Source organism: Rosa rugosa, chromosome 2 (assembly GCF_958449725.1).
Source record: "Rosa rugosa chromosome 2, drRosRugo1.1, whole genome shotgun sequence".
Classification (NCBI taxonomy): domain Eukaryota; kingdom Viridiplantae; phylum Streptophyta; class Magnoliopsida; order Rosales; family Rosaceae; genus Rosa; species Rosa rugosa.
In genome coordinates, this window is record NC_084821.1 from 33,492,366 (window position 1) to 33,564,174 (window position 71,809).

General features: G+C 38.2%; 4 protein-coding genes and 2 long non-coding RNA genes across 47 annotated transcripts; 3 read left to right on the forward strand and 3 right to left on the reverse strand.

The window, feature by feature from the left end:
• Positions 1–9,583: 9,583 nt before the first annotated feature.
• Positions 9,584–11,610, reverse strand: LOC133730657 (uncharacterized). Its single transcript, XM_062158209.1, has 2 exons — positions 11,269–11,610; positions 9,584–10,606 (listed from the first exon to the last, which is right to left on the reverse strand). The coding sequence occupies exons 1-2, from the start codon at positions 11,608–11,610 to the stop codon at positions 9,584–9,586; spliced, it is 1,365 nt and encodes a 454-aa protein (XP_062014193.1).
• Positions 11,611–14,210: 2,600 nt separating this feature from the next.
• Positions 14,211–15,944, forward strand: LOC133733929 ((S)-scoulerine 9-O-methyltransferase-like). Of its 2 annotated transcripts, XM_062161586.1 has the most exons (4): positions 14,211–14,712; positions 14,851–15,010; positions 15,243–15,307; positions 15,431–15,944. In XM_062161586.1, the coding sequence occupies exons 1-4, from the start codon at positions 14,299–14,301 to the stop codon at positions 15,755–15,757; spliced, it is 966 nt and encodes a 321-aa protein (XP_062017570.1). In that variant the 5' UTR covers positions 14,211–14,298; the 3' UTR covers positions 15,758–15,944. The 2 variants fall into 2 exon arrangements, with proteins under 2 accessions (XP_062017570.1, XP_062017569.1); XM_062161585.1 differs by having other exon boundaries at positions 14,212–15,010.
• Positions 15,945–23,075: 7,131 nt separating this feature from the next.
• Positions 23,076–24,909, forward strand: LOC133728237 (uncharacterized). Its single transcript, XR_009855695.1, has 4 exons — positions 23,076–23,297; positions 23,418–23,449; positions 23,520–23,570; positions 24,386–24,909. It is a non-coding gene; the product is annotated as an uncharacterized LOC133728237 (long non-coding RNA).
• Positions 24,910–31,363: 6,454 nt separating this feature from the next.
• Positions 31,364–36,100, forward strand: LOC133728031 (uncharacterized). Of its 32 annotated transcripts, none has more exons than XR_009855539.1 (9): positions 31,364–31,684; positions 31,805–31,890; positions 31,989–32,099; positions 32,308–33,822; positions 33,934–33,994; positions 34,320–34,345; positions 34,508–34,568; positions 35,110–35,237; positions 35,819–36,100. XR_009855539.1 is itself a non-coding variant. In XM_062155456.1 (2 exons), the coding sequence occupies exons 1-2, from the start codon at positions 34,866–34,868 to the stop codon at positions 35,927–35,929; spliced, it is 483 nt and encodes a 160-aa protein (XP_062011440.1). In that variant the 5' UTR covers positions 34,320–34,865; the 3' UTR covers positions 35,930–36,100. The 32 variants fall into 32 exon arrangements, 1 of the variants encoding a protein (XP_062011440.1); XR_009855546.1 differs by having other exon boundaries at positions 32,308–33,497; XR_009855551.1 differs by lacking the exon at positions 33,934–33,994 and having other exon boundaries at positions 32,308–33,005; positions 33,445–33,497.
• A 3,806-nt stretch (positions 36,101–39,906) lies between these two features.
• On the reverse strand, positions 39,907–44,445 carry LOC133727837 (uncharacterized). 10 transcript variants are annotated; one of them, XR_009855388.1, is made up of 7 exons: positions 44,107–44,445; positions 43,748–44,023; positions 42,635–42,849; positions 41,696–41,957; positions 41,213–41,588; positions 40,963–41,008; positions 39,907–40,861 (listed from the first exon to the last, which is right to left on the reverse strand). It is a non-coding gene; the product is annotated as an uncharacterized LOC133727837 (long non-coding RNA). The 10 variants fall into 10 exon arrangements; XR_009855386.1 differs by having other exon boundaries at positions 39,907–40,241; positions 40,774–40,861; positions 40,963–41,588; XR_009855387.1 differs by having other exon boundaries at positions 39,907–41,265; positions 41,443–41,588.
• Positions 44,446–54,028: 9,583 nt separating this feature from the next.
• On the reverse strand, positions 54,029–55,918 carry LOC133732558 (licodione synthase-like). Its single transcript, XM_062160136.1, has 2 exons — positions 54,916–55,918; positions 54,029–54,823 (listed from the first exon to the last, which is right to left on the reverse strand). The coding sequence occupies exons 1-2, from the start codon at positions 55,846–55,848 to the stop codon at positions 54,164–54,166; spliced, it is 1,593 nt and encodes a 530-aa protein (XP_062016120.1). The 5' UTR covers positions 55,849–55,918; the 3' UTR covers positions 54,029–54,163.
• Between the last annotated feature and the right edge of the window lie 15,891 nt (positions 55,919–71,809).

The following is a 71,809-nucleotide window of genomic DNA, read 5'->3' on the forward strand; positions in this document are numbered from 1 at the left end:
GCTGTTGAAGCATAGTCACATCCCATCCAACATCTTGAGAGGTCGACCGATTAAGCACGACTCTCCAAACTTTAAGAGCCTTAAGATGCACTTTGCGCAGTTAGACATGACCTTGAATCAACACATGCACCTTCACTTTCTAACAACTTCTATCTCGAGAGGTCGGCTCTAACTCGAGAATCCATCTCACCAATCTACTGTCCACTAATAGTGTCCAACAAAACCTGTATTAGACTCAATCCATGAGAAATGGTGGCTGCTCTTGCACTCCACCTCTATTTATAGCGCACCTCGCTCCCTTGCTCTTGGAAGCAATTCGTCGACGTCGATTAGAGAGCGATACACGAGTCTCAAAGTAGAAGGTCAGCATTTAATGTCGTCGAAGTGGCGCACCTTTTTCCCCCTTATGGGCAAAGAAACTGTGCTGATTGGAGTTGTGATTGACGATACCCTTGCGATCGGTGGCTAGGGTTGAGAGAGAGCCTTTTCTTAATTTTTAAAAAAAAAAAATTTTCACCTAGCATACTATATGTCATCTAATAAATTGAAAAAAAAATTATATGTAGTGATGTTAATGGCTATAAGGTAGATTGTTTTATTCTATCAGTTCCTTGTCAAGATCAGAGGCACATAGTTTTAGATACCTCATGCATTGCTATGTTATTTATTGGTTACCTGTTTTAGAGGTATGTTATTAAATATCATAGCTATAAGGTATATTTAATGTCATTGCTATAAGGTAGTAGGTGTGACTTTCAAGTTCTAAAAGTTATTAGTCTACTGCCTTTTTATTTTATTTTGTTATTTTATTTATGAGTTTCATTGGTTACCTATTCCAAAGGTATGATATTTAGTGATGTTCATGGCTATAAGGTACGTCTTTTATGCTGCTAAGATTTTTTTTTTTGATATTACTATCAAGAAGTACATAGTTTTAGATACCGCATTTCTATGTAATTTATTAGTTACCTATTCTAGAGGTATGCAATTTAATATCATGGCTATTAGGTATATTATGCCATGGCTATAAGGCAGTAGGCATGACTCTCAAGTTCTAAAAATTATGTCTACTAACTTTTTTATTTTATTTTAGGGGTAAATTATGTTTAGTCCATGTACTTTTCCTCTCTCATCGTTTCAGTCCCTGACATTCTAATTTAATCTAAAAACTCTCTGACCTCACAATTTCCCTCCAATAGGTCCACTCCGTTAAGATTCCGTCAAATTAGGCCGTTAACTTGTTGACATGGCCGGCAATCCTATAATGGTGAAATGTCCAATATAACCCTCTGTTATTTCTCCCTTCCTTTTTTCATTTTTAATATCCAGGCCAACTGAATCCCTGTGTTTTTTTTTTTTGCCTTCCTTTTTTTTTTCTCTCTCTCCTTTCTTCTTACCTTCTTCTTCTTGACACCCAAACTGACTGGGCGTAACTCACAAACAGCCTCTAGATCCCCCAGAAGATCTGCAACTCACCAATATGACAACAAGGCTTCAGCTTCGGCGAAGGTTACTTGTTACTCTGACCTGTACAATATCCCCTACACCATGGAATAGTGCACCGGGTTAAAACAACAAACCCGGAAAGCTTTTGCAAGCTCGTGTGAGTAAACCCTAATAACCATAAAACACCTTTCCGACTCAAGGACAACAAATCACACAATGATTATTTTCCAAAAGCAAAATCCTTTTCTTTTTAAGGAAAACACAAGTCATCACCGTGACAAATCACTCATTTCCTCTCGACAGGAAGCATTTATCACCACAACGACGTGATAAAACATTTCTCGACTCACTACGAGTCTCATCCACGACTGCACTCACAATTAAACTAAATAAAACCAGTAATCCCTGCTTAGAAAATTAGTTCAGGAGATCACCAAAAGCACACAATCCAAAATCATAGTAATCCCTGCATATAATTTAGTTCAGGAGATTACATTAAAATCAAACAATAGAAATCATAGTAATCCCTGCATATAGTTTAGTTTAGGAGATTACATTAAAATCAAACAACAGAATCATAGTAATCCCTGCATATAGCTTAGTTCAGGAGATTACATTAAAACCAATCAATTCAGAAAATAGTAATCCCTGTATATAATTTAGTTCAGGAGATTACGAAAGAAACCAAACAATTCAATAATAGAAATAAACTATAAACAATACAAAATCAACCATTGATATCACCAATCACTACAACATCAATCACTCAACAACAACCCACATCATTTACACAAAATCATCACGCAGATCATCTCACAGATCATGACACAAATTACTACACAAGTTGTCAATAAAATTGTTTCCTCATCTCCAACAATCTCAAAACAATAACGAAATCATTTTTCAATTACTGTTTTCTCAACTCAAAACCATCCCCAAAATCATACCTACTTTCAAACCTCAAAGCCGACAAAACCATCTTTTCTTTCCAAATTCATTTATTTTTCTTAACATCACATTGCACAACAATAGTGAACTAAACACACAATTTCACCAAGATATATATTTCATGTAAATATATACATATACATTACCAACTATAGTTCACAATTACAAAACCCGTGAAAAATCATTTTTATAATAAAACTTCATTTTACTTACCTATGAACCGTAGACGATCAAGTTCAAATGATTTAAAACAAATATTTATTCCCGAAAACGATTTAACCATTAAACAAATAATCTGAATAATAAAGAAGTTCCGTTCATAAATGAACCTCGTGAGATTTACTTACTTCTTGATCCCGCTACGTCTTCTCTTACAGCCGAGATAAAGTACAGAATATGCTCTGTCAATCACCTAAGTAAAATAGTCTTAACTTAGTACACGAATCACAAAACACAATTATACGACGATCCAACGGTCAGATCCTCACGGATCACCTTTAGGATCATCCTCACAAAATTATATGACGATCTAACAGTCGGATCCTCATCTAAGACCACCCAAAGTCCTGGGAACACTCATACGGTCACTACAACAAAACTAAAAGTCGATCGGACGGCGCCGGATCCTCACGGATCGAAAACCGAGAAGAACGAAACCGTAAAAATCCCTAACATATTCATAGGATCTCGAAAATTTACGTAGTATATATTGAAATGCTCGTATCAACGAGTAGATCGTATACAAAACCAGAAACTGTCCCTGACATGGCTAGAATCACCGCCAAGCGCCGCCGCCGGCAACTTCCAAAATTGGGTCGCAATACTTATGCCAAAATCTTCCTCACAACATGTACAACAACTTTCAGAACTACACTGAAATCAAATTGTAAGCCAATTGGCCAGAATTGACCTTGGAAGGAAGAGGGCCGATTGAAACCCTAGAATTTCAATTCCAAAATTCGATCTCCACGCTTTGAATCGTTGCAAGCCACTTTGGGAGAAAGCATCTACGTCCTCTGGGCTCCAAAAGCCCTCAAGAATTGTCGCTTGAAGTGGCCGAAATGTCGAGCGCCGCCGTGGATCTTCTTCTCCTTGTTGTGCCTTCCATAGCTCGAATCTTGCGACGATCCTACCATACACTTATTGAGGGAGGAGAGACGAAGAGTATGCGATCGGTGGCTTGGCCAACGGTGGCCGGACGTAGGGCTGTAAATAGGCTCGATACAGCTCGTTGTTCAACTCGTATTCGGCTCGATTTTAGCTCGTTCAGCTCGTGTTCGAAAGGTAAATGAGCCGAGTTTGAGCTCAATATTAGGCTCGACAAAAAAATGAAGTGAGCTTGAACAAGGATATATTCAGCTCGTCTAGCTTATGAGTAGCTCGAGCTTGTTAAAGCTCTGACGTAATTTGTTAAAACTCGACTCATGAAAATTTATAGTATAAATAAAAGTATAATTTTTCTAATCTCAAATCTTTTTTTTTATTACCTTCATTTTCAATTGGAAGAGAATCTGAGACTTTAAGTAAAATATATTACAATAAAGTCAAATGGAATTTGTGTGATGGTTAGACATCAAATTTTAGATTATTATTTTAAATTTTCTTTCTTCCTTTTTTATTTTTTTAATTTAAAGTCAAATGAATCCAACCTAGTCTATTCAAGCTCGAGCTCGTCCAATAAATCGAGCGGAGCCGAGCCTAGCTCAGGCTTAAGAAAAATATTCAAGTCGAGCTGAGTTTGAGCATGGAAAAAAAAATTCAAGCTTTAGCCCGGCTCGAGCTCGATAAAAAACAAATGAGCCGAACATGATCACCCTAGTATTCGCTCCAACTCGGCTCATTTACACCCCTAGCCGAAAGCCATAAAATCTTTATACGAACTTCGATTTTCGCGTTCCACGTATCCACAAACTCGTATTAACGCGCTCTACGACTTTCGTGAAGGAAATTTTTCGGAGAAACTCAACGAATAAAAAGGCAACTGTACTTACATGGTATCTGCCGGCCATTATCAGCACTCATACTAGATCATCTCACTTTGTCGGAGGGACCTTGATGGTGTGACCTCCGGGAACCCAGCGAGCTAACCTTCACTGGCATACCAATTCTAGGCCGAAACATGCCTTGACGAGCCAACACGCGCCATCCAAAGTCGTCCCTGTGGAAAAGACAAAAAGTCATTAGACTGAGGCATATCAGTCTCACATCAAAAACAAGACTGAGGTAACTCACTATTCCACCTATAAAAGATCCACTTCTTTCTCTTCATTCATTACGCATTTAATAGCTATCTACCGCTACTTTGTCAATATAAATACATCGTCTAACTTTAGCATCGGAGGAGAGAAGACCACCAACCGCGGTCTCCCCTCTTGACGTTGTTGTATTTCTCTTGACAGATAGCGGGACTTTGTGAACTCACAACATATCAGAAGATTGGACCCTCCTCCACGTTATCAGAAGCCGACACCTTGTGGCGGTATTCTGAGCATTAACAGCAACCCTTTGACTCTTCGAAAATAAAACATTTCGAGTAATTATTCGTCCAAAATACTTTTGCTGCACCCTCGAACCACGAAATCGTACAAACGAACACTTTATTAATTCCAGGAAATTCCAAGAAATTAATAACGAATTTTTGGGGTATTACAAACCTCACTGTGGTCTAAGCGAGTGTTGTGTGATTAAGACATCACACAACGGTGATTTCACCATTGTGCAATAATCATTAGCTTAACAGAATAGCTATTTCTATTGTGCAAATTCTGCGCAGGCATGCCCGTGAATGTCGCGGCATTGACATGGCCATATCGACAACAAAGAAGAATTATAACTCTTGTATGAGATTCATAACACACAACATGTATAATTATTGGTTTGTTGTCCGAGATAAGTAACACACAACCAAAATGAAATTATCTCTCTTGTCTGTTGATTCATTCAGACAACAGAGATAATTTTATTTCTGTTATGTGTTATGAATTTCAGACAACATAATTTTGTTTTATTTTGTTGATGGTTTTTAGTTCACACAACAACTATATTTGGTTAACTGTGGTGTGATTATTGTAATTAAATTGGCCAACAGCCAATGACTATTGTAGGAAAAACCTTAATATTGAAATCTTTTAGTCGTACAACACATTATTTTGTATCGTGTTGTATGACTGAAACTTGGACAACAAGAAGAATATTAACAGAAATAATGCTCGATATATTACCATATAAACAGTACTATAATCCATATAATTCAAGTACTATTATTCAAACATCTATACATCAATACATCCAAACAAGAGCATTCCTAGCTAGTCATACATGAATGAAAAACATTCATATTCTCGATGGCTCTTAGCCTTCAACTGCCTTTGGCTTCAATAAAACCTGGAAAGACCTGCTCCAATATTGCTTTATACTTTCTGCAGATTTAGGATCATCAGGAAGGAGATCAACTTCCTTCATTGCACACAAGGCCCTAGTTTCTTTGCAATATATTTAGAGGAAGTAATCAGCAAAAGAACAGCAGTCCTCAATCTACAAACAGAAATAAGCTCAGCAAATAGCTCAATGATCTCCTGAGCTACCATCATATTCTTTTCTCTAATAATATGCTCTACCTGAAATGCATATACCAAATAATTACTAACCAAAAACTTAGAACTTGTTCTTGATACTGTGCAAGTGAATTAACCCTAATGAAAAAGAAAAAGAAATTACTCAAATTCGAGCTGTAGCTTCCTAGCCAGTCTCAAGAAGCTTGGCAATGTCTACATATTAGGAAGAGACTTTCTTTGTGGCAATGTCAAATAACTCCAAAACTCATGTCATCAAACACCTAACCTAACCAATTAGTTAACACTTCAAAAGCTTTAATAGATTCTAAATAAGCCAAAGTAAAACCAACAAAGAAAAATTAAAACAAAGGAGTATAAATTCCAGGTACAAAGTCACTCACAGTATTAAGACAATAAAAGATGCTAAGCAACTTGAAAAGTAACCCTTCTGTTCTGAAAGCAGAACATCCCAAATGGTCAATTGCTAACACAATCCTCCTTGAACAACAAATTGAACTTCGCTGAACACTTTCTCCTTGTCTTCCCCCAATAACTCATGTGTCGCAGCCCTTGAGAGACCCAATCTCTACACCGGCCTCTCCCTTCTCCTTCCCTTTCTTGCCCCTTCTTTTTATCTATCCTCATTCCTTCCTCTTTCTCTCTCCCTTTACTTTTTTATTTTTTGATCTGATCCCTCCGCCTCTTCTCTCTCCACTCCCCTTCTTTTTCTTTTTCTTAACCTTTCATCCCTCCTCTTTTTATTGTCGGCAACCATCAACCCCCCTTATCTCTTACGGTAACAAAACAATAAAAGTAACAATAAAGTTTTAACAAATATATATAGCAAAACCTAAATTCCCCAAAGGCTTTTGTGATTGCTAGAGTTTCAACCCACCTACAATTTATTAATACAAAATCAAATGAAAACAAACTATTGAGCATGATAAACATTAGATTGGATAACTAATAGCATAAGATTACCGTCTAATAGTTCATCAAGTGCTTGGCTCCCAGTTGTAATGCGAATCACATATTTCTTCTAAATGCCAAAACAAGAGTCAACTTCTGAGGTTCGCATTCATCCCCACAGTAACTAACTTTCAAGACTGCATTTACTTAAGCCAGCTTAAAACAACAAACAGCTTTAATCTTACTCTGGTTAGGGCATCACTCCCAGTAATATATCCAAAGTTCTGAAAAACAAAAAACAATAACGAAAACCAAGAAGAAACTTATCACTCGAAGAACTTTAGAAAATCTAGATAAACATTTCAGATTATGACAAGGTTAAATTCACTATACCTTCTAGATAAACATTTCAGATTATGACAAGGATAAACATTTCAGATTATTTACAGTTTCAAAACATTAAAGGTGCATTTCACTATACCTTCTTGGTGTGCATCATCAACCAATTGCAGTGTAAATCCTAGCATTCTAAAGCTTCTTAACATCTCCGACATTGATTCCCTGAGCAATCACTTCACACAAAAACTCATCGGTCCATTAAAACTCCGATTTAGTCACTTCCGAAGCAAATTTTGCTGAACATTTCAAGTCTAATCTTAAAATCGTGACCAAAACACACTCAATTTCCACAAAAGCAGAAAAACTAAGCAAATCCATCGAAAATTTGAAAATTGACTGAAAATCCAGTTCAGCTCGGAAACTAATGAAAGACTGAGGCAGTTTTGTGATCATCAAGAAATTCAATTAACAGTGTGAAATGATCGAAATCGAAAATTGAAGTATATAAAGGGAAACGGAATGGTTGTGAAGCATACGCTTATCGATGGCTTCGAAGAGGTTGTCTTCATCATCGATGTCTTTGCGTTCAATGAGCTGCATCTGGCTTTGATCTTCGGCTCTGAGGCTCATGGCAGAGAAATCTACCTCGACTCAGAAGCAAACTCTCATAAAGTCGATACCATCTCCATGGCCATCCTTCCTCCGTCAAACAAATCAGAGAATTAGGAAGGATGGCCATGGCGACGGTTTAGACTTTAGGAGAGTTTAGAGATTTCTTGATTGACGGCTGAAACGACGAAGGCCATCGTTTTATGCGATGGATTAAGACGAATGCCATGGTTGCAGATCGAGAGACTGAGAGAGTTTTCATGAGAGAGAGGGGTTTCGCGGAGAGAGATAAGATGGTGAGAGAGATCCAAATAGGCTTTGTGAGAGAGGATTGAGATTTAGGGTTTGTGAGAGAGGACTGATTAGGGGTTTCATTTCGTTTTGTCGAGAGAGTGTCGAGAGGTACTCGAAAGGTATATTAAACCTAGCAAAAAATTCTCAAAGTTACTCACACAACAGGAACCTCACCAACTGTCATATGAGTGCGCACTACGTAAAAATCAAAATGTAGAAACATGGAGGGAAACATGCCGCCTACAACATTTTGGCTCAAATTCTTGCCGCTTATGTTCCTAGTTCACACAACAGAATAGCTTACATCTGTTTTTCAATTTCTATAGCTTGCACTAGGTGCACCTAGTGGAAGACATTCAAGCAGACTTCCTCAAAATTTGGCGCCCAGTTTTCAATCATACAACATAAATAGTTATACCGTTGTACCTAATAGCCCAAATTTCAGTGTTTCAAGAGGTAACCAGGACTTCAGAGTGAAGGGAAATCTACCGCTAAATTTTTTAAGACTCAGACAATGGACAATACTCAATTGTGTTGTGCAATGTAGTTCTGAGAAAAAAGCTATCACTTTGTTGACATTCACACAATAGAACATCACTAATACCGTTGTACAATAAAGTTCAATTAAACACACAATAGACAATTTCTCTTCCGTTGTGTGATTAACTTTTTGTAGTAGTGGTATACACCTCTAAAATCGATGAACGAGCCAATTGAGCCCTCAACGTTGTCATCTTTGACTAAAGACCCAACCTTTCTTATTCACCCGAGGCATGATGTGGGTTTTGGTTCAAGTTAAGAGCTTTGATTTAAAGACTGAAACATGGATTAAAAAAACAAAGCGAACAAAACTGAGTGGAATTGGGAACTAATAGCTAATTTCAATTTCAAAGTTTGAGAAATTTGATTGAATGATTGAAAAGACCAAACAGAGATAAGAAAAATGACTATAATATTAATAGCTGGTCAAGAAGACCCACGTAGGTTGGAAACTTGGAGTCTTATCTTAATCGAATTTAGAGACTTTGAGTATATTAAGCAAAGAGCTAAGAGCAAGTCCACCCGTAGTCAAGAAAAGGCAAAGTCGAGAAGTCAAGAATTCGACCAGTCAAGCTACTATTCACTGCCACTGGACATGGGTTTGCACCCGTTGTTTTTCTTGCCCGGCCAACACTGTTCACCCTTTTCACTGTTCACAGCACTGTTCACGTAATTCACTGTTCATCGTGGGTTTCACTATTTAAATTCACTGTTCATTTTACTGAAATTTTTAGGGTTTAGTTTGCCCAATGTCTATGTTTTTTATGTCAATGTGATATGAATTCGTCATCGTATTATGTTTATTATGTGTTATTTATTTGAATATAAGGTGTGTGCTTTAATACATGGAATTTCCAAATACAACTTTTATTTCATTAAATTGTCGCTTACATAAATGAAAAACTAGGAAAAAGTACAATACAATAACAAACATGCATAATAACCTAATTATTCAAATCATAATCCTCATCCTCTCTAGAAAGGTAATTTGTGTTTAAAGGCTCATCATTAAGGTTAGGGTACGGGTTGGTGGACTCACCCGTAGAGAAAGGTGAAAATTGTGGTTGTGTAGGATATCCCCCGGGGTAAGGTGGTTGCGGAGAGTATCCACCGGGGTAAGGGGGTTGCGGGAATCCACCGGTGAAGGGAGGTGGTGGGAATCCACCGGTTAAGGGAGGTTGTGGGGATGCATCGGGGTAAGGTGGTTGTGGGTATGCACCGGGGTAAGGAGGTTGTGGGTATGCACCACCAACATTTGGTTGTGGGAATGCACCACCAAAATTGGGTTGCGGATAGTATCCACCCATAGAAGGTGGCGGCTGCTCGTCAAGATCTTCTTTCTCCGCTATCTTCTTTTGTTTTCTTGACCAATAACGCTTTTTATTTGGCGTCATTTTACTTGTATCGATCTCCATAATACGCTCTTCCCTCTCTTTAATACGCTCTTCCATCTCTTTAATTCGATCTTGCCTTTCTTGAAATAGGAGTTGCTCTTTTCGCATTTCGATTTGCAAGAGGATACATGCTCTTTTCTCTTCCTCTTGGAGACTTCGAGCGAATTCGTCATCGAGTTTTTTCTTGCCCTTGGTTGCCTCTATTTGGTTGTTCGCTATACTCTCGAGACTGCTTGATAAAGGACTTTGGTTGTTCGCTGCCTTCTTGGCTTTCCGGATTGCTTCTTTCGCAGCCTTCCTTCCTTGAGGCCTCACATTAGGATTTGCAGTTTCACCTGCAATTACCTCATCTACATCCATGTCCAAGTTGATGGGGGAATTTTCAGCAATTGGTTGTGTGTGCGTATGTTGACTTCCTACATTTGATGTTCCTCTGGATGTATGGCTAGGGATGTCTTTAAAATGTGCAAAGCCCTCCACAACAGCGTAACTATCAAAACTCTGAAACAGGTGTCTTTTGGTCTTCCCTTTTTTCTTCATCCCGTTATGCCACAATTTCTGTGCTTCATCTTGCTACGTAATTTAAAAAAATAATAATAACAAATGCAATAAGTACAAATATAAATATCGTTGTAATTACATCATTATTTATCAACTAATTATTTTAATTATAACGAAAAACAATTATTACAATTAAAACGAGTTTATAATCTCACCATTATTTATCATGTAATATTTTACTATAATGTATCAACAAATTAAATGATTTACCAAAAAATATAAAGGTCATAATTTTAATAAGAAAGTATCTCACCGTTTTACAATAAAAATCAATAAGTACAAATATAAATATCGTTGTAATTACATCATTATTTATCAACTAATTATTTTAATTATAACGAAAAACAATTATTACAATTAAAACGAGTTTATAATCTCACCATTATTTATCATGTTATATTTTACTATAATGTATCAACAAATTAAATGATTTACCAAAAAATATAAAGGTCATAATTTTAATAAGAAAGTATCTCACCGTTTTACAATAAAAATCAATAAGTACAAATATAAATATCGTTGTAATTACATCATTATTTATCAACTAATTATTTTAATTATAACGAAAAACAATTATTACAATTAAAACGAGTTTATAATCTCACCATGATTTATCATGTAATATTTTACTATAATGTATCAACAAATTAAATGATTTATCAACAAATTCATACCTCATCAACCGCATTCGAACCGCTCTTGTACCAATTTTTCGCTTGCCTTAATGCACAATGCCACTCAAAGAGTTCAACCTTTAAAATTTTCCACCTTCCCTGCAAAGATTGGGTTGATCGGCTCTGCGGCCAATTTGCGTCAAAATGTCGCTTCACGCGCATCCATAAGTCGTTTTTTTTCTGATTTGTGCCCACAGCCGGACATTGGCTTACAACTTTCCAAGACTTGCACAATTGAACATCTTCCTCATCCGTCCATCTCCTTTTATCTTGAGTATCTTCACTTTGATCTCCCTCTTGTCCGGGCACTGGACGTGTGCTTCTTCCCCTTTGTTCGGCCATATTGGATAATGAAAATTTTGGATGATGAGAGCTATATGAAGAGGAGGAAGGTGTAACTATGAAATCAGATTTTTTGGGTGTGAGATGTTAGAAAAAATTGTAGGTATTTATAGAAAAAATTTTAGAATTTTTTAGAATTTTTTTTCTTACCGTTTTGTTACCGTTTGATTTAATATATATACATATTAATTGGTTGCCGTCAGATCTGCAAGTTAATTGAAACAGACGGCTGAGATGACTTGACCGTTGCTTTCAAATTTACTATTTGCCCAACGGCTAGGTTCCACGTGGCCTTTCTCTTCCGCCATTTCTTATCGCTAGGCGACAACCAATTGCAGATGGGGTCAGCAATTGCGTCTTCTCCTCTCTCATTGGTGCGTTGCCTCCACGCGTCTGCTGCTCTCTGTCTGCTTCTGCTTTCGGTCGCTGTCGTCAGCTCAGTAGCATGCTGGCAGCCAGGCATGCTGGGTCAAGAAATTAGTCATGCAGTTGGCTTTTTTCTTGCCCTGGGTCATCGAAAGGCAAAGTATAGCTGGGCAAAAACCAACCGGTGGAGGGATGAATCTCCACATGCCCGGTCACCACGTCAGAAATCCATGCTTTTGCCCGGTCAATACCAGACCGGTGGACTTGCTCTAAGAGATAAGAGGACTAAGGCCATAACAAAGCCCCAAACCCAAAATATCTTATCAAAATCACCCAAAAAAAAAAAGTTCAAACATTCCTAGAAAACACAAACCAGCAAATGATTAACACTACCCATCCAATCATTAACACAAACCAGGAAGGACATGTAAACATGGGTTCGTCGACTTTGGCGACGACGTTAAGGGCAGTGATGATTTTGTTGAAGGTAGATAGTGTCGTTCTCGATCTGGAATTCCGTCGTCGAGAGTCTGGAAGCCTTCGGTTAGGATCGAGGATTGGTAGACGAAGAGATCCTCGTCGTCGTTCTCCAATTTGATGAAGCCGATTTGGGTTCAGGCTGAGATTAACCGATTTGTGGCTAGTGTTGGCGTGCCGGAGGACATGCAAGTGATGTTTGTCAATTTAGGTTTGGGGAAAGAGACCGATCGGGTGGCGATGGTGGAGGGAAGGACGACCGGGAGTTGGGTATGATTAGGGTTTTGGGAGCTATTGCCGTCGAGGAGATGTATGGAGGCCATGGCTCTAGCTTTGCGAAATGCAAAGAGAAATTGCTGGGTTGCTTAATTTATTAGTTTAAAAAAAAAAAAAATTAAAAGGGTGAAGACTTGGGTATTTTAGATATTTTACAATCCGCCACACTTACATGGCATTGAGTTGGCGTCTAGTTATCTGCCATGTTAGCCAGTTAACAGAATAGTTGGACGAAGTGGACCTATTGGAGAAAAATTTAGACGTCCGGCAGTTTTTAGATGAAATTGAAATGTTAGGAATTAGACAGATTTTAACCCTTAAATAAATAATATAAACTAAAAACTAGATACAATAAAGAGAACTGATACAGACGTATTTTTGAAGTTGCTAGTTTGTTTAGTAATGTATCAGATAGTAGATGTGCCTTTCAAGGTCTAAAAATTTAGTATCTACCAACTTTTTTATAATTTTATTTTATTTTTATTTACACTATGAGAAATATTCTAAAATTCCCTCTAGGTGGCCGCCTAGGCGCTAGAAGGTGGCCAGTTGCGTTGACTAGTCTTGGGATGCCTAGGCATGCCAGGTTTAAGAATAATAAATTATTGCTAATTAAGTTTAACTTTTTGTTTAAATTAGACACATATATACACGTGTGTGTGGGTCTATATATATGGCCAAAAAAAGGAATTCCTCACTCCTTATATATAAAAATGTCGGGCCATTCTATTGAGGGTTCCCTTTTTTTGGCCATTTTAAAGGATAGCTTATTAGACTCACTTTTCAATCACATATACACATCTCAACCGTTCAGTGTTTAGGTATATATAGGTAGATCATCTCTGCAAATTTTCAGCCAAATTGATAATCTGTAAGGCACACAAAAATGTGATTTGCAAATATAAAATGAACGGTTCAGGTTGGACATATTTGGTTCGTCTAATGATTTAAATTAGTTTGATACCTTAACAATCATCAATTTGGCTGAAAATTTTCAAATTTGATCTATACATTAGGAGCAAAACACTGAATGGTCGAGATGCCGAAATGCGATCGAAAAGTGGGTCCCACAAGAAATCCCATAAAATGGCCTATATATATAATAGAATTAAAATAAATTAACTATCCGCCTAAGTGCCCGCCTAATCCCCGCCTCAGCAATTAGGTGCCAGGCCCCTCCCCACCTCGTCTACCGCCTAATGATTTCTAGAATAGTGGCTACAAGTTTCTTTGGTTACCTCTTCCAAATGTATGGTATTTAATAATGTTCATGGCTATAATGAGGTAGGTTGTTTTATGTTATGAGTTTTCTCTAATACCTTGTCATCAAGAGGTATATAGTTTTATGTACCTCATTGTTATGTGATTTTTTGTTGCCTATTCAAGAGGTATGTTATTTAATAATGTCATGAATATAATGTATGATTAATGTTATGAGTTTCTTTTGAGGCCTAGTCAAGAAAGTCAATTCATCACATGGTGGGTTGGCTTATATATCGTTAGGAGCTTAACTCTTGCATCATAAGTCAAATTAAGCTTAGCTAGAACAACCCAGTTAAGAAAAATACCATGGAAAATCTTGGAAGTTTAGAAAATCATGCTTCAGCTTGGGGTTTGGCAAATTTCCTCACCATTCAAATGACTCTGAGAGCTGCAGTTGAGCTCAATGTGTTCAACATCATTGCCAAATCAGGTCCCGGAGCTCATCTGACATCAAAAGAAATTGTTTCACAAATTCCCAACACAAATCCAACTTTAGCAGGTGAGAATTTGGAGCGAATTCTCAAACTTTTGAGTGTTCATTCTCTTTTATCCACATTTGTAACACCAAACCCTATTGATAAGAAGAAAGAAACAAGATATGGGCTGACAAAGGAAGCACTTTGCCTAGTCCAGAATGAAGATGGAGTTTCCTTTTCTCCAGTTGTTGCGTTTGGCTCCGAAATGTTCGTTGCACAGAGCTTCTACATGCTCAAGTACAAGGTGCTTGAACCGGAGAGTTCTCCCTTTCTCAAAGCCCATGGAGAGAGTTTTTATGACTACATGTCTAACAAGCCTGAGTTGTGCCAATTGTTTGACAAGGTGATGGGACTAAATTCTTACCTATATTTTGATCATAAGGTGTTTGAGGTTTACAAAGGTTTCGAAGAGGTGAAGGAGCTGATGGATGTAGGAGGTGGTGATGGAACTACGATTGCCAAGATAGTGTCTAGGTATCCTCACATCCATGGAATCAACTTCAATTTGCCAAGTGTTATATCTAAAGCTCCTAAGTTGCCAGGTTAGTATGTGAACATATATAGGTGATTACATTGATCATCATCTCATATGCATCTGCACGTACTTTTCATTTACCTACTTCAGAAGGTTATATGTGTATAATTACATTTAGGATCATGCACACGATCAATATCTGTAGAATACTCTTTTATACATACCTATGAAGTTAATGATTTTTAATCGTCAACCATATTATATGCTAAACCATTGATTATATGTATTTTTATATATAGGTGTAAAGCATGTAAGTGGAGATATGTTTGAGTTAATACCAGAGACGCAGTCACTCATGTTGATGGTTAGCTTGTTCATCCTTTTCATATAATGGAAAACTGATCAAATTTCAAATCTTGGATCAAACATTATGTAATATATCCAATGTGCTACATGATACTTAGTGTATGAATGTTTATGTTTGTAGTTGGTACTCCATAATTGGGATGATGAACACTGTAAGAAGATATTGAGAAACTGTTGGGAGGCAATACCGGATTATGGGAAGGTAATAGTTATTGAGCAATATGTAATGCCGGAACTAGTTGAGAATACCCCAGAAATGAAGCGCATACTCTACTATGACGTAATCATGATGACCTTGTTTCCTGGTGGTAAGGAGCGAACAATAGCTGAATTTGATATCCTTGCCAAATCCGTAGGTTTCGTTGAAACAAAGATCTTCCCGCTTCCTCGTGGCAGTTATGTTATCGAGTTTCTTAAGGGGGGGAGTGTGGGATCATTGGATAAGTAGTCCATCTCATTCTTTGTGGTTTTTGTCTTTTGTATTCAGTTTGCTCTTTGATTTGGCTCTTCGATTTTATCCCTTTGTTTTGTAAGGAGCTGGTTGTTGGGATCTGCCTTCATTTATATTGTGCTACTATTTCTATGATTGTATGTTCCAAAAATAATATGAATTATTAATCGACCAATAAGTACAACATTTGGAGGTGTTAATCATTTGAGATTTGAGCCATGTTGGAGCTTATAGAAATCAAATGCATTACTAATACGACCAACATGTTTCATAATCATAATGACCCAGTGTAATACCCCTGAAATTCATTATTAGTTTCTTGAGAATTCTCGATTTGTTAGTGAGGTAAAAGTATTTCGGACGGGTATTTAATTGCAATCTTTATTTTTTCGAGGGGTCAAGAGTTGACGTTTTATTTATTGAGTTTCTCGGAAAACATTTGTGAATCGTAGAGCATGTCGATTCGAGTTCATGGACACGTGAAACGCTATTTTTTGAGATTGTATGGAAAAAGTTACGGTTTACTACTTTTAGAAATTCTCTATAAATAGAAAAAAAAACTTTAGATGTTTCCATTTTCAAAAATTGAATTTCCAGAAATTTATGGAATTTCTCTGTCTCATGAAAATCTCGACCCGGCCGAACTGCTTGACCAGACCCAAACTTTCTTCGTCCGTCTGGCAGAGCCACCGACCAAGACCGGCACTCCTTTACGTCCACCAATTTTCACGTTTGGTGGCGGATTGGATAGCAAAACTGGTTGGGTTTTGAAGCTCTCCTTCTCTTCCTTCCATTCATATTAGCCTTAAAGATCGAGTCAACTTGTTGAGCTCCGATTTTGGACGGGAGCTTTCAGCCACCACGAGCTTTCGAAGGCGATCTAGCTTGATCCTGGCGGAATTGATCTCAGTGCCAAGTATGAAAGTTTCTTATCTTATTCTCTTGAATTTGAATATTAAGATTGTGCTGGTATTTATATTGTGCTACTATTTCTATGATTGTATGTTCCAAAAATAATATGAAGTATTAATCGACCAATAAGTACAACATTTAGAGGTGTTAATCATTTGAGATTTGAGCCATGTTGGAGCTTATAGAAATCAAATGCATTACTAATACGAGCAACATGTTTCCTAATCATAATGACCCAGTGTAATACCCCTGAAATTCATTATTAGTTTCTTGAGAATTCTGGATATTAATAAAGTGTTTCTTTGTACGATTGGTTGATCCTAGTATTATTTTGTCGATTTGTTAGTGAGGTAAAAGTATTTCGGACGAATATTTACTCGAAATCTTTTTTTTTTCGAGGGGTCAAGTGTTGACTTTTTATTTATTGAGTTTCTCGGAAAACATTTGTGAATCGTAGAGCATGTCGATTCGAGTTCATGGACATGTGAAACGCTATTTTTTGAGATCGTATGAAAAAGTTACGGTTTACTACTTTTAGAAATTCTCTATAAATAGAAAAAAGAAAAACTTTAGATGTTTCCATTTTCAAAAATTTAATTTCTAGAAATTTATGGAATTTCTCTGTCTCATGAAAATCTCGACCCGGCCGAACCGCGCGCTTGACCAGACCAAAACTTTCCTTATCCGTCTGGCAGAGCCACCGACCAAGACCGGCACTCCTTGACGTCCACCAATTTTCACGTTTGGTGGCGGATTGGAGAGCAAAACTGGTTGGGTTTTGAAGCTCTCCTTCTCTTCCTTCTATTCATATTAGCCTTAAAGATTGAGTCAACTTGTTGAGCTCCGATTTTGGACGGGAGCTTTTAGCCACCACGAGCTTTCGAAGGCGATCTAGCTTGATCCTAGCGGAATTGATCTCAGTACCAAGTATTAATCTTTCTTATCTTATTCTCTTGAATTTGACTATTAAGATTGTGCTAGTTTTGAAGTTCTTCCCGACGTGTGGGACAAGTGGCCTATGATGGCGTGCCAGGCGTCTTTCGGAGAAGTGGGTTGCTCTATTAATCTCAGTTCTTCAATACGATCTTTTAATTCTTCCCTCTATTTCGTCAAAATTGATCCTAGAAGTGTTTAGAGATCTTAGGTTGTCTCGAATGAAGTTTAGCCTCGATTGATGTAGTCTTCGGTTTTTAGTACAAGTATACATTTTGAGCTTTAAACATTTTTCTGTACTTCATTGTGTACTACGTTCAGACCTTGGTTTATTTAGGTGTTTGATCAAGTTGTGTTGAGCGGGATTTTGTGGCTTGTGCTTTATCTCGTTCTGTGTGTGATGACGTAGCGAGATTTAGATGTGAGCAAATCTCACGACATTCTTTTATGAACGAAGTTCACTTTATTGTTTATAAGAATTAATTGTTATATTGTGAAATTAATTATTGAAAATGAATAATTGCGTTGAAAAATATGAACTTGATCAGCTACGGTTCATGGGTAAGTGAAAACTGAGTTTTCGATTTAAAAGGCTTTTCGGTTTACATAAATTGTAACGTCCCGAACCTGAATTCACCGGTTTACTAGCCATTTGGACGGTAAATGATCTTTACTTTCACTTTTACTATCGTTTCAGTACTTGTATCGGCCCTAAAAGTTGACTTTTTGGTCGGGTCAAAATTTGAGAAAATGTTCTTCATGAAAGTTGTAGAGGACGTTAAACTGAGCGCGTGCATATGTGGGACGTAAAAATTGGAGTTCGTATGCGAAAGTTATGAGGGAAATACGAAATTACTGTTCATAGTAAGTTTCTATAAAAGGAGAAAACTACTGTGGTAAGTTTCCATTTTCGGAAACTTATCGAGTTTTCTCTCTCCTCTCCCCCGATCCTTTCCTCCTCTTCGGCTTGATTTTTCCTCCACCGATTTCTTCCTCCTCCGGCCACCCCACGACGGAATCTGGGCACCGGCAAGCTCGCCTCCTCCTCCTTGTCACACCTGCGGTGGTGTTTTTCGATGACTCGGCCGGAGGAGCTCGGATTTGAGCCGTGAAGCTCACTGTAGCAATTTGGAAGTTCCGTCGATTTCCGGCGATTTTGACCGTCTCCGGCCACCAAACCGGCGTCGAAGGTGCGGTTTTCGTCAAGGATCATTTTCCCCCTAGCCTTGAGCCACGATTTGCAGTGTAGAGGGAGAATCAATCAGAACCCGATCGTAGGGTTCTTGAATTTTCTGGGTTTTCTTCACCGGCTAATTTCGAGCACTTAAAGGTAAAATTGGAATGTGCTGTAGTTGAGAAACTTGTTGGGTCTGTTGTGATGTTGCTGCTACCAAAATTTGGTGGCCATCGAAGGTGGTGGCTGCCGGAGCGTAGGCCCCACGCGCCGCCACTGTAGGTGACGCGTGGAGGCTTGTAGGGCAGTGTTTTAATTCCAGTTTTTAGCCCATTAAATTCTATAAATGTTGTAGAGCTTGTATGTGATGTTTGGTGATTTTTGGAGAAACTTGGAATTAATTATGAATTTTTGAAGTTTAGGGTTTCGATTATCGAATTACGAGAATCCGACCGTCGGATATCTCTCGGTTCTGCCTTGGAACTTTTAAATTAACGAATTGGTATTAGTGGTATAATTTGGGTTGAATCCGAGGAGAAGTGGAGATGTAATTATGGGGAATTGATTTTAGGAATCGTATTATTTTGTTGAATAACTATTCACAGAATATAATTGTGTACAGGGCGACGTACCGAGCTATTGCTCAATGAAGGAACTCGTATGCGTGATCGTCGGAATAGTACTGTGAGTGGACTTTTGTTTTAAATAATGATGCATGCAATTATTTTGAAATTATTGATTTATTTAATTATCGTTTTAATTATCGAGCACGATATTTTGTCTTGGATTATAATTTGACATTGATTTTTCATGAGTTTCGGATATGAACTTATTATGCTCGGATTTAGATTTATGAGTTGTTTTTGAGAATATGAATTGATTTTTCAGAAATTGATTATAATTATTATTTGAAATTCTGATATTGTGATTTTCGACGAATTATTTTTCCGAGGTGATTTCCGGAATTCAATATTTATTTTCATTCGTCGATTTGAGATTTCTGAAAGATTTTCGAAATGGGATTTTGATGGAATTATTTCTTGTTTATTTATCGACTTTCGGTTTTGGCATTGGGAATGCCTCAATGATGATTTTGGAATTGGTTTTGTTTCGAATTATGGAGATACTCTTGGCGTGTGGGACACGTCATTGGAAATTCATTTGCGAGAGTTGGGGAAGCCTTATGTATTTATGGATTTATGGTTATCAGATTTCCCTTTTGCCATACTGTGGGTGACTATTATCATTGCTAGCATTGATCTTCCGCCTTTGTGGCGAGGTGATGGGATCACCGAAGCCCGTCCGCCTTTGTGGCGCTGGTTACTGTCTTTGTGACAGTAATGCTGAAGCCCAGTATCCTAATCGCTACACATAGTGGCGTGTGGGTATATAACGGGAGTATATGGGAGTACTTTAGCCTGGGAGGCTATCACCCGAGCCTGAGTGGCTTATTCGTATGGCTATCATCTTCCCCTACTCATTATATTATTGTTGGGCTAGCGGGGTCTAGTCTGATTCCCTTAACCAGCGGGGCTGGTCTTATTTTCATGAGTATCAGAGTTCTTTTCTCTTTGCTTGGTTGTGGCTAGCGGGGCTAGTCGGTTTTCTTGAGCTGAACTAAAATTGTTGTGTTTCTTTAAATTGTTACATGCATCGGTTTTTTAATGAAATAAATGTGGGAAAGTATAAAATCCTTTTTCTTTTCAATTATTTATTTTTGTCCACTCACGCTAACGTTTTATGTACTTTCCCCTGGGCCCTTCGGTTTCAAATGCCCAGTTTGCAGGCGAAATTAGTTGAGGTCGGGCGTACATGGAGTCGAGGCATAGCCAACAGCATTGCTTCCGCGTACTCATTCTATTTTTGTTTTCTTTGTTACCTAGTGGATTAGTATTGCTCTGATAACCTATGAGATTAATATTGTTTTTGGGTTGAGACTGATATTTGTGAAATTGGAGTTGTGATTTGGGGAGCAGATGGCTCCAGGAGATTAAGGATGGATGATTTAGAAGTATAAATGTTTTCCTACAGGTTTTGGGTAGCCTACTTTTAGGGGAAGTTCCGCCAAATTTTTGGTAGAATTTCTTCTAAAGTGGGCCCCGCAGGGCCACTTCAGATTTCGGGGTGAAATCCAGGGGCGGGTCCTGTCAGTTGGCATCAGAGCATTAGGTTGTCAGATTCTGTAGACTTGTTTCTATCCTGTTACCTTATACGCTTGATGTTACACAGTACCTCCCGAGTGATGGCCCGACTGCAGCGGTTCCCCATCGTTTACTTACTCTTCGGTGCTGATGTACTCATTAAGTGTGTAAGGTACATGTCAAGATGGTGTTCCTTTAGGTGCTATGCCTCTTGTACGCCGAACTCCTAGGATTTTCGTTGCGTAGCGGAGTGTTCGCATGTTTTGCACATTTCCCTGCTGATGGTAGAGTAAGACTACTCTACAGATTCGAGTTGTGCTATGAAATACGATTCGAGGAAATGTTGTGGGTATCTCTTCCTTGATGCCAACAAGTTTGTTGGGGCATGGTTTGAGGTGCGAGACCGGAATTTGATTTTGTGCTTGAATGTTAGAGATGAGCGTCCATTGTTTTGGGCTGTCTCTGAGTATTATAATTGATTCAGAATCAGGATTGTTGTTGGAATTTGAATTAGTAATAATGATGGTTATGACTTTGAATCGAGTTTGGGGATTGTGTTACTTGACACAATCGGTCTTGTAAGCGGCATGTGGAACATTACTAGAATTCGATGGAGATTCTTTGTGAATTTTAGTGTTGGAAACTATTTGTAGAGGAATCCAGATTGCAATGATCTCCACTGGGCACCTTATGTCGGCGTCAAGTACGCATCACTCTCCGTTAGACAATAGAGAAATTTAAATAAATATTATGGGTTGTTATGGCTAGAGGCTTTGTTTTCAAGTGACTTTGGTCACTGATGATGGCAAGTGAGAAGTGACGACAGTAATTGAGAGATATAAGTGGGATGAGATTTTTAGAAATTGTCATTTTGAGTCATACCCTAACCAGGGTGTATGGGTATAGTTTTGCTCGAAATAAAAGAATTGATTTCAGATACCACAACTTATAGTTTTGTCTTCCTGAGTCTTGGATGATAACTAGTAGGGAGATTAACAAGAGTGGGATTTTGCAGTTGATATGTACTTGAAGTTCGAGAATCGGAAGAATGCTTAAGGTTTTATAATAGAGTTGCGACTTTGGTCGGTAAATAATTTGGAGAGTTGGAATCAACTCTTCGTATGTGATATTATGCAAATGGGTGTCCTTGGTTATCCGCTTTTGAGTGAAACAGTTACACATAAGATTGGGGAATAGCGGTAATGACTTTGTTGGGTGTCCATAGAAGTTCGAACGGAATTACTATGTGATACGGAATCTGATTCGAGTTTTGAATCACGGAGCCTTGAAGGTTGAATTGTGATAGGCTCTTGGTGGAAGTTTTGCCTGACGGATGGGTTGTGATATGATATTAGTGGTTGGTGGAATAATTTTAAGGAAATAAGTTTTCAGTTGGCTCCGGAAATATTTTAAGTCAAGGCTTGACCAGGACTCTTGTTATTTTGGGTGGAAGGTATTGTAGCCTGTTTTTAAGTGACGTACTTCAGTAATGATTGGATCATTATTGTGGTGGGACCACGTTCGGATCCAGATCTTGCTTGGTGTGATACAAAATGTTGGACGGGTGTCCTTTGATTTATATTAAGGATTGTCCAGGAAAGATCTTGTGAATTGTGTTAGCTACCTCGGGGAATTGGTTATTGCTTGAATTGAATACATGTAATGGACTTCTTTAGAGAAATTGAGCGAGTTTTACCACCATGGTGACCCTTAATTGGAAATGTATAGGAAGTTGTTGGTACGAGTGAAATCCGGTCACCACTTGTCTAACGGTAAGATGACTTGAACAGGAAGTAGGAGTTGAGTTGGTATAAATTGATTGAACTTATGTTCTATCAAGGTTTCAACAGATATTTAAGTACTAATTGTTGAGCTACTATGGTTACAAGCCCGGAAAAATTTCCCGAATGGATTTGGTGAAGTGTCGGAGAAATAAGGATGTTTGAAGATGTATTTTTGAATTGGGCTTGAGGAAATTAAATGGAAAATGGAAATGGAGCAGCCCAAGCCCATTGGCCCAACAGGAGGGGCAACTTAGACATTTCACAATTAAATTTGGGGAGAGGTATAAAAGGGAAAACGTTCTCTCAAAACCCTAGCCTCTTCCTCATTTTCCTTCAGCTCTCTCTCTCTCTACCCAAGACTCTCTCTCTCTACCCTCTCGCCGGAAATCGCCGCCGCCGCCTTCGCCGCCGCACCGCCACCGTCGCCGGAACCCCATCCTTTACCAAAATTTCCAGATTTTCTTCTCTTCCTTCCCTCTTTCCATTTCTCCAACCAAAATCAAGAAATTTGGCCATCCAACCCTCCAAAAACCTTAGAACCCGAAGCTAAATTGGGGCTTTTTGTGATTTCTTCTTTCCAAGTTCAAATCAAGGTATTATCCATCCTAATGTAGCCTCTATTCATTCGATCTATACATCTTTCTTATCAAATTCGAGTTTTTGATTTCCATTTTTGATTTTTGGTGCATGAACCCGATTTTCCCTAAATCAAGAGGCTAGGCTATGGGTTTGGCAAGGATTTGTGGTAAGGATCTATCCATGCAACCTTGTTTCGAGATTTTTGGCTGTGGTATTGATGTTGGACGAATTTGTAGGTGAAGAAGGCCAATGAGGAGGATTAGGCCATGAGTTTTGAAGAAGAAAGCGTAAGGAATGGGTTTTGGACAAACCCTAGAATTTTTGGAATTTATTTGGTTGATTTTGATTTTGTTGAGATATTGTTGTTGTTGGAAAAATTGTGAAAATTAGATATTTGAAGAGAGTTTAATTAGTAGGATTTTATTGGTCTAATTTTCAAAGGATTGGAAATTGGTGTTGAAGATTTTGGTGATTATTGTTGTGTAGTTTTGGCCAAAAGAAAAAGAAAAGAAATGTGTTTGTTTTTGGAAGAAAAAGAAAATGAAGAAAATGGTAAAAGTTTGATTAAATGAGTTTTACCTTGGTAAATTGGTAAAAAAGTGAAGAAGGTGAAAGTAAAGGTAAATTCGGTAAAAAGGAGGTAAAAGGTAAAAGTGTAAGTGTGGAGGTGAAATTCATGGTAAAAGTGAAAAGGTGAAAAAGGAGAAGTAAATTGGTAAAAGTGAAAGTAAAACTTTATTTATAATTATTTACTTATTTATTTTTGATAAATAAGAAATAATGGTAAATAAGGGAATACTTGGTCAAAAGTCAGAAGTCAAAGTCAACGGTCAAAAGTCAACTCCGAGAGTTGACCAGGGTTGACCGACCTCGTAAAATGTGAGGATCGACTCGACTTTGGTCGCTCGGATTGGCGATAGTTTAGCGGAGCGATAAGGACGTTTTTCCTTTTTAAGAAAGAAGTTAGTTTCCCAAATTGGTAAAGGTTAAAAGAAGTAATTAATGGCCTCATTGAAATAAAAAGGATTTAGTGTGCGCGATTACTTAAAGTTGATCATGACGTTTACCTGGATAATTACTTACAAACTAAGTAATGGTTTAGGAAACACGATCGTTAAGGAAGCTTAAGCGGAAAGCACCAGAGTGTGGAATACGCCGGCATTTCCAGGTAGGGTGAGCTGTCCCTTCCTTGTTAGAGGCTTTTCTATATGTGGAATGCTCTAGTATCATAATATGTTGCCTGCAAGTACGTTTTTGGTTGTTCATTAGTCGATGCCTCGTGATATCCGTGTTTCCATAACTGATAATTGCTTATTGTGAAAACCGAGGCTAGACTTGCATGTTGAGATACTGTACCCATTGTATGTTTGTACTTGTGACCTGAAAGTGAATGGGACCTAGACGCGTAGATTCCTAGGGATCCCACGGTGTCGATAACCGTGAACCTCCGGAGGGGGCCGTGCTCCTATGTTTGTCGAAAAAAAAAGTGAGTATAGACAGTGAACCAGTCATAGGAGACTCAGGGCCAGGAAATGGACACTTTCGCTACTTGTAGTCAGAAGTACTACAGAGTAGTTGGCCGGTTCTCGAATTCAGGACGAACCAGGTCGGTCACCGATTTGATTTAATTTACTTTAGCCGGCAGGTAAGTATCTCGGAGCTCCAAGTGTGTGAAGCATACTGCACATGTTTTATGAAAGAAAACAAATGTTTGTGGTTGCCACTTTTCTTAAAGCATTTTTTCCATAAACGTGCACAATATTATGTAGTAAATATTTTCAAGTATATTATTTTTCAAACCTAGCATGGTTGGGTCAGCCCCTATTGGGCATGCGAGGACGGAAGCTCACCCCTACTATAGTGTGCAGGTTTCGAGCATGTGGTCGGGAAGCGTACAGGGGAGGCACATGGCCCGGCTTGGCGCATTTCTCTTTAGTTTTATCAAAAGGAAGGTTTTGGTCCTTTATCGGATTTTGAAGTAGCTTAGTTATTTATTTTCTTACTAATTTATTTGTTTATTTGTTTTCTATTCGCTCATCTACAAAATTTCGAGAGACCTGTAACCCTGGGGCGCGTCTCTCATACTTGTTTTTACTTCGTGATTCGTTATTTTCCAAATTGGGCTCCTATTGTAAGCCCAAATCTTTTAGCTCACTTTAAATTCCGCTTGCGAAAATATGTTGTTCGGTTGCTAGAATGTTTTGTGACTTTTGTCCAAGAAAGTGTTTTGTAAACCAACAACCTAAACTCAAAAGGCCTTGCGGTTTCGGGTTGATGAGCTATCGAGATGCCATTCGTGACATGTCGATTCCTCATTGGCTCGGAGTTGCGGCGCTGTGGGACCCCCCTCTCGGGTCACCACATGAATGGGTCGAACCCGAAATAATAAAAACTCTATTCACTAAATGAATACGAGTGAAATTATGTTGGGTGACATTTTCGCTCACTGTGTGCAATTTTCTCTCAACAAATTAAATGAAGAAAAAGAAGCTGGGAGTCTGGGTTTACTATGTTTATTCGTGTAGTATAATAATGTTGACATGGTTCACAGAGTGAGGAAGGAGAGGTAATGTGTCTGGGTATCTTTATATGTGTTCTCGTAGAGTAATGCTTGGATCGAGTTTGTTTCGTGTTCATCTAGTGTTGCTCGTCTTCGATCTTATGGTTAAAATGAATATGTAGCTTTGAAGTTTATTGGAATAAAATTTCAGATTATTAGTACTTATACTGGTGTAGATCATTTTGCTTTACATATAGCTTTGTTTTAGTGCCTTGTTGCTGGGAATGTGTTTTTGGTTCATATAAGCCGAAAATTGTTGTGTGGCATTTTTTTTTATAGTTTGCACACAGAATATGTGCTTATGAAGATCCCTTTCATTCTTGTCAATGTCTTTGAGTGAAGCTCTAATCGTCGATCATTGCTATGGCTTTACTGTAATAAAAGTGTGGTAGTCGGGGCTTACAGGTGCTTTGAGTTTAGTTTTGCAAAAGGGGGAATGACCAAATGTAGTCCGAGTTGGTCATCTGAAGGACAAGTAGCTTCTGGGCAGTTTAATCAAACGTTTGATAGAATGATCTTGTTTGAACATTTTTCATAGTGCATGCATTTCTTTAGTTTATTTGGAACTTTTGATTGCCTACTAAGCTCAAAGTGTTTCTGAAACTTGGAATTTTGGAAAGAGGGATCCTTTAGAATGCACATTCATTATACTCTACAAGCTACAACATCGCTACACTTTTGACTTATTTTGCGTACTGCTATCTTCTTCGGCATATTCAGGCTCTATTTTCTTCCAAAACCAGTGCCTTCTCCAGAGGAGCATCTGTAATGCCCCGAATTTCCATTATTAATTTTCGCAAATTATTAACTGGTTGTTAGGACGATTTCGTGGTTTGATGGTGGAGCAGAAGAGTTTCGGACGAATAATTACTCGAAACGTTTTATTTTCGAGGAGTCAAAGGGTTGACTTTTTATTCGTTGAGTTTCTCGAAAACTTCCTTCACGTGTAGAGCGCGTTGATACGAGTTCGTAGACATGTGGAACGCAAAAATCGGAGTTTGTATGAAGAAGTTACGGCCAACGGAAAAAGTTTCCATTTTTGGATAAATAGAAAAAAAAATCACAAAAAATCCTAGGTTTCCAAAATTGGAACCCTGAGCTCCATTTCTCTTTCCCAACACCAACCAGACTTAGATTCAGTTTTCCGGCAATATCTTTGTCGTCCAGCCACCTTTGGCCGCGCCACCGGTTCCATTCTAACCGTCTCTCCCTTCTCCTTCGTTTTGTGGTAATGGTTCAAGGCGATTCGCCGCGGGCATGATGCAGCAAGGCTGAAACAACGGTGGCTTCATGATTTTGGAGCTGCCTTCATTCTCTCGTTTCCGGCCACCTCCAGCGCCATTTCTTGAGGGGTTTTGTAAGATCCTGAATTTTGAAGTTAGTCAAATTTTATTTTTTAGGTTGGAAATGGAAAGTAGATGTCACCACTAGTTCACAGCATTTTTCGGTGAATTTTTCGGGTTCCCGAGCTATTTTTAAGGAATTTTTGAAGTTTGGATGCAAAACAAATTAGGTGACGACGTGGCGACTCATTATTAGCCGAAAGCATGACTTGGTGGCCAAGGAGTAGCAGCCATACGTGCCACTCACAATTACAACAGTCATGGGACACATGTCACTTGTTTAGACAAAGTTTGCTATATGTTTGACATGCGGCGTACAAGTGTTGGAAAATTAGTAAAGCCTTGACAGGTGTCATTCATTCATGGACCAAAACCACAAACTTTACCTATTATGTCGGTTCCATCAGGCCTATAAATAGGACCCAACCAGATCATTATTTCCCCACAATTTTCGGAGCTTTCTCTCTCCTACATTTCTCTCGTTCCATTTTCTCTCTCTAGGATTTGTTTTTGGCATATCTTTTAAACCGTAACTCCGATTCAGGATCCACGAAAAGCTACGGATTCGTCTTGACGAGCTCTTTCTATTGGTGGAAAGAAAATTCAGATTTGGTGAAACTATTTTTTGACGACCTAGGAGGCTTGATTTTATTTTGTATTGTCCACAATTATCGGAACTAAGGTAGGGGGATCTCGGGAAAACTTTTTATGATTGGATGTTGATTTTATGTGCTTCGTGTATATGTTATTCTTGTTAATATTATTTTTGAATGATTTATTTGATAATATTTGAATTACATGTACTACATGTACGTTGATTGATGCAAGTGCATGTTTTCATGGAGGTTGTTATTTATCAAGTGTAAAGGAGTTGGGGGAAAATTATATTTATTTGGTGATTGTGGGAATTATCTTTTGTGTAGTTGAGTCTGAACATTGTAGGGATCAAGCTCAGGCGAGCCCGTGTGCACAATTAGGTTTAGAATATCGGCGGTATAATTGTCGATATATTTGGGTGATTTGGGCTTGGAGATCAATGTTTCGGACAAGATGACTAGCAAAAGGGGTTTTGGGGGATTTTATTGAGTCAGGGGATTAATTTATATGTTTGCATATTCAAGTCACAGTTGCAAAACTGTAAAGTACACGGTATGGGACGTGTAGGCTTGCGTATTCTGGTATATGAATTAATGGGTATGGCAACATCCTCGGATTGGTTGGAACTCCGACTTAATCCTAAATGTCGGCACCCCTTTATTCGCCCCCGCGTCATACTCCCACCCCGAGGTCGCAACGCAGAAGGTCGCTCGCCAGGGAGACATCGAATCTTTCAAATTCTCTATCAGCTTGGGGGGCCCCTGGCGGCGAGTGAGGCTCACCTATTTGCTACACCCTTGCTGCCTCACGTAGACAAGTTCGTAGAAATGGAGTACCTCCGCCACGGTCGGCCCTTCGCAGCTAGATTGGCGCCACAAAGAGCTCAACGCCATCAATAACCGCCACATATTAGGGCAAATTTGCCCGAAGGCAAGGTAGAACTCGCAAACCAGGATTTGGAGATTCGGCAGTAGAGGAAATGTCACTCCCTGGCGAAAGATGGCCTCGTCCACGGCGGCATGCCCCGCTGGCAAAAACGACGCCCTCTCATCCCTCCTCGGCGGACGCAGCTTCACTACTCTTGGGAGCCGAAACACCCACTTCAACCGATTCACGGCGGCAACAGTCATCGGTCCTCCCGCCTCGTCAACTGGAACACCGTCGCGGAGGACCCATGCTGACTCAATCTCCTACCCGCCAGCCTCTCCCCCATCAGCGTAACCTCTAGCGCCGCTATTGCTCGCTAGCCTCTCCTCGCGCTGATTACGGGCGGCAGTTTCCTCCATTGCCCTAGAACTCTCTGGACGCCCAACACGACCTATCACTACGTCCCACGGTATGGTTTGTAAGGGTTGGATGTTCAGTGGTTCCGATAGTGAGGTTCCTACAGGGGCAGAAAGACGCAACGAGTCAATAAATATCCTATCTGCCACCCTGAGCGACACGTCAGACCCAGAATCCTCACTGCTCGAGATCTCTACACCGCTAGCCATCACAAACCCTAAAACCCAAACAAGTCAGTTCCAACAAGATCTAAACTATCCCTATGTCAGATTTTTGCCAAGAACACCTATACCCAGAAAACCCAGAAAGTGCCAAAACAAGAACACAGCGCATATATACTCAAAACCCAGATTCGACCATCTAGCAAAACAATAAACCTTAACTCTCTGCCCCACCTAAACCCATCCCCAAAAATCGTTCTAGACCCTCAGATGCACCGGAAAATGGAAGAAATCACTCCAAATACCAAAAACAGAAACTGACAGAAGCAAGAAAAACCAATAGAACAGGGACAAGGTTCAAACTACCAACCTGAAGTATGGGAACGCTGGTATGCTTGATGTTGCTCGCCTTCGCTTCAAGAGGATTCCGTCCTCCAAAGATCAGTCACCTCGCACAAATTATAGAACCTTCTTCTGGGATCTCAGAGCAAAGCGGGAAGACGACTATATTAACTCAGAATGGAAAGTGTTGAACCACTCGGTTTCCCTTTCTTTTATGTCAACATCAACCAAATCTAAGCCGTCCGCTGAAAAACGAGATCGCACGACAGCCATACACGTGCCCCACGATCGCACTTACTCTCCGGATTAACCGAGACGACGCCTCGGTTACAAAATTCATAATTACTCGCATTAATGGCGAAGATACGGGTGTGCTGAGGAGACGCTATCCCACACGCTAACCCAATGCATGACGGGCATGTGTCGAGCGCCGTCAGACGAAGCGTCTATCCGAAGTAACCGTCGAAAGGAAAGCATACCAATCGTCGAGACAGTCTCCGCTGAGCGCAACACCGCTAGCGGAACTTCTCCCTTTTCACCTTGCAAGTGAGATAGTCTCCTCTAGCGGAACTTCTCCCTTTCATCTTGCAAGTGAGATAGTCTCCGCTAAGCGCAACTCCGCTAGCAGAACTTCTCTCTTTTCATCTTGCAAGTGAGAGTCTCTGCTGAGCGCAACACCGCTAGCGGAACTTCTCCAGTTTCACCTTGCAAGTGAGATAGTCTCCGCTAAGCGCAACTCCGCTAGCGAAACTTCTCCCTTTCATCTTGCAAGTGAGATAGTCTCCGCTAAGCGCAACTCCACTAGCAGAACTTCTCCCTTTTCATCTTGCAAGCGAGAGTCTCCGCTGAGCTCAACACCGTGATCGGAGTAATATTTTCTATGTTTTTAGTATCATTTCCTCTACATTTTACTTAGTTATTCTCTTAACATTATCATTTCTGACTTAGTTTTGTGTTTATAGGTACATTTGAGCTCCAAACGCAGGAAATGAGCTAAGAAGAGCTAGAAATGATGGAAAGGAAGGCAAGGAGGAAATGAGGCGCAGAAATGGGAAAGAAATGGAGAAATGGAAGCTTTCCCAATCTTACCAGGAAAAGGAATCCCAGTTGAAGTAGAAATCCTAATGCAACTAGGAGTGAGCTCGGAAAAATGATGTTCGGAAATGCACTAGGCCAATAACCTTAATATACAACACTTTTTACACAACGAAAAAAAAAAATTCGTTGTGTGATGTGGGAAAGTGAATCACACAACATGTTTACTAAACTTACGTTGTATAAGGTGGTTAAAATTCTGAATTTTTTTTTTAGAATGTCATTGCACAACGGTTACAAGAATAATCTATTGTGTGAATCAAAAAAAAAATGCGGCGGATTTCCCTCCTAGATGGACTCAAATTTGGCTCCAAATTGTACCCTAGATGCCACTAAATTGTACAACAGTTTAGTTACTTGTGTTGTAGGAGTGTACTTGCAAATCATCATACAATGGTTTTTAATGTGCCGTTGTGCAAGTGAGTGGCAAAATTTGGAGAAGTCTCCAAAATGGCATTCATTCTCTCCCCAAAATGAGTAAATTTGGCTTCAATGGTTTGTTATGCTTGCAAGTTCCTACAACACAATGAACTATTTCTGTTGTGTGATTGAGAAATGTCTAACCTCAACGCCAAAACTGAAATTTTGATTGCACAGGCGGGAAATTTCCATCTTTGTTCCCTCAGCTTTGCTACACTTCAGACAACATATATAACTCTATATGTTGTCTGAGTAATTAAAAAAAATAAAAAAATTAATGCGAGGTGCCTTATACAACTCGAGGGCACCATTACACACACTTTCGTTTTTCTAGTCTAAGAGCAAAACCCCGAGCCTTTCTTCACTTCGAGCAAAATCCTGAGCCTTCCATCTCTCACTCCCACTTTGGCCTTAGAGAGTTTTCAGCTAAAAAACTTCCACACTTCCCCGCTCTCTCATTTCACTTCCCTCACGGTGATGGAGGAGAGAGATTCCTCCAGATCCACTTTTTCTCTCCTCCCACTCTCTCTCGTCTGTGCTTCTCTCTTCAACTGGTCCCTCAACCTTTAATTCTGATCAAAAACAAATCTTTACAACTGGTTAGTGCTTGTCTTCTTCTAAAAGCTACAGCTTCTTCTGGGTTCTTCAAAATTTTGAGTATTTTTGATGTTCTTGTTGGTTCTTGGTTTCTGATCTTTCGAGTGTTAATGATTCTGTAGAGCTGTGACGAGAGAGGAAGAGGAGAGAGATGGCGGAGGAGAAGCCTGAAGTGCTTGACGCGGTGCCGAAGGAAACAATTGATTTGGTATATAGATCTGAGAAAATTTCAAAGCTTTTTGTTTGGTTTTTGGTTTGCTGTGTGGTTTTGGTTTAAATGGGTGTTCATGAACTCTGTGGTTGTAGGAAAACATACCCATTGCTTGAGAATCTGAGATGTAGCAAAGAGGGTCTCAGCAGTGAGGCTGCTGAGAAAGATTAGCCATTTTTGGGCATAACAAGCTTGAGGAAAAGCAGGTTACTCTCCTCATATTCACAGCCCCTTTCTTTGTTCTTCACAAATTGTGTTTTCTTCTTCATGTTCTCACAATTGTGTGGTATGGGTGTTGTGTTTCAAGAGAGCAAGTTTTTCAAGTTTTCGGGTTACTGTTGCTATTTTTTTTACACTGCTTGCATTTTTGGTGATTTGTTTGTTGATTTGTGATCTTTGTTTATCTGTATGCAGGGGAAGCCTCCTGACTGGCAAGATTTTGTGGTTATTATTACTCTGCTGGTCATCAACTCCACCATTAGTTTCATCAAGGAAAATAATGCCGGTAATGCTGCAGCAGCTCTCATGGCTCGTCTTGCTCCTAAAGCCAAGGTATCAGATATACCAATTTGTTGCGTTTTGTTTTTAGGGTGGTAGTTACTGCTTCTGTTATGGTGATACAATAGGCCATAAGCTCCATATTGGTCTATTGATCAATTTTTGATGTATGAGTAGAAAGATTTTATGGTGATATATGCTTGAAGCAGAATCTGATCCCCATGTCCTTCTCCCCCACCCCTAAAGCGTATCGATGTCCTTCTCCCCCAAATTGATTCAGCCTTATCAGAGGTCTGGAAGCGGTCGTAGGCAACAACAATTTGATATCTCCCCCAATTTCGATCCGGTGTCTCCGCCCATTACTCCCTATCTCTATCATTCAATTCTGGGTAAGTGAGCAAACCAAGTGGGGTTTGCGCCATTTCGATTGTGAATTAAGAGCTCATATAGGACTTTATCGTTTTGGCTTTCAGAGTGAGTTCATTGCTGAATGTTATATGAGGAGGTCCTATATGTCGGGTTTCATTGGTGTCTATTTGCAGTTCCACACTAATTGTTACAGGGGTTTGAATCTCTAAGCAGATCTATCTCTCCAACTCTCAATTCCTCTCTAGGTATATTCAATTCTCAAAACCCTCATCTTCCATATATACGTTCCATATATATGTTGGCGTCACTGAGCACATTCCAGCAATGACCATTCTTTTATATTTGATTTATCTTGAACTTTTCTTTGATATTATTTATATTAACCATAGAAATTGTTGGTTGATGAATTTGAATTTTCTATAAAAGGATTTAAGAGGATAAACTCCGAAACTAGAAAATGTGTGGATTCCCTCGTATTCTCGAGGAATAAACTAGAGGCTAAGGGTTTACTAAGTTGGTTGTGACTTGTAAAAGATCATATCAGGATCAGGTTGTAAGTTGAACAAATCTGTAGATACGTTGCATATAAAATGACCAGCTCTTCCATTTTCATGAATTCTTGGAGTGTTTTGTTCAGGTGGTATGATTCTAGTATAAATTTGACTGTTGGTTTGCTTAATGTAGATGTGGATATCTAAGCCAGAGTATGTAGAATTTGGTCCATCCATTTGTCCACGGTAACTTACTACACATGTGATTGGATTGTTTTTTCCCCCTCTTGGCTTCTGTGGTTCGTTTGTCATGTGAGATTTGGTGTGCTTCTGGTCTGCTTGTAATCTTGTTTTTTCTTTCTTGCTATCACATTTACTTTCATACTGCTCTTGTTTTAATATGTCATCAGTAATTTATTGTTGTTTCTGATATGTGTGCTTTACTGCCTTTCTTGATTGTTGAAAAGATAAAAATGATAGTATCAATAATGAGGTTGTTTGTTTCCGATGCTATTAGGGAGTTTGATATGGCTGGAAAATTGAGACAGACGTTACCAATCAAACCTATAAAGTATAAACATAGACGTAGCCACATACTTGACTTCAGTTATGTTTTTCCACTCAGTTATGTTCCTTTAGACATGATTTTTTCTTGATTGCCTTTGCTGGTACTGATTTCAAGGCAAACAGTGGGAAAGGTATTTCAAGAGCTAACCTTGTGACAAAGCTTAATTTTATTGAAGGTGTGTGATTATCCTTTTTAGTTTGTAATCCTATAATGCTGAATATGATTTTAAATGAACAGTTGTTGCAAGTTTGTAACATTACTCTCGCCTCTTATAAAATGCTTTAATTGGACTCAAACTACATGCATGATTGTGCGGGATACATGAATTTGCTGGCAAGACTATCGCCAGAGATACTTGGTCTCGGATTATTAATTTTATTTTCTTGAACCTTAGGTTCCACATGAGCTCTTCTTAAGAGTATATTCTAGTTTTTAAGTTATTATTGGTGGACTTTTTATTTGGCTATCTTCTTAAACTGTATACTGCAATCTCATTGCAGGTCTGGTAGTTTCTGTCTATGCAGAGGTAAGATACTGGGTGTTTCAGAAATATTTCATTTTTTTTTCCTGAGCATGCTTCTACCATTAATTAATTTCTTTTGTTTTTTTCTATTTTGTCTCCTTCATTTGTTTTCAAAGTTCCATGTCTTTTCTTTGTTTATTTGATTGCAATGTTAATGTACTATAGGGTTTTCTAAGACAGAAGCTATCTGGCTAAGGGCTTGCATTTATAATTGCAGGTGGATCTGGTAAGCATTTCTTGACGCATTCTGCCACAGATTCTACAAAGATGTTCAGTCTCTTAGTTGTTAGATGTCAATTAAAATGTGTGGTTTTATCTATTTGCTAAATCAAACCAGCTCTCTTGTTTTCTTCTTTTCTTCTCCCCCTTTTTGCTCTAAATTTAACCTCAGATCCTAAACTAAAAGTATTTGTAGTTTCTTTTGTTGCATGACAAAATAAACTTCTTACATTGTCTCTTGAACAAAACTAGCAAAATCTTAACCTCTCTTTTCAAGAATACTCTTTCATAAAACTTTTCAGTGATGGTAAAAATGGAGATGCATAGGACATTCAGAAGAGTGGGAGATACAAAAGGCTCTTTGCAGCATCATTCTTTGCAATTCGTAAAATGTTATATTAGAAATGCTAAAAAAAAAGGACAAACTTCTGCTACTTTTGTTGAAAACTCTTGGAATAATGTTTCTTTCTTGACCAATCTAGCTAGTGATCCCTTAGTTGGACTTGGACTAATCTTAGAATTTTTTTGGCTTTCTCCATTGATGCTAGTTGTACAAAAAAATCTTGAGATGGGCAAGGTACTATCTATTGATGTTTCTTGTATAGCAGTTGTGACTAGCTACAACAGTCAACGTCCAAATCAAATACAATGGGCCATGAGAAGAGCAGTGTTTGATGTAAGTTGCTTCAATTTCTGGAAATTTGCAGTCTCCTTGTGCTATTGCTGCTATATTGATTACATACAGTCTCCTTACACATAACTCATGAGTTAGTATAAGGACATGAAAGCAAGTATTATGAGGAGATTGTATTATATCTCTGCTTCCAATATAAAGAGGTCGTTTTAGAGCCCTTTATTGTTTTCCCTTAGTGTCTTCAGCTCTAAAATGACCACAAGAATTGAGTTCCACTTTAAATTGTTCCAATTTATTGTATTATGTATTCTACTTGCTGCATTTTTACATTAACATGAGTTTAGATATTTTGCAATGTGATAATCATCTGCTCACATTCTGTGAGATCTCCAATACCAGGATATAAAGGGTCAAATTTCTGGTAAGTTTTTGCAGAATGTATAAAATTTTGCTAGGATGCATCTTAAAGTTGTTTTTGGAGATTTGTATTTTCTTTTGCTTCAGCTAATAACATAGGTCGTGGACTTAACTAACATAGTAGTATCACTTTGAAAGTCCCAATTGTGCGTACATGTACAGATTAAAGTTCTATATTAATCCAGCCTATCCTCTTGCTTTTGCAGATAACTAAGATCCTCAAGCTAGTAAGAAGGCTTTACAGACTCATTCTAGATTCTGCAAAAGAGAGGGAAAATATTGATGGCGCACCGTTTTCTGCTTCTTCTGGCATATAATATTTACATGCAGCAGCTGCTCATATTTTTGTCAATAATCATATTAATTTTTGATGGTTTATTGATATTGATAATGGCATGGCACTAGAATGCTATCTTGTTTTGGAATAATTTGTATCAGTTTTGGATATCCCAAGTAGATGGGCATGTATTGGAATACTTTTTTTTTTTTTATGTTGGCTTGGATGATTGAGAAATGCTCCCTTTTAACATTTGATGTATATAGAATGGGTTGGATTACTCATTTGATGGTTTGTAATGTGTCTTCTTTCCAATTGATTGCGTTCATTAGGTAAAATGGAGCATTATTGTGCACAAAATATAGAAAATGAAAATGACTGTACAACAGTTTTATAGTGTGGCAATTCAACATTGTTTGAATACACAAAATTAGGCCATTCACACAATGCATTCATTACAATCACACAACGGTAAAAACTAAACTCTATTGTCCAAAACCAATTCACACAACAAGCATACTGCACAACTGAAGTGTGATGGTATATCAGACGACGGTGAAATTAAAAAAATTGTTGTCTGACTAGGCTTTCCAACAACAGCTTTGGAACAAATTCTGTTGTCTGAAGGATGCACATGCCACGCACAGCATGACTGCGCGGCAACTATGGCTGCCATCTGCCGAGAGAAGGCACAACACTTTTAACCAAATAAGTGTTGTCTGTTTGTGTTTCATACAACGGGTTTCCACCGTTGTGTCATTTTTCATCACACAACGCTCCGATACACAACGGAGATCGTCCAAATCACACAACGAATTTGGTCCGTTGTCTGTTAGCTTTTTTGGCCTAGTGATGAGAAATGACAGAGTCCCAGTTGGACTAGGAAACCTGATGATACTAGGAGTCCTGGTGGTGCTAGGAGATGTTGTGGCTTCAAGATGACTCAAGATAGTTCAAGAATGTTCTAGAATGCACAAGGAATTTCGGAAATTGAAGGAATGGGCTTTGAAATTGTCCAATTGAGAAGCCTGGCCCAAATATTGAAGCATGTGACTTGCACATGAGTTCTAGATCCTTCTTGACGTCTAAAGGAGTTTATTTCTCAAAATAATTCCTTTTTACAGTGATAATTAAAAGAATATTCAAGAAGATTTCGGAAATCCCAAAAAGGGAGAGTTTTTAGGAATCTGCCTGTGCAGATCAGTCAACTTCGACAGAGCACCGAGAACAGGTCAGAGCTCAGAAAATTGCGATCTATATATGGTTGGAAAGCTACGGATGTTTACGGTTCGTCAATATCAATTTTCTAGAAGAAGGTATGGCCGATTTAGTGCACGGAGGTCAGTTTGCCCAAAAATTGGTTTTGTGCAAATAAAGAGAGTTTCGGACGTGAATATCTTTTGGGACGAGTTTGGAAAGGTCTCTACTCCATATTTGATCTGATTTTGAGGATATATTGCAGCCATGATGATGTAGACCAATGAGAAAATTCAAAAAGAAATCTACATCAACACAAAGAAGGAAGGAGAATCAGAATTGAAGACGAAGAGCTAGGGTTTGATATCTAGAGCTCCTCTATCTATACAGACCTATTTTGGATGTCCCAAGCATTATTCCTTCACTCCATTCAGCCATCTCTCTCCCTACATACACGTCCATACACTCCACAACTCAAAAATATCATCAAACCCAGAATCAATTTGCAATTCCTCCCCTTTACTCTCAAGATTTCGATACCTCTCCAATTGTTCAAGACTTGAAGCTGTGAAGCAAAGCTCCATCATCCATTCACCATCCTTGCCGTGAGCCTCATCAACATCCACCACCTTTGAAGACCTTCTTGCGTTCTTGAAGTTTCTTTAAAAGTGTAACCATGACCTCTATTCTTTTGTTTTCGGTTTTATGTTCTTGTAACTTTGTAAACAATTTCACTTGCGTTCTTGGATTTTGTTTTAATTGGATGTTTCGACTTTTTGTTAGAATAAAGAGCATGTCTTGATGTTTAGTTTTCGAATACTATGAAGCATGATAAACGTTTTAGGATTTTCAGATATTGATTTGCGATTTCTCTATGTGTTATTGATTGTTTGTTGATTTTATGCTTTAATCCCACCTTTTATGTGTTATCTTAGTTGGTTCGAAACAATTAGGGTTTGCATGTAATTGAATCCTAATTAAGATATGCTAGCGTTCTAGGTCTTAATTGCTTAAGTGGAAAACCTATAAATCCTTAGGGAAATCAACAAAGAGATTTGCATGCTAGATTAGCGTTCTAACTTGTGTGTTCTTCTTAAATCGATCAAACTTCCACATGTTCTTAATGCGTTAATTGTGTTTTGTTGGGGAATTGATCACTCACTAGCTTTGCATGATTAATAGGGTTAATTATGGTGCGTTCATCTAGTTAATCTAATTAAGGGAAGTAATAAGAACTTATACATGCGTTCATGGTTTGTTCTTGATTGATTTCTTTCTATGACATGTTTGATTCGTGAATTATTATTTGGTGTTCTGTTTTCGTGTTAATAGTGATTGACTACATCATGCATCTTATTCGTCCCCTACTACTATCTTGATTCATGGATTGATTGATCATTGTATTTAGTAGTTAGATTTAGATTTAGATACAACTTTCGAAATCCCCTATCTTGTAATTTTGTAAATATATACTTTGTTTTATTTTTCTTTTATACTTTGTGAATAATACTAATTTGTTTAATTTTTTGACAGGAAGTATACCCCAATCCCCGGTTTAGAACGATACCCTACTTACTCATACTACAATTCGATGCAGGGTTTAAATTGACACTCATTTTAAGTGTATCACACCGCTAGCGGAACTTCTCCCTTTCATCTTGCAAGCGAGACAACCTCCTCCAAGAATAATACCATTCGCGGCACTTTGCCATCTCAGAAGTTTCCCACGGTACTTATTACGAAATGTTATCAGCGGAAGAAACTCCGCCTGAAGCAATTCCCGAGGTAAAACGCCTCACTCTGACAACGACCGCCACGCAGCGTTGCAGTCAAGATATGCTCATCTGGGACAAGTAAGGGGACGCGTCAACAATCTTTGACGGCCCTGATCAGGCACGTTGACCCCCGGCACTCGGGTACCAAAGATTGGGCTCGCTACCCAACACCCTCTGCTCCGCGTAGCTCCCCTCAACAAACAATACACCGACCAAAATGAGGTCTATCTTAGCCGGGGAGTGGGGGACTCCCTGGGGGGCCTAGCAGGGGCCCACCCGAAAGGGTATAAAGCGTTTGCTCAGAAAGTCCATGGTTGACAACGCACTGACGCTAATTATGCTTTTGCAAGTCTAGCGAAAGTAACGCTTCCACTACTACAATAAGTTAATCAGACGACAGATATTTGGAGTTGTGTGATGACCAGCCTCACTGTGGTCTAAACGAGTGTTGTGTGATTGAAAAATCACACAACGGTGATTTCACTGTTGTGTGACAATACTTTGCTCAACAGAATACATGTTTCCGTTGTGTGAATTCTGCGCAGGCATGTGCCTGGCATGGCATGCGCGGGGATGTGTCGACACATTCAGACAACAGAAGAAGGAATTCGTCGTTGTCTGAGATTCATAACACACAACAGATATAACTCATTCTTTGTTGTCTGAGGTTCATAACACACAACAGATATTACTCATTCTTTGTTGTCTGAGATATGTAACACACAACAGATATTACCTATTCTTTGTTGTCTGAGATTAATAACACACAACTGAAGTGAAATTATCTCCCTTGTCTGTTGATTACTCAGACAACAGAGATGATTTCATTTCTGTTGTGTGTTATGAATCTCACACAACATAACTTTGTTTTCTTTTGTTGTTGGTTGTTAGTTCACACAACCACTATATTTGGTTAGCTGTGGTGTGAATATTGTAATCAGATTAGCCAATACATTGTTTTGTATTGTGTTGTATGAGATCAATGCTAGGTGAAATCATACAAAATCAATGTTAGAGATTATTACCAATGAACAATAATTTTATATTAATGCTAAAAGTAACTTTGATACATCAAAACAAACTCCAATCGATTCACTATATACAATTTTATAAGCATTTAAACATTTCATTGAACTAAGCCTTTCAATTTCATAAGCTATACAAGATTGTGTTTGATCCTCACCCACAAGCAATGCTGCAATACGAGCAATCCAATTTCCATCTTGTGCAGCATATGCTTGAGGATTCTGATAGAAAAGTTCATTATCTTGTGCAGCATTAGCTCTAGATTCATCTCCAATATGGAATCTTAGGCCTGAATCCACACCCAACTTGGATGCCAAGGACAGTTGCCTTTGCTGCTGTGTCAACATCATATTTCTGCATAAAAAAAAATAAAAAAAACATGGCAGAAACACAAACAAAGAAAGTTAGGTCCAGTTCTTAACTTTTGGCAAATGATCCATTACAATACCAACGTGATCTTAGACACCTGAAAACCTTATTTTTAATGCTTTTGCATCCTCTCCGAGATACATGCATGCACAAGACCTTATTTTTATGTCTTCATTGAATCAATTAGAGTAAACCAAATGCAAGTGGTCAAGACGAAGTCTAAGAAAATAATGCACAACATCACATTCGACAAGACCAGTATGTAAAAGCGTGGCATGATTTTGTAAGTATGAAGTCAAAGCACATTAAAATCTTACTCATATATACTGCACACATGCAGAGAAAATATCAAATATAACAGTGCGAATCATTAAGTTCATATGTTTAGGATCAAGAAAAGATAAGGGAAAAAATGAATAGGATCAAGAAAACACTAGATGTATATGATAAGTTGCATCAAGACTGGCTATTTCAGTTACAAACTCTGGTGATCAAGAGTGAAATGCACAATGCCTACCCACTGGCCAAATGAAATACAGGCAGTCCCATCTGTGCTACATGTTGTTCGGTCAGCAAAAGAGGGTTGGATAAGTCTCTACATAAAACTGCAATCAGAATAAGCGACACATTGCCAATGTTTCCTTAACATCATTAAAAATAAGCTTAGTTATTTGCATAAAGCCCAAGCAGCATTAACACAACTTACATAGAAAACTAATTCCTTGCATAGAAATATACTCATTATTAGCTGCCTGGAAAAAGCAGACAACATAATCAATTGGTACTTATACTAGATAATCCATCCATTAAACCGCAGAGTATCACTTTGAAAAGTCAATGAACCTTTGATATCATATTAAGAAATTATATTCTTAATAATGAAGTAGAAATTGGAAGGCAAAAGTACCCCATAGAGTTCATCTGATATAAGTCCCATCCCATGAGAACAAACATACCTTGAATTCTCATTGAGAGTTTGATCAGTAAGTGGACACCTTAGAAGAGACCCCTAAAACCATTCCGGATGACAAACTCAGTATTCAACATTATAGAAGGAAATAAAAGAAGAAGGCAATACCAGATACTTTGAATAAGAAATCACTGGATTTTAAACAACTGCACAAGAGAGCAACAATTACCATTGAAGCATGAGAGAGAGAGAGAGAACAAGCAGATCAATACAAACCTCAGAATTGCAGTAACCACAAGCATCAGAATTTCGCAACTTATTTCACAATCGAAAGGGTAAAAAGACACAAAGGATATGGGTGACAAACATTCGAGTCTCACATTTTGCAGTACAAGTTCCGCATGTTGATGGGAACTCATCACCTGTCAACATACAAGGGAAAAAGTACAATTGAAAAATTTACAAATGGACACATAGATATAGAATTGTCGAATACTAAATGAAAAAAATTATATAATAGTTGATGTACCTGCTATGGTGCAGAGTATTGAAACAAAGCTTCAGAAATTTCCTCAGCATTACTCTGAGCAATGGCTCGATGACCAGCTGCTGCACCAATGGAACCATGAGGTACTCTATGCTCCTGGTCAGGACCAATTGGATTTGTTGATGCTACATCATGAGCATGTCCTGTTTGTGATGAGTCAACAACATACCCTAGGACTGATTGTTGCTCTGGAGTTTGATCATAAAACTCGATACTTAGTGATGGATCAGGGGATGGAGCAAACCTGATCAGATGAAATTTATATCCTCAGTCACTGGACAGTCTGACAATGAATGATCCAAAATCCATCAACAAAAGGTAATTAAATGTCAACAGAACCCAGAGCAAACAACTTACAATTTAACATATTGCATCCCATAAGGAATCGAGAGATTAAAGCTATACTTTCAAAGGAAGAGAAAAGGGCGGAAAATGAGCTCATGTAAATAATACTTTCAAACTATTTTACACATTTTTGCATACAACTGAGGAAAAAACTGGACATAAACTCACAATGCCGAGATTTTAAACTAAGGGAAAACGAAGAAAGTAGTGATTTTTCGTACAATGAATAAAAAACAATGAAAAAGATAGACATTACCCAGATGGCAAATACAACTGTTCCTTACAATCCATACTCAAAGAAACTGAAAACCCATGTAATAAAGAAACAAATTCAGTTGAAAAAGTATCAGACTCAACATCTTTGGTTAATTTAAAATTGCGAGCTCTCAAACAGCTCAAAGTGCTCGAAACTTGGTCCAAAATAATTGATCAAAACAATGGAATACACCATGTGATACCCAAATGTGCAAGCTTTGATAACTAGAGAAAAGTTGGAGGAAGAGTAAAGGCATAGTGTTTTACTGATGTCCAACAATTTATCATTAAGTGAACTAAGAGGGAAGCAGAAGAAGAAACCTTTTCGGTGTGGGATTGGTAAAAAGAGTCAACTTTGGACTGGGGAGTGATGCCTTTAATGATAGGAAACCTCTTCTCCTTCACTACTCTCCATTTTACGACTACTTTAGCTTTGCTCTCTTCAGGCTTCAAACTTGAGGCTCCAGGCTCCAGTTCTGAGCGCATGTCACAGCAAAAGCGGAAGATATATATGAGTATGTATAGGTTATAATTCCCTGCAGATATAACAAGTATGTATAGGTTATAAGAATGTCATTATCTTCTCTCAGATTATAAGTATGATTTAAAGTAACAGTGACAATAAGATAACAACAATTTCTTACGAAACAATAACAACAGAAGGAGTACCAATGAGACTACCACAGTTAACAACCAACAGTAACCAGCCCTTAAGAACCCCTAAACTTAAGTGACTATAAAAATGCATACATGCAACTCTGCAAAAACTAAACCTGAACTCAGAAGGCACAGATTACTTGAAGTAGTTTTATTCAGTAGGGCATCAAAAGCCAATTGAGATGATTAGGAATTAGGAAAAAGATAAACCCTTTCAGTGTTAGATTGTAAAGATAAACCCTTTCACAACTACAGCTTGGAATAGAGATTACCCAGATGGAAAATACAACTATTCCCTCAATCTATACTCAAAAGAACTGAAAACCCATGTAATGAAAAAACAAACTTCAGTTAAGATAGTATCAAAGACTCAACATCTTTGCTTAATATGAAATTGCAGACACTCAAACACCCTCAATATGGGACAAGTGCTACATTCCTTAATTTTCCACAATTCTAAGAGCAATTCTATGAGTTCACAGATTACCCATCTATCTCTATTCACTCATTAGACCGAAATTTCCAAATAAAATTAACAACTTGAAGTCTTAAAAAAGCAACCTGAACCTGAATCCCAATATGTGCAAACCCAATCAAAATCCTACATTCAATTAGTTTAAGCTAATTGCAGAAACTGGAAACCAATATTGGAAATCGATGTCATACATAAACCCTAACCCTAAAGCTAAATTTATCATCCATTAGATCAAAGCAAAGAGAAACCAATCATCTGCATTAGAGAAATAGAGATAGAGAGAGAGAGAGGCAAAAAGGGACCTGGAGTCCTGACAAGCTTGGCGGTGGACTTCTTCTCGACGCCGAGAACGATGGTGTCGGTGCCACAGACGCCTATGGTGGCGTTACCCTTTCGCACGGCTTCGAGGGTGTACTCGACCTGGAAGAGCTGGTCGTCGGGAGAAAAAACTGTAATGGCCCTATCGTACCTCGCCATCTTTCTTATTCTACTCTATTGCTTTCTTCTTCTTCCTCATGTAGATTATTCAAGAAGTATTGTCTCACAAGATAAGCTGCTTTATCTGTCTCTTGCCAAAACTGCAGGAAAACTCAATTAGAATTTCAATGTTGAGCCCCGTTCAATGAAATTGGAAAGGAAATTCAATGAAATTGGAATGAACCTGGAAGGGCCAAATGTGAGGGTGATCGATGGAGTCGCCGCACTTGAAATAAACCTTGACTAAAGAAGAGTTCGCGACCTAAAACCTCTTCTGCATCTTGGATGAGGAGGAGAGAGAGATAGAGGAGAGAGAAAGTGGATCTGGGACACTCTATCTCCTCCATCACTGAAGAGGATTTGGATTTCGGGGGATAAAGAATAGAAGCAAGGAGATCGAGAGACTGAGAGAGGTTTCAGGAGAAAGAGGGGTTTCGCGGGGAAGAGAGAGATAGAGAAGGGAGGGGTTCGCGACTAAGAGAGCTCGAGAGAGGTTAGGTTTCATTTTGTTTTACTTTCGGACACGATGTGGCAAGGACTGGGTGAGGGCACAATTATACTTCAATAAATTCTAAAGTCGCTCACACAACAGAAACCTCACCAACTGTCGTATGAGTGCACTACATAAAATCAAAATGCCAAAACATGGAGGGAAACCTGGCGCCTACAATATTTTGGCTCAAAATGTTGCCGCCCAGTTCCAAGTTCACACAACAGAAAAATTTAAATCTGTTGTCTGATGACCACAGCTTACACTAGGCCTATCTAGAGGAAGACATTCAAGCAAGCTTACTCAAACTTTGGTGCTTAGTTTTTCAATCACACAACGGAAATAATGAAACCCGTTGTACCTAGTTGCCCAAATTTTAGTGTTTCAAGAGCCAACCAAAACTCCAAAGTAGAGGGAAATCTGCCGCTAAATTTTTTAACACTCAGACGACGGATATTACTTAATTCCGTTGTGCAATGTAGTTTTGATAAAAAAAGTTATCACTTTGTTGACATTCACACAACAGAATATCCTTAATACCGTTGTACAATCGAGCTTACTTAAACACACAACAGATAATTTCTGTTCTGTTGTGTGATTAGTGTTGTGTGATTAACTTTTTGTAGTAGTGTTCAAACCGCTAGGCAACTCCCCAACCAAGATTTCCCTCCTTGACTGGGGACTTGGAGGACTTGTACTTACATGAGCATTTTCCAAGCATAATTAGCTAGAATGAGCCACGCTCATGCTACCGCCAGCGGTACCAACTACCACCAACGGTGTGACCTGCAGAAGTACAGCCAAGCAGGCTACCGCCTGAGCCCCGGCTCACCTCCAGATCACCGCTGACACGCCGCGCCAAGATAGCATCAGAAGCTGGGAACTGAAGCATATCAGTCCCACATCGAAAACAAGGAAGAGGTCAGTCTCTTCCCCACCTATAAAAGGTTCACTCCTCTTTCCTCATTAATTATGCATTTACTACTTACCTACTGTTATTCTGTCAATATAAATACATTGACTAACTTAGGCATCAGAGAAGAGAAGACCGCCCAGAGCGGTCTCCCTTTGACGCCCTTTGTATTTTACCTGACAGGTAGCGGAAGTCTTGATTACATCACAAATAGCGGTCCGCCCATCAGACCAGCGTTAACCAAGGTTTAGTTACCGCTAAATCTTAGACATTAACACCTCCATTTCATCCTTATCCTAAACGTCTTGTCATAACTAGGTCCCCGGCCAACTCCTGCTCCTAAACTCCAAGTCCTAAATATATTGTCCAAGCCCACCAATTCTAAACTCTATCACTCTATTAACATTGTCTAATATCTATCAGTGGTCTCAGAGCACCAATTCTAACAGTGGTATCAAAACCGCTAGCACTAACAGAACTACTAAAGAAATCAACAACTGTAGGAAAATAGAAAAGAGGGTAGAACTCTGGCAAATTTGAATGTTAATTGCGCTGAGGAGAGTAACAGAATTTGATTGGAATTAAGTCTGACAACCAGTACCACTAAATTGTAATTCAACAGAAGATTTATGATCACATTGCCAACTATATATGACATGACGTACACTACAGTGATTTCTGCTCAAAACCTTACTTTTCGATCAATTAGTCTTCATGCATACCAATAAGGAATGAAAATCAAAGAAAAAGAAGTAGACCTGTAGCTGTGAACAATCAAAGTTGGGTGTCTCATCCATGGACTGAAGAAGACAGCTCAGAGTATAGACTAGTATGTTGAGAGCATTAACGCGCTCCTTTTCGGCTTCAACATCTTTCCAACCACCAATCAGGAGGTCAGCACTAAAATTATGGTGTTTCCCAACTATTTTTAACACATCAAAAGTTTGACCAGCTAATTCCCTTGTTGGAGATATCATGATGCTGCCTACCCCATCCTCAGGTTCCAACAAAACAGAAGAAATATGTTATAAAATAGAAGAACTATTATTCAAACTCAAAACCCCAAAACCCAAATCAGTTTTAATTGAAAAAAGAAAGAGTTCTTGTCAAACAACATGGAAAACAATACCCTAACACATAAATCCATTCAATCGAAGGAAAACCACAACACTAACTCGAAAAAAAAACCCAAGACAAACCCCAATATAGCTATATCCATTTAAATCACCCCATCCTCGAATAGAAGAAAAACCTAATTTAAATCAAACCTTAAAATCGAATTTTGGATAATAAGCAAACCCAAAATTTGTAGATAAAACCCTAAAATTGATCGAAGATTGAACCCAGTCGAAACCCTAAACTAAAAAACGATTGAAACCCTAAATTGCTTACCAATATCCGAATAAAAAAGAGCTCTACTAGTTGCTGGAGAACTCCATTAATCCAGACGCAAAAGATGAAGTAGGGACTAAGAAGAAGAAGGAGAGACTAAGAAGAAGAATTGAGAGAGTGAGAAGATGAAGGAGAGAGTGAGAATCGAGATCTGAGAGAGCTAAGAGAGCTGAGTGAGAAGGAGAGAGGCTAGTGTTTGAGTTTTTTAGTTTCACAGGTTCTAGGTCGAGCTGAGTGAGAAGGATAGAAAATGACTTAGTTGCAAGGGATCTAAGTTAAAAAGCACAAGTCAAAATAACTTGGAAAATTTTAAAACAAGCTCCACACTTAGACAACATTTAAATGTTGTCTGAATGTAACAATATTTTCTAGTCAACTAGGGCTTTTTGTCTATTTGAGAGCGAAAAGTACTTAATCAATTTTTGGATATCCCTCCAAATTTGAGATAGGAAATCACCATCTTCTACAACAACAAAAATGTGTTGTCTGAATGCTGACCATTTTTTTAAATTAAACGAGTATGGTTTTAGTCTATATTCAGACAACAGGAAAAAAAAATTATATCGTCTAAAAAGCTCAGATGACAATGCTTCTGTCATCTGAAGTGTGTCGTCTGATGGACTTTTTGGCATAGTGGGATGACTACGTGTGTATATATATATATATATATATATATATATATATATACATATATTGGTGAATTTGGCATTTTATTCCCTTTTGTTGTGCGGTGTGATGTTGAGGAAAATAAATGAAATTGGAAAGAAAAGATGGTTTTGTCGGCTTGAACTTTGATTTATATGTGTACGATTTTGATGATGGTTTGAGATGTGAACATATTATTTTGGAATTGGTTTCGCTATTGTTTTGAGGTTATTGGAGATGAGGAAACAATATTATGTTATAATCGGCGTGGTGATCTGTGTGATGATTTTGTGTAAAGGATGTGGATGGTTTTGTATAAATGAAGTGGATTGTTGTTGAGTGATTAATTTTGAGATAGATGTGGTGGTGATTAGTGTTATAAATGGTTAAACGTGTATTGATTTCTAGTTTATTTCTAGTATTAAATTGCTTGCTTTTATTCGTAATCTCCTGAACTAAGTATCTGCAGGGATTACCATTTCTTTATATTGTTTTATTTTCATGTGATCACCTGAACTAAGTTATCTGCAGGGATTACTATTTCATTGTATTGTTTGATCTTCATGTAATCACCTGAACTAAATCATATGCAGGGATTACTATATTATTTTGTATTGTTTGACTTTATTATTCCGGTCTACTATTGTGGTTCGAGTTTACTCATACGAGCTGTCAAAAGCTTACCGGATTTGTTATTGCAAACCGGTGCACTATTCAATGGTGTGGGGGTTGATCTTGCAGGCTAGGGTAATCGTGGTTGACGTAGAAGTTTTGTTGTCGCAACTGTATGTGTTCGGAAGCTGATTTTGTTGCTTTGACCTTTTTAGACTTCCGTTTGTAGTAAGCTCTGAGGGAGCGTTTACTCATTATTTTGTTAATGCAACTTAATTTGTAAACATGTGTAATGTAATATGTGACTCTAAAGAACAAGTCTGTATTGACTTTGTGAGTTCAAGACTTAGTAGTACACTTGTTTTAAAAAAAAAAAGAATTTTTTTCCTGGTTTTTAGGGTCGATGCTTGAATCATCACTACGGTTGTATTTGTGTTTGTTTATTTGGTTTATTAATTTGTGCTTGAAAAATCAGAGGGTGACAGTATCAATCTGCTCAATAAGAACTCTCTTTTGTTTCATGCAGGAATACAAAAACAAAGATGGTCCAATCCAACCATCAAAGACGAGAAGATCCCGAATTTGAACGCAAATTTGAATGAACTGAATACCTGTCATGGATATTCACCTCAAATCTCCAATCTTCCAAAATCAGTGATCTGTGGCTCACCCACTCTTTCCATTCGGTTTGTCGAACTCAATAACAATGAGAAATTCCCTTTTCTTCATCACTATCATCACTCAAACCAGAAATTTTTACTGCAATTTTGCTATGAAGCTTTTGTTGGTGTTTCTTTCTTGTTTTTGTCAAAGTTTTTTATGGTTTCAATGAAGGTCCTGGAGGAAAAAGAAGAGAATAAAAATTTTATTTTATTGTAGAGAGAGGAAAAAGATGTTTAGAGAAAAAAATAATTGAATAAAGCATAAAAGGACGAAATTACCCAACTGTTAGACGCTGTAACGGAGTTAACGTGACAGGACCCACCCCAGATTTCATCCTAAATTCCAAGGTGGCCTTGCGAGGCCCACCCTAGGAATAACTATACCAAAAATTCGGCAGTCACTCCTAAAGATAGACTACCCAAGACCTATAGGAAACACATTTATACTTCTAAACAAACCACCCTTATTCTTCTGGAGCCACCTTGCTCCCCAAATCACAACAACTCCACAATCAAGTAAAAACAAGTCCTAAACTTCCACAATAGTCAACTGAAATATGAAATTTAACATATTCTCAATTACACAAATATAACTCCCAAGCTTTAAAACATTTGTCTCACAGGTTATCAGAGAAATCTAAAAGAGGAAAGTGAACTCAAGATACAAGTAGGTTAAATAAGTAACCTACAATATAAAATACAACAGCAGCAGATGCTATGCCTTGAATCCTACTATGCCGAACCAGCTAATCTACAGACTAGGCATTTGAAACTGAAGGGCCCAGGCAAAAGTAATTGAAAAACGCTAGCATGAATGGACAAAAATAAATAATCGAAATAAACAGGGAATCGAGAACTTATCACTTTCCCACAGTATACTTTTAAAACTAATGCATGCAAGTTTTAAGAAAATTTTCGAATGACAATTAGCTCAAGAAAACCGACCAGCCCACTAGTCAAAAACAACAAAGTAACAAAAACTGAGAAATTCTGATAATTCGTAAAAATAAGACCAGCCCTGCTGCACGAGTAAAATCGAACTAGCCCAGCTAGTCAAGTAAAAAGTAAATTATTGATTACACGCATTTCTATGCATGTCTAAAACACTAGATATAAGTTAATCCTCAAGTCAATTATTATGTAATTAATCTATTTTTATTTATTGTGTAGGAAATAAGAGGAATTGCGGAAACGAGATAATATGATACGAAATTGGAGCAAAATTGAGTTTCTAAGAAAATGACAAAATTATCAATACGGGTCAACCATAGTCAATGCCAATCACAGGAGCGGAATCCAAATGCCTTAAATAGTATGGGCGGAAGTATATGGAGAAGAGAAAAGGAATGAAAAGAAAAATAAATGAAATCAGAGAATTATGTTAATTAATGATTGATTTGATTAATTAATCTTTAATCTTTAAGCCATCAGCCCATCACCCTTCCTTCACGTGCGCGTGCAGCAATTAAACTTAATTGCTTCAGCCATTTAAATTCTGCCACGTGGCAGTCCCATCTTTTTCCTCCTCTCATGCGAACAACCGCCCTAGGCCATATATATTCTTCTCCTCTCATCACCGAGCAAACCTCAATATCCCATCATCCCTTCTCTCTCTCTCCTCTCGGCAAATCACCCACACCCTTCACTATTTTTCATTTTCTTCACTTTTCCACCATCAAATCCTCATCAATTTCTCAAGAAATTTCAAGGGACATCAAGATTTGAGATTGGGTAAAAGTGGAAAGGCATAAATCAAGGCTTGTCGTATTTGCTCTATAGCAATTGTGACTTGTTCTTGTTACTTCTCATTCTTCCTCACATTTACCTATTTAATTGATGTATATTGTTGTTGATTTGTTGATGGGTTGTGAGTAGCCTATTTAGGAAGCTAGGGTTTGAGCCCTAGCATGGATTTAATGTAATAAATATGTTTTGATTTCATGGTTTTCAATTTTGTGTTTGGCATATGTTCTATTCTATAATATTTGGCTTAGATGCATGCTTAGAAGCTTGATTAACTCTTGAATGTGTAGATGAGCATGTCTAGAACAAATTAGGGGATCTAATCACTTCTCTAGTTTATGGCTAGGACACTAGTTTAGAACATGATTAGTTACAATACCAATTTCGATTACCATATTGGCTAGCTTGGGAACCTTGATTCTAGGACTCTTCGCCTTTTGGTGCAACTAGAGGCCCTAACAAGGCTCTAGATTGTCCCAATTGAGTTTTTACGACCCTTGATCCGGAGTAGGAATACCATTTAAGGAATCTAATTACCCATGAGCCTTGAAAAGCCTTGGGTATGGTTCTTGATGCCATTATGAATTGAATGACCATTGTCGGAGCATATTTATGCATTAAATTTGGCTAGGAGGATACCCTAGTGACCTAATTTTCATTTCTTGATTAGTTTCTATTATCTTTATTTTTAGTGGCAATTTTAATTTTCAATTTGTCAATTTTATTTTCGCAATCAAAATCATATTTCAAAAACCACTTTCATTGTCCATACCACTTGGTTGTGAGTTTCCGCATTCACTTGTGGTTCTCTTGACCCATTTTTAGGCTTGGTTCTTCCGAGCCGGGCATGTAAATAGCTTGGTGCTATTTTTCTAGGTTTATTTGTTAATTGTTGGTGACTTAGTAATCGGCATAACCAAGGATTGGAGTTAGCTTTTCAATCCCCGTGGTACGATAATTTTGGGTCCAAATATTTTCCCTTTCTTTGATGGCCGTGCCCTTATTGCGCGTAAGTTGCATTTAAGCACCAAATCAATTTTGAGAAAGAAAATAGGACTAAATACTGTTTAGTGCTTGAACTTTTGACCATAAAACACTTCAGTCCCTGACCTTCTAATTTCACACGTTTAGTCCTTGTACTTCAAAATTTCATACCAATAGGTCCTTGCCGTCTAAAAGTTGCGGCAAAATCTCTATTATGCCCTCAGTTCTTTTTTTTTTAATAAATTTCTTCCTTTCTCTTTTTTTTTATTTATTATTTTTTTCAAACAGAAAGAAAGAAAGAAAAAAAAACAGAAAGAAAGAAAGGGAAACAAAATTTCTTTTTTTAAAAAAATAAAATAATTAATTAATTAAAAAAAAAACTGAGGGCATAATAGACATTTCGCAGTGACTTTTAGACAGCAAGGACCTATTGGTCTGAAATTTTGAAGTACAGGGACTAAACGTGTAAAATTAGAAGGTCAGGGACTGAATTGTTTTATGGTCAAAAGCTCAAGAACTAAACAGTATTTAGTCCAAGAAAATATCACCATACAGTAAAGAAAGAGAGCCTCTCAGGCTCGGGTCGGAGCCTCCCAGGCTCTAGGCTAGACTGCGACCCACAAACACAAAGTAAGTGAGGAGGAGTTCTTAAAGGCTCGACTGCAACCCACGTGAGGAGGAGAACTAAAAAAATCAACCCAGTATGGTGGAAAAAAAAAAAAAAAACATCCGAAAATCGAAAATCAATAAAGTTTCTCCAAAATCTCTCAATAAAAGCACAAGTACAGTTCCTAACCATATTCGGTAAATCTCATGATAAATCAATTAAAGTTGACGACGTGTCCCACACGCCAAAATATTCTCAATAAGAACACAATTCATAAAAGAAATTCATATGTGAGATTAAATTAAAATCATGAATCAAGTAATAATATCCATTTATCGGAGAAATACATTGGGAAGCTCAATCTCAAAATTAAATAATAAAGCAAAACCTTTCTAGATAAACAATATCAAAATAATTCTCAATCAACTTTCGAAATCCGATCCTATACTTGAACACCAATTAATATCGTTCATTTGTAAAAGTAATTGCATGCATATGTTGTTTAAAACAAAAGTCCACTCACAGTATACGACTAAAGTGGCCAAGTGTAAGGATCCTCGTCGAGTAATGGGTCGGTATGTTGTCCTGTACACAGTTATAATTTGTAAATGATAAATAAAAAATTAAATACGATTCTAAAATGAAACTCGAAAACCCCCTAGCCCAACAACTCATCGAACATCCAAAATCACATCAGACTTACACCAAACTTCAAGGTTTCGCCAACTTAATTGTTTTAACATCCCAACGAAAAATGAAGACGATTCAACAGTCGGATATCCTTGAATTAAAACCCGGAAATCCGAAACTTTAAAAATTTCAATCGATACCAAACTATCTCTAATTTCCACCAAAATCATACCCACAAACTCTACACACTAAATGCAACCCAACTAGCAAAAGTAGATGGTCGGAAACGGCCCCACATGCCCCAACGCGCAACCAGAAGCGGCAGCGCATCCGACCCTGAATTGGGTCACAATACCTATTTTAAAATGTTCATCTCAACATCCCCAACAACTTTTACAACTACAAAAAAGTCCAATTAGAAACATATAGAATGGAATTTACCTCGGAAGAAAATGAGTCCGATTTTTCTCCAAAATTTTTTAAAGCTCGATTCTCCCTCCTCACTTCGAATCATCCCAAGCCGTTTGAAGGGATTGATCAGCGTCTGGAGAGCTTCAAAGCCTAAATAATTTCGTCGCCGGGGGTGACCAGAATTGGGAGTTCTGGTCGAGTCACCAAAACATGTCTGCCGCCTGGGTTTTTTTTTCCTTGCTGCACCTTCTACGGCTCAAATTGCACCGCACCACCACCACAGATCGAAATTGGAAGGAGAGAGCTTTCGAACGGCACTGGTGACGTCCAAATCCAATGTGGGACAGCGGAGTTCCAGATGAAATTCCAATTCAAGTCTGGTCGGGTTATATGGGTCGGCTGGAAGAAAAGGGGAATAAGGTTTTGGCCCGAAATGGAATGTTCCCCTTTTTCATGCTATTTATAGAAATTTCCCAAAATAGTAAGTTTTACATTTTTCATCATAACTTTCGCATACGAACTCTGATTTGAGCGTGCCACATGCCCACGGACTCGATTTAACATTCTCTACAACTTTCGTGTCTCAAATGATGAACGAAACAAAAAGTCAACATTTTGAAGCCCCTAAAGTACCGAAAAGAAGTTAAAAGTGAAAGTAATTATCGTTTACCGTCCGAATGACTAGTAAACCAATAAATTGAGATATAGACGTAACATAACGGCTCTAGGTACGATTATTGGGTCGGGGTCAGAACCTCAGGTACCATTATGATATTTTTGAAACTTAACGTACGAAAATTTGAAATGACGAAAATGTCAGGTACTGTACGAACGATTTTCCCTTTCCGAAAAGACAAAAATATTTCTATTTTATCAAAAGAAGATAACTTTTATTTAAGATCGAAAGACATTACATCATAAGAATGACCGGTTATGGAAACACCTCCAGTCCTCCACTATTTCTAGTTACAGGAGCATCTTCCTTGTTGAGTTGCATGAACCAATCAACCACAAATATGAAAAACATTACATTATTGCCTTATAGAAAATAAAAATAAAAGTGAAAGCGAAAACATAAACATAAACATGCATGCATGAGAGAGCTTATAGCTCAATTATTATTACTTACTCCAACATCTCAGGTCCTCTTTATCAAGGTTTAAGAATATTGAGTAAATTGAAGCGAGCTACCGGAAAACACACAAGATCATGGGCTCTTGGAGTTGTCAATCCAGGCTTTTCATCCATTTCAACGACATCATCATTGTTCAACTTCTTGCTAGGAATAACCTTCCAATCAAAGCACTGAATCATAGCTGCTACTAAACTAGGAACCATATTCATGGTCAAGTTGATACCGGGACATATCCTCCTCCCGGACCCAAATGGAAGAAATTGAAAATGTTGGCCTCTAACATCCATTCCACTTGTATGGCCACCCCCAATGTGTTCTAAGAATCTTTCCGGCCAAAAGTCTAATGGTTTTTCCCAGTATTTCGGATCTCTTCCAATGGCCCAATTGTTTACAAAAAGCATTGTATTTGTTGGAATAACATATTCCCCGACCTTACAATCTTCTACTGATATTCTTGTGACCATAGGCACGGGTGGGTGTAGCCTAAAAGTTTCTTTTATGATAGCTTGGATGTATGGAAGATTTGGACCATCTGATTCTTCCACTAGTCGTCCATTCCCAACTATGCTATCGATCTCCTCCCTTGCTTTCTCGAGCACTATTGGGTGATTGATGAGCTCCGCTAATGCCCACTCCATTGCAATAGCTGTTGTGTCAGTACTAGCCGTGAACAAATCCTAAAAAAAAAAAAAAATCATAAGTTATCTCTTAAAGTATCATTTTCGTGCTATAAAAGAACCCTACCTAGTATCATTATGTTAATTATTACCGTAATTAGAGCCTTAATGTGAACTCTTGAAAATCCAACCTCCTTGTGTTGACCACTCTCATCTTCCAACATATCAAGCAAAATGCTTAGAAAATCCTTGACCTCCTTCTCATCCTCTTCTCCTTCATTCATTTTATTGTTCTTAATTCTCAGTTTTTCACGTTGATTAACAATATTCTCCACCAAATCATCAAACTTGACATGTGTGTCCTCGATTCTCTTCCCAAACCCCTGGAAGTCCAGTTTCTTCCATACCATATTAAAATCACATAAGTTCAACTCTCCGAAGATCCTCGTCGCCTCCCTAACCACCAACCTCGCCTCCTCAGCCCGCTCTGTGTTGCTCAAAACCGCAGTGGAGTACTTTCCAAGCATCATCTGGCCTATCACATTGTGGCAAAGCCTCGGTAGCTCTTCACTGAGGTTCACAGCCCGACAACTCTCGGCTCTCTCAGAAAACAGCCTCAGGAGCCGAGTGTACTCATCCGCCCTAATGGAATGAAACTTGTTGACGCTATGGCTACTAAGGAGCTCGTTCACCGTTACCTTCTTGATAAACTTCCAATAGGGTCCGTAGGGCGAAAATGCTAACGAAGAGTCATAGGTTATGCGTTCGATGGCATTGGACCGAGCATGGGATATGAAGGAGAGTTCATGGGTTTTGAGGAACTCTTTTGCGAGCTTAGGAGAGGTTACGACAATGCATGGGACGGAGCCGAGGCGGAGGGAAAATATAGGGCCAAACCGGAACGATAAAGCTTGGAACGAGCGGTGGATGAGAGGGCCAAGAAGGTGGAAGTGGCCAATGATGGGCAAAGCTAAAGGGCTTGGAGGGAGGTGTTGAACACGGTGAGTGTGGTTTAGAACTCTCCTGATAAAGAAAAGAAGAGATATAGTGCCCAAAACAAAGAGTAGGACTAGCTCAAGTGCCATCGTCCAGCTCGCTATGATGTAATAGTTTTCCCAAATAATGGTTTTGGTATCTTCATGTTAATTTCATCAATAACCTCCCGCCATTTAAAGGCACAGCATGTATTGACTTGAGCAAAAGAAGTAAATATTCTATGGTCCCGAACTACCACGACATTGTTATGTGGTGGTCAAGACCAATGATATCACTCGAATTTGGTGGAGACCTTGTAAAGGAGTGAAAAAAAAAATAATAATAAAGATGGCAATCAGAAGTAAATACAAATCATGTGGGCCAATGACATCAACCTGAATCACCTTGTGTACTATGATCCGGGACCATATAATAATTTGCCGAGAAAAAGAATCTACCTACCGAAAATAAAAAGGAAAATACATGAAAAGTTTTATATACATCCCCTAATTATTTAATGCACCTTCATTTTTCTTGTCTTATTTATTTCATTAAACTTTCATCTCTGTCCCTCCGCATATCTTGAAAAAAAAACTATGTATCATAAATTTCTATTTAATATATTCTTTCAATGTAATTTTCTGATTTGTTGTAGAATTAATTGTTAATTAACTTCCGCACATCAACGTAGTAATTACTAATTATAATTTCTTCTTTCTCACATCAAAGAGTTACTGAATAGCATATAGCTCCCTTTTTAAAAAGGAAATAATTCATTGAAAATTAGAGGAAAAAATCGCTCAAGAGGCATCAGAAGTAAAATTATAAGCATACAAAGGCCAACTCGGCTTGACTCTAGCCAAGAACATCACCAAATATCATACCTTTGGAATACGTAACAAACGAAAATCATAACAAAAAATATATAAAAATATTAAAAAAAAAGCCGGTAGACATTAAATTATTAGAGAACTTGAAAGTCACACCTATACCTTATAGCCATGACATTAAATAACATACCTCTACAATAGGTAACCAATAAATCACATAGCAATGCGTATCTGAATCTATATACCTCTTGAGAATATTTCGGTAAAAATTCATAGCATAAAACAACCTACCTTATAGTCATGAACATCACTAAATATTAGACCTTTGGAATTTGTAACTAATGGAACTCATAGCATTAAAAAATAAAATAACATACCAGTATGCATTAGTTTTTTAGAACTTAAAAGTCACACCTACTACCTTATAGTCATGACATTAAATAATATATCTCTAAACAACTTCGTCAAATACCTAATAAAATACGACCTCGATTTAGTATCTGAAACACTAAAAACAATTAATTTCTGAACTCCCAAATCAATCCAACAATCCAAAAGTAACGCCAATCGAGGCAAAACTTCATTCGAGACCACCCGAGGTCTCCGGAATACTTGTATGATCAATCCATCAAAATTACAAGTCAATCGGACCGCCGAATCCCTACGGATCAAACATCGATCAAATCGAAAACCCTAAACTTTGAAAATTCATAACTTGCTCATACGATTTCCAAAAATTACAAACTATATATCGAAATGATCGTATCGATGTGTAGATTAAAAAGAGAAACATAAACTATTCCTGGGGTGGCCGGAAGTGGTCAGAAACCACCACCACAGTGGCGGCGTTGCCGCCGGCCCAAAGTCAAAATTTGACAAAACTTCCAACACAAAAGATCTTCATCTCAACTCCAATTACAACTTTCATAACTAGCACAAAGTCAAATTATGAGTCAATTGATCAAATTTTACCTCGCAAGGTTTGAAACCCGAAGAACCCTAGTTTCCCAATCTTCCAAATTTGAGCTCCACAGGTTGAATCGTTGCAAGCCACCTTTGGAGAAAGCTTCTACGTCCTCTGGGCTTCAAAAGCCCCCAAGAAACACCGCCTGAGGTGGCCGGAATCGTGAGCTCCGATCTGGGCGATTTGCAACGTCGCCGCCAAACTTCCCGGCCTTGCTGCGTCGTGCAAGGGGCGAGCCACGCCCAAAGTCAAAGAGAATGGAAGAAACGATTCGTCAATTGGTGGCCGGAGGAGGGAGAACGAAGCCGGCTGGGCTAAACTAGGCTCGGGACCGAAGAGAGAGAAAAGTTTCCCTTTTTGGAAACTTGATATTTTCTGATTTTTTTTTTTAGATTTTTCCTATATATCCCAAAATGTAAACTTTTCTGATGGCCATAACTTCTTTATACGAACTCCGATTCTTGCGTTCCACATGTCCACGAACTCATATCGACGCGCTCTACAACTTGCGTGAAGAAAGTTTCCACAGAATCCTAACATATAAAAAGTCAACCCTTGAATTGAAGACTTCCGAGCGAATAATTGTTCGAACTAATTTCCGCTCCACCCTCAAACCACGAAATCGTATCCACGAACACTTTAATAATTTCTGAAGCATTTAAGAATTAATAACGAATTTCCGGGGTCTTACACTATATACCTCTTGAGAATATTTCGGTAAAAATTCATAGCATAAAACAACCTACCTTATAGTCATGAACATCACTAAATATTAGACCTTTGGAATTTGTAACCAATGGAACTCATAGCATTAAAAAATAAAATAAAATACCAGTATGTATTAGTTTTTTAGAACTTGAAAGTCACACCTACTACCTTATAGTCATGACATTAAATAATATATCTCTAGAATAGGTAATCAATAACTCACATAGCAATGAGGTATCTAAAAACTATGTACCTCTTAACGAGGTATCGGAAAAGACTGATAGATTAAAATAACCTACCTCATAATTATGAACATCGCTAAATATCATAACTTTGGAATAGATAACCAATGAAACACATAGCATATTAAAATAAGATAAAAGGTCAATAGGTATTAAATTTTTAGAATAAGAAAGTCACGCATACTACCTTATAGCCATGACATTAAATAACATACCTCTACAATAGGTAACCAATAAATCACATAGCAATGCGTATCTGAATCTATATACCTCTTGAGAATATTTCGGTAAAAATTCATAGCATAAAATAACCTACCTTATAGTCATGAACATCACTAAATATCAGACCTTTGGAATTTGTAACCAACAGAACTCATAGCATTAAAAAATAAAATAAAACACCAGTATGCATTAGTTTTTTAGAACTTGATCGAAAGTCACACCTACTACCTTATAGTCATGACATTAAATAATATATCTCTAGAATAGGTAATCAATAACTCACATAGCAATGAGGTATCTAAAACTATCTACCTCTTAACGAGGTATCGGAAAAAACTCATAGATTAAAATAACCTACCTCATAGCTATGAACATTGCTAAATATCATAACTTTGGAATAGATAACCAATGAAACACATAGCATAATAAAATAAGATAAAAGTTCAGTAGGTATTAAATTTTTAGAATAAGAAAGTCACGCATACTACCTTATAGCCATGACATTAAATAACATACCTCTACAATAGGTAACCAATAAATCACATAGCAATGCGTATCTGAATCTATATACCTCTTGAGAATATTTCGGTAAAAATTCGGGAAAAACTCACAAACAGTACCTGAACTTCAAGCCACTAATAACTTTCGTACCTCAAGTTCAAAAAATATCAGATTGGTACCTGAACTTCTAACCCCGACCCAATATCAGTATTTGGGAACAGTAAAATCGTTAACGGAGTTAATTTTTGAAGGGTAAATCTGTCATTTCACTGTTCATCATCTCCAAAACTCTCCCCTCTCTCTGCAAACCCAGATTTTTCATTATCTTCTTCATACCTCACACACACAAACCCAAATCGACCAAATGAGAGGTGAGAGGTGAGAGGAGTTGGTGGTGGATGAGACGGTGGCTATTGAAGAAGTGAAAGGTTGGTTGATAGTGGTGATGAGGTATGAAGAAGAAATCTGGTATTGCAGAGAGAGGGGAGAGTTTCGAAGATGATGAACAGTGAAATGACAGATTTACCCTTCAAAAATTAACCCCGTTAACGATTTTACTGTTCCCAGGTACTGATATTGGGTCGGGGTCAGAAGTTCAGGTGCCAATCTGATATTTTTTGAACTTGAGGTACGAAAGTTATTAGTGGCCGATAGGTCAGGTACTGTTTGTGAGATTTTCCCTAAAAATTCATAGCATAAAACAACCTACCTTATAGTCATGAACATCACTAAATATTAGACCTTTGGAATTTGTAACCAATGGAACTCATGGGGAAGTCTAAGGTGTGTTGAAGTTTGTCATACATCAACTTTTTAATAAATATATATTAAATTAAATTAGTTAGTGAAACCTGTTGTACAGGTCAACAGGTTATCCACTTATAATTTGATATGTGTACTAAAAAAAAAAAATTACCATACTAAGTACTCATTTATTGTTTTATATGTAAATCGTTCAAAAACTTGTAATGAAGATCGTAAATGTAGTAATTACTCTGATTACAACTATAATTATCACTAAATACGTCCAATGTGGTTGTTTGTTGTAAAATGTCTCATTGATGATATAATTTACAAAAGAAAGGACTCTAGTTACAAAAAGAACAACTGGATTACAAGAATAAGGACTTGAAAAGTTTTAGGTCTAATATGATTATTTACCATATAAACGAAACATTTGTTGTAGCAGTGGTAAAATGATCGTTTTTTTTTTGTAAATAGAATTGCATTTCAAGTAATTATCATTAAAAACAACCATAATTACAACGCTATACCTCAATTGTTGTAATTTATAGTAAAATGCATTGTCAAACGAGTAATTATCTCATGGATGATGAGATTTACATAAGAGAAGTATTAAATTACAAAATATAGAACTTTAATACACAATTAAGGACTCGTGCCTCATTTACAACATATACATAAAGTTTTACCACTTTGACAACAATTCGTTGTCACATTAGTAAAATGGGTTTCAGACTTGTAATATAAAAAATTACCACAAATAAGAGCTTGATTACTACTTCTACAACAATTCGTTGTCTCATCAGTCAAATGGTTCTCAAACTTGTAATATTAAAGAATTACCATAAATACAACCTTAGTTACTACTTTGGACCTCAATTGTCATAAAATCAGGAAAAAATATCGTTAAATAAGTAAATAACTCATAAAGGACAATAGTTACAAGATAGACAACCTTATTACACCATAAAGGACTCACCGCAAATTTACTTAAATATATGAAGTTTTACTATTATAGCAACACACTCGTTGTTTTATTAGTAAAGTGGTTCTGAAAACTTGTAATAATGAAGTGTTAACACTTATTATAACTAAATTACCACTTTTTACCACAATTCATTGTTTTATTGGTAAAACGGTTCTCAAACTTGTTATAGTGAAATATTAACACTAATTACAACTTGACTACCACTTTTTACAATAAGTCGGGTTGGAATATCGAACATGGTTATTCAAGTTTTTTTTTTTTTTTTTTTTTTCGAGAGAGAGAACTGAGGATTGGGGTTCTCTATTTGCCTTTATCTTCCAGCGTCTTTCTTCCTTCTTCCTTCTTCCTTCTTCCTTCTTGGTCCATTGTTGAAATTCTAGCGTGTCAGATCCATAGCTACCTGAACATCGCTCCTCTATCACTTCTCCGCTGCAATTCTCTCCATCCTTAGTTTCTCTTGTCTTTGAATTTACAGAAATCTAATCGAAGAAGCCCCAAAACCCCTAAATCAGAATTCCCAAACCCTAAAATTTTCAGTCTCTCTTAGTCATCCTTGGAGGCAGAAGCCGACTAATTCAAACTCCAATTCCAGTAATGTCCACTCCGTTGGGGTTTTGTTCCCTCCCTGACTCATTAGTTCACCAATATTCCCTTCTGGTTTTTCTCTTCACCATCACATTCTCCTCATCATAAGGATTGGTTTTGTCTCAAGGTTACTTCACTACTAGTTTTTCTTCTTTTTCTTCCAGAGGCTCGACTTGTGTCAGCGATGTGGAGATGTCAAGTCTGGAGGAGGAGGAGGACTGGAATTTGGGGCTTTCAATGGTGGAAGGCTCGGAGGAGGAGGGTCTTCGTTCGGGTTCGGCAGCCCAACTATCGGCTCGGATGTGAAATTGTTCTTTGGATATATAGATTGCAATTCTGCACTTGATTGCAATTCGATCTGTTCTAGCATAGATTGCACTTATGTGTGAGCCTTGCTGATTTAGTTTTTAGTTAATCAATATTCTTTGTCAATGGTTAAGTAATTTGCTTGAATCGGTTCAAAATTCATACTTTGATTTTGTGTTTCTTCTTGCAGAGAGTAGGTAAATGATGGTATGAATAAAACAAATGCAGAAGTTTACATAATTATGTTTTTTTGATGAACAGTTTACAGAATTATGTTTGTAGTGTTTAAGTGGTGAGAAAACATTTCATTCCCTGCTTCAATGAATAGAAAACATATATTCAATCTTGCGAGTTTGTGTTTTTTAAATGTTGTTGCTTTCTTGGTGCAGGGAATTGCAATTAGTTTTTTTGGGTAGTTGTTCAATATGTCAACTCTTAGTCCTACTTCTTGATCATAATTTTTTCTTTTTCTCTTTCGACCTGCAATCCATAATTATTTTTTCATGTACTCTTCTCTTCTTTTCCCTTGAGCAGAACAAACCAACCACAATGAAGTGACTCTCCCTGTTTTGCGTGTACTTAATCTCTTGTAGTCGTTTCTAACATCAAAACCCATGGCCTTCCAGTTTTTGTAAACTCTAACAAAGTGTCAGATCATTAAGGTACCTCCTGGTGGTAGATAAAGATGCGAACAACCACAGCCCACATATCATCTGAAACAAAAGACCCATAAGAAATATAACAATGAGCAGTTCAGAAAATTGCTTCACTTGCTGAATTTCTAGTTAGCTCTGCAAGTCATAATTCTGACATGAAGCAATGAATTCTACTGAGACTTGATCATAAGGAAATTGACCTGAACAGAGAAGAAAAAGAGATCTTCATCTCATATATTATGTAATGCAGTAACTAAAGTTTCTACAAGTTCCTCTTTCCTCCAGACTATATGAAATAAAAGCAATATGTACAAAAATATTACCCATCTCTAACAATTAATATAATTTCAAAACTCAGTTCAGTTTTTTACTGCAAGTCTAGATGGGTCCCTGCTTGCAAAAGATAATTATTTCGAAATGTTAAACAACCACCACATAAAATGATTAAGTGTTGATTAACATCTTGGTGAACTAAAGTTCATGCTTGCTCCTGCTTGATCCTAACAGGACTCCCATATCAAGGATATATCAATCTCACGTTCCAAGCAGGATAAACAATGGCCAAAGAAATGATATTCATTCTTCAAACCCTCTAGTCCCGAGCTTATGCAACTATACGACTACCTTGATGTTTCAACTCAAATTCTCAACACATGTGCTCAAGTTTTTTAAACAATGGACAAAAGAAATGTGATTATGATTTTCTCTCCAAGAATCTTAGTCCTAAGCTTATGCGAATAGCCAACTACCTTGATGTTTGAACTCATGTAAGGAAAGTTGTCTTAAACACCCAAAAAAAACAAGTCCATTGCTCCAATATCTGGATTGGTAACAGCTTCTCAACATGTTTGACAAGACCATACATGATTTCAACATCGACTGTGACCAACTATTTTTCTGATTAGATTAACAGATAGAAACAGTGAATAACTAAGTTTGTCTCACGTTATTTCTTGTATTTCCCATCAGTAATTAAAGGGGAATGCTGTAGACATTCAAAACAGGATATTGGACAATGGACTATCTTTTCAAAACTGAAGTTGTGCAGTAGATCTGAAGTTACATAGAGAATTCCATCAATATAGATATAGAAAGCAGGAGGACTATGAACTATCTTTTCAGAATTGTTATTGCACATCATCATCCAATTCAAATCACACAAAATATCAATCCCTGAACCACGTCATCCAATTTATATGAAACAGAAAGGAGAGGACAATCTGTTCTATTTCTATACCTGGTTGTGGTGTTTACTTGAAACAGAAAGGAGAGGACAGCTACACAGGCTAACGGGACAATTCTCGTTTTGTACGTACAAGAACAAAACTGGACTAAGTTTCTTCCTCTTTTCTTCGTCTTCTCTTCTCTTTTTCAATTTAGGGTTTTCTAAATTTTTTTTTTTGATATGTAATTGGGAATATTAAAAAAAAAAAAAAAAAAAGTAGATACAGGTTACCTGGTAAGCAGGTTACCACTATTGAATATTCCAGACCGTCAGATATATTCAACTTTTAATTAAATCCAACAGTCTAAAATATTCAAAAAACTTGATGTATGACATACGTCAACATATACTAGAATTTCCTGGAACTCATAGCATTAAAAAATAAAATAAAATACCAGTATGCATTAGTTTTTTAGAACTTGAAAGTCACACCTACTACCTTATAGTCATGACATTAAATAATATATCTCTATAATAGGTAATCAATAACTCACATAGCAATGAGGTATCTAAAACTATGTACCTCTTAACGAGGTATCGGAAAAAACTCATAGATTAAAATAACCTACCTCATAGCTATGAACATTGCTAAATATCATAACTTTGGAATAGATAACCAATGAAACACATAGCATAATAAAATAAGATAAAAGTTCAGTAGGTATTAAATTTTTAGAATAAGAAAGTCACGCATACTACCTTATAGCCATGACATTAAATAACATACCTCTACAATAGGTAACCAATAAATCACATAACAATGCGTATCTGAATCTATATACCTCTTGAGAATATTTCGGTAAAAATTCATAGCATAAAACAACCTACCTTATAGTCATGAACATCACTAAATATTAGACCTTTGGAATTTGTAACCAATGGAACTCATAGCATTAAAAAATAAAATAAAATACCAGTATGCATTAGTTTTTTAGAACTTGAAAGTCACACCTACTACCTTATAGTCATGACATTAAATAATATATCTCTAGAATAGGTAATCAATAACTCACATAGCAATGAGGTATCTAAAACTATGTACCTCTTAACGAGGCATCGGAAAAGACTCATAGATTAAAATAACCTACCTCATAGCTATGAACATCGCTAAATATCATAACTTTGGAATAGATAATCAATGAAACACATAGCATAATAAAATAAGATAAAAGGTCAGTAGGTATTAAATTTTTGGGGAAATGATCATTTACCCAATTTCAGCTTAAAAATTGCCCACTTGCTCCACTAACAGTTTTTTAACCCTGTTTACCCAAAACACTCTAAGAGATTATTTCCCTAATACCCAATTAATTCGTTTTTTATTCTTTTTTATTTATTTTTAGGACTTTTTTGCCCTCTCCTTCTTTCTCACTTAGAGAGAGAAGTCATCGGAGACCTTGCCGGACTCCGGTGACCAGTGGCCGGCCGCCATCTCCGGTGACGGACTCCGGCGACAGGTGACCGGAATCCGGCGACCGATCACCGAAATCCCGAATCCGGCTACCGAACTAGTGACCGGATTCCGGCGTCTGAATTTATTGCCCCCTAATAATACCCAGTAACCATATTATTGCCCCCCAATAACCATATTACTGCCCCCCAATAATCATATTACTGCCTCCCAATAATCATATTACTGCCTCCAATAATCATATTATTACCCTCCAATAATCATATTATTGCCCTCAAGTGAATTGCATAAACTCCCAAAACCAAAATGAATACACTACAGACACAATTGATCAATTTATATGTTCAATTGTACAAGTTCACTTTTTTTTTTCTTCCCCATTCTCGGAACTCAAAGTATACCAAAAAAAAAAAAATTGCTCTGGGCACCAGATCGGATTGGCCAGGGATGAAGACACCGGCGATTGCTCTGGCCAAAAACCACAGAGCCGATTCACCGGACGAAGACACCAGCGCCGAGATCCGTGATCATCATGAACCTCGACAACCCTCTCAACGTCGCCATCTGCGTGGAGCACGCCTACCCTGCCACCGTCGCCAGATTCTCCGCCAACAGCGAGTGGATCGCGTCCGCCGACGTCTCCGGCACCGTCAGGATCTGGGGGACCCACAATGATTTCGACCTCAAGAACGAGTTCAAGGTCCTCTCGGGTCGGATCGACGACCTCTAGTGGTCCGCCGACGGAATGAGGATCGTCGCCTGCGGCGAAGGCAAAGGAGACCTTGCGGCTGCGCGGTGACGGAGGCGATGGATGCTTTCAGGTGAAACAGAGATCGGAAGCACAGAGAGAGAGACAGAGAGAGATCGGAGATTGGGGATCAGAGAGAAATAGCAGATCGAGGGAGAGTGGAGAGAGACATGGAGATGCACATGTAATTAATTAATTGGGTTAAGGGAAAAACTGTCAATGGGTGTTAGATTGGGTAAATGGGGTTAAAAAACTCTTAGTAGAGTAAGTGGGCAATTCTTAAGCTGAAATTGGGTAAGTGGTCACGACCCCTAAATTTTTAGAATAAGAAAGTCACGCATACTACCTTATAGCTATGACATTAAATAATTTACCTCTTGAATAGGTAACAATAAATAACATAGCAATGAGGTATCTAAAACTATATATCTTGACTAGGTATCAGAAAAAAAAAAACTCATAGAATAAAACAACATACGTCATAGCCATGACATCACTATATATAAATATTTTCAATTTATTACATGACATACATTATTATGCTAGGTAAAATAAAAAAATGGAAGATGTCCATTTACCCAAATTTGAGCTACACTAACCCCATTTACCCAAACATCTTATAAGATTGCCCACTTACCCAACAAATTACATATTTTTTGCCCTAATACCCAATTAAGTTTTTTTTTGTTTATTTTTGGGATAATTTTGCTCTCTCTCTCTTTGTCACTTAGAGAGAGAGAGAGAGAGAGAGACTTCATCGGACTCTGGTCGCCGGCCGCCGGAATCCGGTCACCGGCCACCAGAATCCCACGACTGGTGTCCTGTTTTATTGCCCCCCCAATAAACATTCTGTTTTATACCCAATAAACTTTTTATTGTCTCCCAATAAACGTTATTGTCCGCCAATAAATTTTTATTGCCCCCCAACAAACTTTATTGCCCCCTAATAAACTTTTTATTGCCCCCTAATAAATTTTTATTGGGGGTTAATAAAAGTCTTCTGCGACCTCTTAAAGAATTTCCGGCAACCTTCGGACCGGTGACCGGAGTCTGGCATCCTATTTTATTACCCCCCAATAAACTTTATTGCCCCAATAATACCCAATAAACATTTTATTTCCCCCCAATAAACTTTATAAAAATTTATTGGGGCGTAATAAAAGTCTCTGGCGACCTCTTTGGAAACCTCCGGCTACCGGTGATAGGATTCCGGCTGCCGGTGACAGGAGTCCGGCTGCCGGTGACAGGAGTCCGGCGAGGTCTTCAATGACTTTTTAATTATTTAAAGGGCAAACTTGTCTTTTTACATTTAAATTGGGTAAGTGGGCACACAAATCTTTTAGTAGGGTAAGTGGGTATTTATTGGGCCCAAATTGGGTAAATGGTCAAGAACCCAAAAAAAACTCTCTCTCAACCATAGCCTCGACTGCAAAGGTTCCAATGGTGATCCCTATCATCAGTCAAAACTCCAATCGATGTCGTTTCTTTGCCCGTCAAGGAGGAAGAAGGACCGTCGCTCAGACGACAAAGAACGCTAGCCTTCCAAGCAAGACTCATGTGCCGCTCTACAATCGACGTTGATGACTTGCTTCCAGGAGCAAGGGAGGTGTTGTAACTACAGGTGGAGTGCAATAGCCACCATCTCTTATGGGTCGAGCTTTCGATCTAATACAAGTTTTGTTGGACACCATTGGTGATAGGACGGGCCCCGGATTTCACTCTGAAATCTTGGGTGGCCCTGTGGGGCCGACTTCAAGAAGAACTCTACTGAAAATTCGGCAAAATTACTCCTAAAAATGGACCACCCAAAACCAGTGGAAGACTAAATTCATACTTCTAGAAATTGCACCACCAACCTCAACCCTACCTACTCCCTATGTAATACCCCGAAAAATTCATATTAATTTCCGATGACTTTCCTGAAATTATTTCGTGGTTGTGGGCACAAGTACGACGTTCGGTGATGATGTGGAATTATTTTCGGACGATTAATTTTCAGAAAATGTCATTTAAGGGATCGCGAAAGTTGACTTTGTATACGTTAGGATTCTGCAAAAACTTCCTTCACAGAAATTGTAGAGCGCGTCAACACGAGTTCGTGGACATGTGGAACGTGAAAATCGGAGTTTGTATGAAGAAGCTATGGCATTTGGAAAAATTTTCCATTTTGGGTTAAATAGAAAAATTTGGGAAAATTTTCAGAAAACCCTAACTTTCCAAAATTAGAAAGTCAGACCCCTTTTCTCTCTCCCCGATCGGAAATCGCCGACTTCCGTTTTTCGGTGATATCTCCACCGTCCGGCCACCTCTGGATGAGATACCACCGGTGTCACGCTCCGAATTTTGAATAAATAAATTCAAATCCGAAACGCGATAACTTAACAATCACAAGAAAAAAACATATAAAATTTTTCATTTAAATTAAGCAACAAAACAACTGAGCTCACAATGTAAATACCGACTCGTTCTTTAGAGTCACATATTACATTACAGATAGTTTACAAATTAAACTGAATGACAATTCAATAAGTAAACACACCCACCACAACTCACTACACAGCCGAAGACTTAAAACTAAGAGTATCATTCGACGTCCACGCTACCCAACGTACACCTCATTTTCGACGATGATTAATCAATATTCTAACCTGCACAAAAACCCCTACACCATAGAATAGTGCACCGGGATTGTAAACAACAAACCCGGTAAGCTTTTTAAGCCCGTATGAGTAAACTCAAATAAAGTGACTCACGTCACGCATGCTTATAATTTCTCAATTCGTGAGATGAATTAAAGCAACAATATTTAATTTCACAAAACACAACCAAACATCAAGTTCATATCATGTCATATCATCTCAACGACAAATCACACTCACTTCCCCTCAACATAAAGCATTTGTCAAAACGATGATCTCACAACTCATTCACAACTCACTACAAGTCTCAAACCACAACCGCACTTACAATTGAATTACGTAAAATCAGTAATCCCTGCATGGAAACTTAGTTCAGGAGATCACCACAATCATAAAATTCAAATCATAGCAATTCCTGCGTATAGTTTAGTTCAGGAAATTTCATTAAAACAAACAATTCAATAGGCAGTAATCCCTGCATATAACTTAGTTCAGGAGATTATATAAAATCACACAATTCAAATCATAGCAATTCCTGCGTATAGTTTAGTTCAGGAAATTTCATTAAAACAAACAATTCAAAAGGCAGTAATCCTTGCATATAACTTAGTTCAGGAGATTACATTAAAATCAAACCATTCAAATAAAACCGAAATCAACTCCACACTCTAGAAAGAACTCAAGTCCCTCAATGGACAATAAAAGAAAGAATCCACCCGAATTCTCTTTTAAAAACACGTGTACTCATGGGCCCCAAGTAACCCAACGCGTCACCCCCATGCAGTACAATGACAGACAGACTAGAGCTTCAACTGTATCTTAACCTGCCCCCTTGACCAAGGTACAAGCATCCGATAACTGAATCGTAACCTGCCCCCTTGACCAAGGTGCAAGCATCCGATGACTTACACCATAACTGTATCGTAACCTGCCCCCTTGACCAAGGCACAAGCATCCGATAACTGTATCGTAACCTGCCCCCTTGACCAAAGTGCAAGCATCCGATGACTTAACAACAGGTTACCACTATAACCATCGGACTTCGGACCACCTGGCCCTCAGAACAAAACCCCCCTAACAGGTTACCACTGTAACCGTCGGACTTCGGACCACTTGGCCCTCAGAACAAAACCTTTTAAGGAAATCCCACACGACTCACAATGTCACATCACAGTTTCAATTCACTCTTTCAACAGTATAATCATCAAACATATACATATCACAACGCCACACCATCCAGATATATATATATTTCACGTAAATATATATATACGTAGTCATTCACGCAGGAATGACTACAATATCAACTATAGTTCATACGTACTAAAATCAAGAAATTCATTTTTATAATAAAACTTCATTTTACTTACCTATGAACCGTTGACGATCAAGTTCATATAATTTTAAAACAAATATTTATTTAAGAAAAACGATTTCACAATTTATCACACAATTCCGACTAATAAGTAAACCCGTTCATAAATGAACCACGTGAGATTTACTCACCTCCAAATCCTGCTGCGTCTTCACACAAACCAAGACAAGCACAAAATCATCCACACTCCGCTCACACAATTCCGTCAATCACCTAATCACATCAAGGTCACATTCAATACAACACAAATCACACAATTCACAAAACACAATTATACGACGATCCAACAGTCGGATCCTCACCCGAGACCATCCAACAACCTCGAAACACTTCTACGATCACTAAAACAAAACTACAAGTCGATTGGACGGCCGAATCCTCACGGATCGAAAACCGAAACGAATCGAACACCCTAAAACCCTAAAAATCATAACATGCTCATACGATCTCCGAAAATTACAAACTATATATCGAAATGCTTGTATCGACGAGTAGATCGAAATCAGGAACAGAAACCATCCCTGAGGTGGCCGGAAATAGCCAGAAAACACCTCCACAGTGGCTGCACCGCCACCGGCCCAAAGTCAGAATTTGGCAAAACTTCCAACACCAAAGTTCTTGATCTCAACTCCAATTGAAACTTTCATAACTAGCACAAAGTCAGAATCAAAGCCATTTGGCCGGAATTTACCTCGCAAGTTCAGAAATTCGAAGAACCCTAGAATCACAATCTTCAAAATTCGAGCTCTACAGGTTGAATCGTTGCAAGCCGCTTGGAGGGAAGCATCTACGTCCTCTGGGCTTCAAAAGCCCCCAAGAAACACCGGCGATGGTGGCCGGAATCGGAAGTTCACATCTGGGTCCGACGCAGCTCCGCCGCCAAACTTCTCGGCCTTGCACCGCGGTGTACGGTGCTTCCCACGACAAATCACCGCCACATACGTGTAGAGGGGACTGAGGCGAGCAGGATTCCCTTTGGAATCGGGCCAATTGGTGACCGAACGGTGAAGAAATCTGCTGGCGAAGGGAGAGGGCGAAACTGGGCTCGGGAGAGAGGAGAGAGAAAAACTTTCCAAAAACAAAAATTCTGATATTTTCGGATTTTTTTCCTATTTAACCAAAATGGAAACTTTTTCCAATTGCCATAACTTCTTCATACGAACTCCGATTTTCGCGTTCCACATGTCCACGAACTCGTATCGACGCGCTCTACAACTTTCGTGAAGGAAGTTCTCACAGAATCTAAACGTATAAAAAGTCAAACTTCGTAACCCCCTAAAACGTGCACTTCGAATAATTATTCGTCCGAAAATAATTCCACTCCACCCTCGAACCACGAAATCGTACAAACGAACACTTTATTAATCCCAAGACACATTTAGGAATTAATAACGAATTTCCGGGGTATCAAAACCGGCGCTGGAGTCGCCTCTTCCTCCTCTACCTCCTCGTGGTAACATCTCATCCCCTCTCGGCGCCTACGTGGCGGTGCACGGCGGATCCGATCCAAGAACCTGATTTGAATCAAGGCCGATATCTCGAGTTTCCGGCCACCAATCTTCGAGATTCTTGGCTTGTTGAACTCGCCTTGAGCTGCTGAACAAGCTTTATGAAGGATCGGGCCGAGTGGTGGACGTTTTCATGTTCGTCGGAGCTGTCGCCGATTTCTGCAAATTTTCCTGCCAAACCGAAGCTTGCGAGGTAATTTCCGACCTCTTCCCGTTGTTTTCTGACCTCGAGCTAGTTATGAAAGTTGTTCACCACATTGAAACAATGAATGCGACTCTGCCTCCGTCTCCGGCGTCCGTTTCTGGCCACTTCTGGCCACCCCAGGAACAGTTTTTGTTCCTCTTTTTAATCTACACATCGATACGATCATTTCAATATATAGTTTGTAATTTTTGGAAATCGTATGAGCAAGTTATGG

Bases quoted from the DNA above. Each gene is read 5' to 3' on its own strand.
- LOC133730657 (XM_062158209.1), bottom strand. From the start codon at position 11,610: ATGGCCGAACAAAGGGGAAGAAGCACACGTCCAGTGCCCGGACAAGAG. The intron at 10,607-11,268 runs GTATGAATTTGT...TAAATTACGTAG, and splicing joins GTTCGAATGCGGTTGATGAG to CAAGATGAAGCACAGAAATT.
- LOC133733929 (XM_062161585.1), top strand. From the start codon at position 14,299: ATGGAAAATCTTGGAAGTTTAGAAAATCATGCTTCAGCTTGGGGTTTG. The intron at 15,011-15,242 runs GTTAGTATGTGA...TTTTATATATAG, and splicing joins TAAAGCTCCTAAGTTGCCAG to GTGTAAAGCATGTAAGTGGA. The intron at 15,308-15,430 runs GTTAGCTTGTTC...TTATGTTTGTAG, and splicing joins CGCAGTCACTCATGTTGATG to TTGGTACTCCATAATTGGGA.
- LOC133728031 (XM_062155456.1), top strand. From the start codon at position 34,866: ATGGTAAAAATGGAGATGCATAGGACATTCAGAAGAGTGGGAGATACA. The intron at 35,238-35,818 runs GTAAGTTGCTTC...TTGCTTTTGCAG, and splicing joins TGAGAAGAGCAGTGTTTGAT to ATAACTAAGATCCTCAAGCT.
- LOC133732558 (XM_062160136.1), bottom strand. From the start codon at position 55,848: ATGGCACTTGAGCTAGTCCTACTCTTTGTTTTGGGCACTATATCTCTT. The intron at 54,824-54,915 runs GTAATAATTAAC...TTTTTTTTTTAG, and splicing joins ACATTAAGGCTCTAATTACG to GATTTGTTCACGGCTAGTAC.